At 36.8% G+C, this 72089-nt stretch overlaps 1 protein-coding gene across 3 annotated transcripts; it reads right to left on the bottom strand.

Moving 5' to 3' along the window:
• Positions 1-17348: 17348 nt before the first annotated feature.
• On the bottom strand, positions 17349-68594 carry LOC117334978 (unconventional myosin-Ie-like). Of its 3 annotated transcripts, none has more exons than XM_033894854.1 (30): positions 68403-68594; positions 59533-59658; positions 55871-55960; positions 55637-55731; positions 54712-54799; positions 54139-54228; positions 53865-53942; positions 53325-53409; positions 52373-52476; positions 51822-51954; positions 50628-50824; positions 50012-50179; positions 49093-49263; positions 48459-48539; positions 48061-48146; positions 46493-46574; positions 46010-46116; positions 45602-45700; positions 45249-45393; positions 44798-44912; positions 44019-44188; positions 43320-43379; positions 35928-36013; positions 35108-35257; positions 32626-32780; positions 31918-32052; positions 31019-31160; positions 29361-29393; positions 26148-26329; positions 17349-23764 (listed from the first exon to the last, which is right to left on the bottom strand). In XM_033894854.1, exons 1-30 carry the CDS (start codon positions 68403-68405, stop codon positions 23688-23690), a joined length of 3333 nt encoding a protein of 1110 aa, XP_033750745.1. In that variant the 5' UTR covers positions 68406-68594; the 3' UTR covers positions 17349-23687. The 3 variants fall into 3 exon arrangements, with proteins under 3 accessions (XP_033750745.1, XP_033750743.1, XP_033750746.1); XM_033894852.1 differs by having other exon boundaries at positions 68469-68594; XM_033894855.1 differs by lacking the exon at positions 29361-29393 and having other exon boundaries at positions 68469-68594.
• Between the last annotated feature and the right edge of the window lie 3495 nt (positions 68595-72089).

Here is a 72089-nt window from a genome sequence, read left to right as displayed (position 1 = left end):
GAAATAGTTTTGACTAACTGGGTTGGTCCCAACACTGAGGGGAAATAGTATTGACTAACATGGTTGTTCCCTACACGGAGGGGAAATAGTTTTGACTTACTTGGTTGGTCCCAACACTGAGGGGAAATTGTTTTGACTAACTTGGTTGGTCCCAACACTGAGGGGAAATAGTATTGACTAACTGGGTTGGTCCCAACACTGAGGGGAAATAGTTTTGACTAACTGGGTTGGTCCCAATACTGAGGGGAAATAGTATTGACTAACTGGGTTGGTCCCAACACTGAGGGGAAATAGTATTTACTAACTGGGTTGGTCCCAACACTGTAGGGGAAATAGTATTGACTTACTTGGTTGGTCCCAACACTGAGGGGAAATTGTTTTGACTAACTTGGTTGGTCCCAACACTGAGGGGAAATAGTATTGACTAACTGGGTTGGTCCCAACACTGAGGGGAAATAGTTTTGACTAACTGGGTTGGTCCCAATACTGAGGGGAAATAGTATTGACTAACTGGGTTGGTCCCAACACTGAGGGGAAATAGTATTTACTAACTGGGTTGGTCCCAACACTGTAGGGGAAATAGTATTGACTAACTGGGTTGGTCCCAACACTGCAGGGGAAATAGTATTGACTAACTGGGTTGGTCCCAACACTGAGGGGAAATAGTTTTGACTAACTGGGTTGGTCCCAACACTGCAGGGGAAATAGTATTGACTAAGTGGGTTGGTCCCAACACTGTGGGGAAATAGATTTGACTAACTGGGTTGGTCCCAACACTGAGGGGAAATAGTATTGACTAAGTGGGTTGGTCCCAACACTGAGGGGAAATTGTTTTGACTAACTTGGTTGGTCCCAACACTGAGGGGAAATAGTATTGACTAACTGGGTTGGTCCCAACACTGAGGGGAAATAGTTTTGACTAACTGGGTTGGTCCCAATACTGAGGGGAAATAGTATTGACTAACTGGGTTGGTCCCAACACTGAGGGGAAATAGTATTTACTAACTGGGTTGGTCCCAACACTGTAGGGGAAATAGTATTGACTAACTGGGTTGGTCCCAACACTGCAGGGGAAATAGTATTGACTAACTGGGTTGGTCCCAACACTGAGGGGAAATAGTTTTGACTAACTGGGTTGGTCCCAACACTGCAGGGGAAATAGTATTGACTAAGTGGGTTGGTCCCAACACTGTGGGGAAATAGATTTGACTAACTGGGTTGGTCCCTACACTGAGGGGAAATAGTTTTGACTAACAGGATTGGTCCCAACACTGCAGGGGAAATAGTATTGACTAACATGGTTGTTCCCTACACGGAGGGGAAATAGTTTTGACTAAGTGGGTTGGTCCCAACACTGAGGGGAAATAGTATTGACTAAGTGGGTTGGTCCCAACACTGCAGGGGAAATAGTATTGACTAACTGGGTTGGTCCCAACACTGTGGGGAAATAGATTTGACTAACTTGATTGGTCCCAACACTGAGGGGAAATAGTATTGACTAAATGGGTTGGTCCCAACACTGAGGGGAAATAGTTTTGACTAACTTGGTTGGTCCCAACACTGTGGGGAAATAGATTTGACTAACTTGATTGGTCCCAACACTGAGGGAAAATAGTATTGACTAACTGGGCTGATCCCAACACTGAGGGGAAATAGTATTGACTAACTGGGTTGGTCCCAACACTGAGGGGAAATAGTATTTACTAACTGGGTTTGTACCAACACTGAGGGGAAATAGTATTGACTAACTGGTTTGGTCCCAACACTGATGGGAAATAGTTTTGACTAACTGGGTTGGTCCCAACACTGAGGGGAAATAGTATTCAGACTAAGTGGGTCAGTCCCAACACAGAAGGGATATAGTGATGTCTATGGACTAATGGCCATGCATGTTTGTGCAATAATCTATGCGTACCTCCAGCAAAACCCAGATCTATACAAGTACACCGGAATCAGTGAGAAGTAGTATACAACAATCAAATACCTCGTCTCTAACCACAGGAATGCCACACTGTTTCTTTCCCTCCTGGTGAGAGAATAGATCCTGTTTGGACACATTAATTACATTCAGCATAAAATTCTGTATTTAAGAGTGTGATCAAGTTAAACAGCCAGTGAGTGTAAACTATTTAAATGGTGTTATAACTGTCAAAATGATTTCCCTCACACCACGCAGTACGTATAACACAGGCAACCTTCATGGCTAGCCTTGAACTGGGTGCCAATCTTGTAAATAATATTGAACAAATAAGCCAAATGCATGGGATTCGAAACATCAGCATGCAAAGCGCAGGTTTTATACGGAGAACAGATTTATCTTTAGAGCCACTGATTCAATACTTAATCCCTACCAGAATTAGACGTTAAGAGCAAATTAAATTCCTGCTAAGATTATAGACATTAAGAGCAAATTAAATTCCTGCCAGGATTTAGATGTTAAGAGCAAATTAAATTCCTGCCAGGATTACAGATTAAGAGCAAATTAAATTCCTGCCGGGATCAGACATTAGAGCACAAATAGTATTCCTACCAGGATAACGGACATTCAGAGCAAATTAAATTCCTGCCAAGATTATAGACATTAGAGCAAATTAAATTCATGGCAGGATTTAGACGTGAGGAGTAAATCAAATTCCTGCCAGGATTATAGACATTAGAGCAAATTAAATTCCTGCCAGGATTTAGACGTTAAGAGCAAATTAAATTCCTGCCAGCATAAGAAAGAGCAAATTAAATTCCTGCCAGGATCAGATATTAAGAGCAAACTAAATTCCTGCCAGGATTAGAATTTTAAAGAGCAAATTAAGGCCTCCAAAAGTATTGTCAATGCCACACAGCCATCTTTAGTTAAAATGTCAAAGACCATCAATTTTTCAAAATATTCAAAGTACAGAATAAATGCAAACTCAATATTCCCCTGTTGTACTAGTTGCGTCACATCACAAGGTGCCTGGTCAAGGTTAAAGGTCAAGGTTGTGGGATCACAGGGGTTTGCTATAACCATATGGTATTTGGATATGTGCTTTTCACATTTTCACATTATGCCACATAATTGTTGCTAGCCCCTGTGCTTGGTTTTGGTGATTTGTGTATTTTTGTCATGTTTTAAAATAAATGTGTATTTTTATGAATGAAATCATGAAACACACCCCAACTTCCTTTTCACATGTCACGACACATTCTAGTAGGAATACTATTGGTACATGTGTACTTTATAACGTCAATAGATATGAAGCAGGAGGTCTGCACACCCTTCAACAGAAATCAGCCTGATCGGGGCCTGGATTATATAACGGGCTACAGGAGACATCCCGTTTGAAATGTTTCCACATTTTCCTGTCACTACACCCTGTATGCATTGTCTTTTATATTTATGGATTGCATCGAGAAAAAAAAAAATGAAATAAGAAGTTTATCTTGTTGTAAGACAGACTGAAGGGTAGGAATGTAGCATTGTATATATGGAATGGTGTTTATAAAACACCAGTATACACAAAAACATTGGCATCTGACAATCGCAGATTCCGCATTTCTATTTCAAAGTTGATTGCGAAATGTTTGAAATTGAATCCATCCATAATTTTATCTGCCATTGATTTATCACACAAAATATATAGTGTTATCACCCCGAAATAACAATGTATAATGGACTTAATTAGATTTTATAGCCAGAAGTGTTCCCATTCTCTCAACAACTCCCTCCAACCCTGCGATCACGATGTTGATATGGAAGGAGTTTCCGCCCATGCATGGTATCCCTTACGAGGCATTCCTCAGGGCAGGTCCCCCTCCCTACAATTAGAGGGCCGTGTTCATAACTTACCCGTAACACAAGTATACTGGTGCAGCTGTCGTAATTAGCAGATGTAGTGTGTTAAGTATCAGTTGTGTACAAGTGTGATTCTCTACATCAGTTGTTACGGTAATATATGGCCCCGTTACCACTCAAGATCCAATCCCTTGGTTGTAAACAACTGTTTCTCCTTTTGATAATGGCAAAACAGCTTCAATTGTGATAAAAGGAAAACTTCTCTACAGTTATATGTTATGAGTGACAAATTCATTCTTGATTTTTATGATGTATTGGAGTATATCAATTTTATAGTCATTAATAAAATTTTACTCTAATGTCAGTCTACCAGTCCTGACATATTTTGACATTATTGCAACAGTGCACCTACATCAGTGGTTGTAATAAGATTTGGACATTTAACCGATGTCTTCAAAGTCTGTCTACATATGCTTTATCCATTTTTGTAATAACTTGTCTATAGCTAAGTATATAACCATACATACATGATATGAACTGAAATTTATCAGTACTGTCAGACAAGATATTTTCCACTGAAGGAATGACTGCTGAGTGTTTGATCAAATTACACGTTTTATTCTCATATCAATTATTTATAGAGATCACTGTCCTGATACAAAGTAAGTACAAAATGTACATTTATTATTAAACCATATATATGCTATGACTTAATTGACTTTAATGGTTAATTGTGAACAGGTAGCTTCTGGTAAAATAGTACAGAAGATAAGATCTGAGGAAAAGGTCAAAATATAGGTCACAGTGACCTATTTTTTACCATAGAGAACATGACTTATCCCAAGAGGCCAACTTTTGTGAATCCAATATAAAATTAGCCAGGAGATGTTTCGTGGATGATGTTTTACATGGAACGGACAGATTTAACACCCTAGTTCTCTACCATAGTGGATATGGTGGTAAGAGTAGGGATAGACTTATTACTAATGAGGTACAGTCACTATTCTCACAGTGTATGACTACACTAGCAGACTCTCTACAGGTCTGCCTCGTCAATCCAGTCATCACTAACTAGAATCCCTATAATACTACAGAGCCTTAATCTCTGGAGACAGAATGTTTTCATCTTATTCTGTAGAAATGCAGCTGTTTTACAAAACAGACACTAAAACAGAAAACAAGGGTGGCTGAGAAACACAGAATTTGAAATATAACTTGAATACTTTTTTTATTTTTATTTTTTTTAAACAACTTATGAAGGGGGTTGTGTGCTACTTGATTGAGTGTTCCTCATGCGCTGACGTTTATCAGTATTCTGTACACACACCCCACCCCCATGTTGTTTTAGGTCATTTATACCTCTCCTAGATGGTATTACAGGATTTCCTCTCCAATCCTCCACACCTTCAACAAATAATCGCTTCTCCTCCCAAAACTGTAAAATGAAATATTGTCCTCTGATTGACCTCTTGGTCATCATCTCAGGTTCCTCAGCCGATATTACATCAGCGTGTTCAGAATTTCCTCAACACAAATTAAAACCATTCCTACAGTCTCATAACAAACTCCACTATCAGTGATAATAAACCTCAAACTACCCATACAAAACTGCAGAAAATCCATCATAAATACAATGACCTTCACTTCTCATATCTCCTGTTTGTACTTCAGTAAATGATACAGACTTACCGTGAAGGCCACATCACTTACATTGCACAACAACTGAAAAATTCCTCCCTTTGTTTGATACACACTCATCCTCTGTCACCACCACTGATACAAGATCTGCGTAAAAATGCTCGCCTCCTACCATGTTTACCCTGCAATAAGCCCAGTGGGCCAATGCTTCAATGTTTATCCTGCAATGAGCCCAGTGGGCCAATGCTACCATGTTTACCCTGCAATAAGTCCAGTGGGCCAATTCTACCATGTTTATCCTGCAATAAGCCCAGTGGGCCAATACTACCATGTTTATCCTGCAATAAGCCCAGTGGGCCAATGCTACCATGTTTATCCTGCAATAAGCCCAGTGGGCCAATGCTACCATGTTTATCCTGCAATAACCCCAGTGGGCCAATGCAACCATGTTTACCCTGCAATAAGCCCAGTGGGCCAATGCTACCATGTTTATCCTGCAATAACCCCAGTGGGCCAATGCAACCATGTTTATCCTTCAATAAGCTCAGTGGGCCAGTATTACCATGTTTACCCTGCAATAAGCCCAGTGGGCCAATACTACCATGTTTATCCTGCAATAAGCCCAGTGGGCCAATGCTACCATGTTTATCCTGCAATAAGCCCAGTGGGCCAATGCTACCATGTTTATCCTGCAATAAGCCCAGTGGGCCAATGCAACCAGGTTAACCCTGCAATAAGCCCAAAGGGCTAATGCTACCATGTTTACCCTGCAATAAGTCCAGTGGGCCAATACTACCATGTTTAACCCGCAATAAGCCCAGCGGGCCAACGCTACCATGTTTATCCTGCAGTAAGCTCAGAGGGTCAATGCTACCATGTTTATCCTGCAATAAGCCCAGCGGGCCAATGCAACCATGTTTATCCTGCAGTAAGCTCAGAGGGTCAATGCTACCATGTTTATCCTGCAATAAGCCCAGTGGGCCAATACTACCATGTTTACCCTGCAATAAGCCCAGTGGGCCAATACTACCATGTTTATCCTGCAATAAGCCCAGTGGGCCAATGCTACCATGTTTATCCTGCAATAAGCCCAGTGGGCCAATACTACCATGTTTACCCTGCAATAAGCCCAGTGGGCCATTAATGCTACCATGTTTATCCTGCAATAAGCCCAGTGGGCCAATGCTACCATGTTTATCCTGCAATAAGCCCAGTGGGCCAATGCTACCATGTTTATCCTGCAATAAGCCCAGTGGGACAATACTACCATGTTTATCCTCTAATAAGCCCAGTGGGCCAATCTAAAATCTTGACTCTAAGCAGACTTAAGTTTGGTTTTGAATAGTTTAACGTCCTACCAACTACTACAGTCATTTAAGGACAATCTCCCTTAATACATTTTGTGCTAGCTGCATACATGTGATCACATGATGTATATGTATTTTGGGAGGCTGTGTTGTTTGTGCTTAAGGCTCAGTCAGATAGCTGGGAGTAATTCTACTGATGCTGACTTTATAGTGCTACCTCACTGAAGCATACTGCCGAAGACACATAGCAGGACACCCCACCTGGTCACATTATACTGACAACAGGCGAAAGGCAAATGTTCCGCCTGAACCAAAGGCCAAAACTGAGGCAGGGCAAAAGGAGATATTAGGAAGGTGTTTACAGTGAACAGAACAGATCCCAAATTTAGTCACCTCTTACGATAATGCTATCACTGGCAGCAACACACAGGTACATTTCAATTCTTAAGTCCTATGATGTTATATGTTTTTCTATAAGTACTATCACCTGGCAATAAACACGACACCTACCTTACTTTGACCAGTTTCTGTAGATGTAATTCTGTACAATATGACTGGTCTCCTCTTGTCATTCCCTACAAAACAAATATACATTTGTTACTTACTGTATTTTACTGGGTGTATAAGCCCATGTTCAGGGATAAGCCCTGAACCTCCCTGCTATTTTTCACATTTTATGTTTTGGCCCATATTCAGAAATAAGCCCATCCCCACTATTGAATGTCTAATCCCAAATGGAAAAAAAAATAAAACGAAAAAGATGTTGGGGAAACGAGTAGACTAATCTAGATTCTATTTTTTGTAAAAAAAACGATTTTATTTTCAAATGAAAAAACCCAGATCTTTTTACCTAATGAAAAACGATCCTTTTAGATTTCAAAGTAAAATATATTTCTTTTTCATACTTTTAACATTTATTTTTTTTGCAAAGCCAAATGGATTAATTGAGTCCGAATATTACATATCGACAGAGCCAATTTCAAAATGAGGCTATACAGTACTAAATTATATAAAAATATCAAGGTATTGTAATCAACTGGTAGAACATTTAAATTTTATTTGTCCAGATAATAGGTCTTTAGATAGTCTAAATTTCTCTTTTGATAATATTACAATGGGTTTTTTTATAAAGAATTTAATATATTGACCTGATTATCATATATAAATAATCTTCATTTAATACTGCATAGTGCATAGAGGCCGAAACAATTAAGAAAATTGGTTAATTTTACATGATTAGGAGAGTTAGGGGCTTGTATATACACCTTATCATTAGCTTCAAGCTATCTTAGCAAGAATTTTAATTTTTTAAAGACATATTTGAATTATCTAACTGACATGTCTTTCATTATAAAAAGTTATTTAAATTAAACATTCCGCTAAAATATATAAATTCATATAAAAATTATCTGATATTTATTTCCAACACAAAAATGTGCCAAATCCTTATCTTAATTTGTATAAGCCTGTTTTGTTTTTGGGAGCGGTTCTACATGTAAATGAAGTATTTGTGAGATGTCCAAACACAACTGCTGGCAGGAACATTTATTACATTCCTACCTAATCTGAAACCTATATTTGTAAAGTAATACATGTAAAATTGTGGCAATTCATCTTATTATCAGCATTTCTTTTAAGTAGATTTTTAATGATTTTCTTTTTTACTTTATACATAATGGGTTTAATTTGTCGAGATTTAAGTTCAAATAGTTTCAAAAAGTGACTGATAACTGGCTGATGTTTTGCTGTGACACATGCACCATTGATCAGGCTATTGTGTGATATGGCGCCATATTGTTTGACACTTGTTACATGGTAGATTACAGACGTCTCAAAGTTAAATCACCAAAAACCTGCTTAGCATTTTATAGTGTTATAATTATAAGTGTCAGTAACGAAATTGTTTATTTGTCCATTGTTTTACAGAACTATCATGTATATTAAAATTAAATACTATCTACAATCTGAGATGTATATCAATATCATGTACAACCACTATTTGTAGCAGGAATTCCTCTGTAGCTAGTGGTAGGATGTTTAATTTGAGAGCGAGAGGTCACTGGTTCGAGCCAAAGCGCGGGCTGGGCATTTTTCATTAGTCCTTCTTTTATAGTTTTGGTGCCGTTGACCACTCCATGTGAAACTATCAGAGATTGAGAGGCTTCCTTGGAGCTGAAGAACCTGGGTTGTGGTTGCATTCAGGGCTGAATACTTTGTGAAATAGGAAGTAATTTAAATGTAAAGTGGATAGTATAGGTCACCTAATAAGCAATGGCTAAGGGGCTTTATACAGGTTGATTATTATAAAGTTAAACCTTGATATACGGTAATGCCACCGATTTGTTTTACCACTTTGCTCAATTCTAATCATAATATATCTCTTGGAACCCATTTTCCAATCCTATTTATTCATTATCAGTTTCCCTTGATTTCCCATCATATTCAACATAATGCCAAAATGTCACAGAAATTGTACCAACATGGCAGTATAACTAGGTTCTACTTACATGTATACAAGTACATAATACTTTCACCTCTACTAATCATTCCTTTACAGAGAGACTAAAATTCTTTACAAGTTTGAGATAATGTATACTTACATGTCAATGTACTGTTAGTAGTCTATACCCCAGCATTCCAGGAATTCCAACAGTGTGGACTATCAACAGGATTCGGAGACAAGAGGTGAACTAACAGTTCTGGTCTGGTACTTTGTCCTGAGGTGAGTGAACTAACAGTTCTAGTCTGGTACATTGGCTCAAGGTGAGTGAACTAACAGATCTAGTCTGGTACATTGTCCTGAGGTGAGTGAACTAACAGTTCTAGTCTGGTGCATTGTCACAAGGTGAGTGAACTAACAGATCTAGTCTGGTACATTGGCTCAAGGTGAGTGAACTAACAGTTCTAGTCTGGTACATTGTCCCAAGGTGAGTGAACTAACAGTTCTAGTCTGGTACATTGTCCTGAGGTGAGTGAACTAACAGATCTAGTCTGGTACATTGTCCTGAGGTGAGTGAACTAACAGTTCTAGTCTGGTACATTGTCCTAAGGTGAGTGAACTAACAGTTCCGGTCTGGTACATTGTCCTGAGGTGAGTGAACTAACAGTTCTAGTCTGGTACATTGTCCCAAGGTGAGTGAACTAACAGTTCTAGTCTGGTACATTGTCCTGAGGTGAGTGAACTAACAGATCTAGTCTGGTACATTGTCCCAAGGTGAGTGAACTAACAGTTCTAGTCTGGTACATTGTCCTAAGGTGAGTGAACTAACAGTTCTAGTCTGGGACATTGTCCCGAGGTGAGTGAACTAACAGATCTAGTCTGGTACATTGTCCTGAGGTGAGTGAACTAACAGTTCTAGTCTGGTACATTGTCCCAAGGTGAGTGAACTAACAGATCTAGTCTGGTACATTGTCCTGAGGTGAGTGAACTAACAGTTCTAGTCTGGTACATTGTCCTGAGGTGAGTGAACTAACAGTTCTAGTCTGGTACATTGTCCTAAGGTGAGTGAACTAACAGTTCTAGTCTGGTACATTGTCCCGAGGTGAGTGAACTAACAGATCTAGTCTGGTACATTGTCCTGAGGTGAGTGAACTAACAGTTCTAGTCTGGTACATTGTCCCAAGGTGAGTGAACTAACAGATCTAGTCTGGTACATTGTCCTGAGGTGAGTGAACTAACAGTTCTAGTCTGGTACATTGTCCTGAGGTGAGTGAACTAACAGTTCTAGTCTGGTACATTGTCCTGAGGTGAGTGAACTTACAGTTCTAGTCTGGTACATTGTCCCAAGGTGAGTGAACTAACAGTTCTAGTCTGGTACATTGTCCCAAGGTGATTGAACTAACAGTTCTAGTCTGGTACATTGTCCTGAGGTGAGTGAACTAACAGTTCTAGTCTGGTACATTGTCCCAAGGTGAGTGAACTAACAGTTCTAGTCTGGTACATTGTCCTGAGGTGAGTGAACTAACAGTTCTAGTCTGGTACATTGTCCCAAGGTGAGTGAACTAACAGTTCTAGTCTGGTACATTGTCCTGAGGTGAGTGAACTAACAGTTCTAGTCTGGTACATTGTCCTGAGGTGAGTGAACTAACAGTTCTAGGCTGGTACATTGTCCTGAGGTGAGTGAACTAACAGTTTGGTCTGGTACATTGTCCCAAGGTGAGTGAACTAACAGTTCTAGTCTGGTACATTGTCCTGAGGTGAGTGAACTAACAGTTCTAGTCTGGTACATTGTCCCAAGGTGAGTGAACTAACAGTTCTAGTCTGGTACATTGTCCTGAGGTGAGTGAACTAACAGTTCTAGTCTGGTACATTGTCCTGAGGTGAGTGAACTAACAGTTCTAGTCTGGTACATTGTCCTGAGGTGAGTGAACTAACAGTTCTAGTCTGGTACATTGTCCTGAGGTGAGTGAACTAACAGTTCTAGTCTGGTACATTGTCCTGAGGTGAGTGAACTAACAGTTCTAGTCTGGTACATTGTCAATAGGTGAGTGAACTAACAGTTTGGTCTGGTACATTTTCCCAAGGTGAGTGAACTAACAGTTCTAGTCTGGTACAGTGTCCTGAGGTGAGTGAACTAACAGATCTAGTCTGGTACATTGTCCTGAGGTGATTAAACTAACAGTTCTAGTCTGGTACATTGTCTCAAGGTGAGTGAACTAACAGTTCTAGTCTGGTACATTGTCCCAAGGTGAGTGAACTAACAGTTCTAGTCTAGTACATTGTCCTGAGGTGAGTGAACTAACAGTTCTCTTCTGGTACATTGTCATAAGGTGAGTGAACTAACAGTTATAGTCTGGTACATTGTCCCAAGGTGAGTGAACTAACAGTTCCGGTCTGGTACAGTGTCCTGAGGTGAGTGAACTAACAGTTCTAGTCTGGTACATTGTCCTGAGGTGAGTGAACTAACAGTTCTAGTCTGGTACATTGTCCCAAGGTGAGTGAACTAACAGTTTGGTCTGGTACATTGTCCTAAGGTGAGTGAACTAACAGTTCCGGTCTGGTACATTGTCCTGAGGTGAGTGAACTAACAGATCTAGTCTGGTACATTGTCCCGAGGTGAGTGAACTAACAGTTTGGTCTGGTACATTGTCCTGAGGTGAGTGAACTAACAGATCTAGTCTGGTACATTGTCCCAAGGTGAGTGAACTAACAGTTCTAGTCTAGTACATTGTCCTGAGGTGAGTGAACTAACAGTTCTCTTCTGGTACATTGTCATAAGGTGAGTGAACTAACAGTTATAGTCTGGTACATTGTCCCAAGGTGAGTGAACTAACAGTTCCGGTCTGGTACAGTGTCCTGAGGTGAGTGAACTAACAGTTCTAGTCTGGTACATTGTCCTGAGGTGAGTGAACTAACAGTTCTAGTCTGGTACATTGTCCCAAGGTGAGTGAACTAACAGTTTGGTCTGGTACATTGTCCTAAGGTGAGTGAACTAACAGTTCCGGTCTGGTACATTGTCCTGAGGTGAGTGAACTAACAGTTTGGTCTGGTACATTGTCCTGAGGTGAGTGAACTAACAGATCTAGTCTGGTACATTGTCCCAAGGTGAGTGAACTAACAGTTCTAGTCTAGTACATTGTCCTGAGGTGAGTGAACTAACAGTTCTCTTCTGGTACATTGTCATAAGGTGAGTGAACTAACAGTTATAGTCTGGTACATTGTCCCAAGGTGAGTGAACTAACAGTTCCGGTCTGGTACATTTTCCTGAGGTGAGTCAATTAACAGATCTAGTCTGGTACATTGTTCTGAGGTGAGTGAACTAACAGATCTAGTCTGGTACATTGTCCCAAGGTGAGTGAACTAACAGATCTAGTCTGGTACATTGTCCTGAGGTGATTGAACTAACAGTTCTAGTCTGGTACATTGTCTCAAGGTGAGTGAACTAACAGTTCTAGTCTGGTACATTGTCCCAAGGTGAGTGAACTAACAGTTCTAGTCTAGTACATTGTCCTGAGGTGAGTGAACTAACAGTTCTCTTCTGGTACATTGTCATAAGGTGAGTGAACTAACAGTTATAGTCTGGTACATTGTCCCGAGGTGAGTGAACTAACAGTTCCGGTCTGGTACAGTGTCCTGAGGTGAGTGAACTAACAGTTCTCTTCTGGTACATTGTCCTGAGGTGAGTGAACTAACAGTTCTAGTCTGGTACATTGTCCCAAGGTGAGTGAACTAACAGTTTGGTCTGGTACATTGTCCTAAGGTGAGTGAACTAACAGTTCCGGTCTGGTACATTGTCCTGAGGTGAGTGAACTAACAGATCTAGTCTGGTACATTGTCCTGAGGTGAGTGAACTAACAGTTTGGTCTGGTACATTGTCCTGAGGTGAGTGAACTAACAGTTCTAGTCTGGTACATTGTCCCAAGGTGAGTGAACTAACAGTTTGGTCTGGTACATTGTCCCAAGGTGAGTGAACTAACAGTTCCGGTCTGGTACATTGTCCTGAGGTGAGTGAACTAACAGATCTAGTCTGGTACATTGTCCCAAGGTGAGTGAACTAACAGTTCTAGTCTAGTACATTGTCCTGAGGTGAGTGAACTAACAGTTCTCTTCTGGTACATTGTCATAAGGTGAGTGAACTAACAGTTATAGTCTGGTACATTGTCCCAAGGTGAGTGAACTAACAGTTCCGGTCTGGTACATTTTCCTGAGGTGAGTCAATTAACAGATCTAGTCTGGTACATTGTCCTGAGGTGAGTGAACTAACAGATCTAGTCTGGTACATTGTCCCAAGGTGAGTGAACTAACAGATCTAGTCTGGTACATTGTCCTAAGGTGAGTGAACTAACAGTTCTAGTCTGGTACATTGTCCTGAGGTGAGTGAACTAACAGTTCTAGTCTGGTACATTGTCCTGAGGTGAGTGAACTAACAGTTTGGTCTGGTACATTGTCCTGAGGTGAGTGAACTAACAGTTCTAGTCTGGTACATTGTCCCAAGGTGAGTGAACTAACAGTTCTAGTCTAGTACATTGTCCTGAGGTGAGTGAACTAACAGTTCTCTTCTGGTACATTGTCCTGAGGTGAGTGAACTAACAGTTATAGTCTGGTACATTGTCCCAAGGTGAGTGAACTAACAGTTCCGGTCTGGTACATTGTCCTGAGGTGAGTGAACTAACAGTTCTAGTCTGGTACATTGTCCTGAGGTGAGTGAACTAACAGATCTAGTCTGGTACATTGTCCTAAGGTGAGTGAACTAACAGTTCTAGTCTGGTACATTGTCCTGAGGTGAGTGAACTAACAGTTCTAGTCTAGTACATTGTCCTGAGGTGAGTGAACTAACAGTTCTAGTCTGGTACATTGTCCTAAGGTGAGTGAACTAACAGTTTGGTCTGGTACATTGTCCTGAGGTGAGTGAACTAACAGTTCTAGTCTGGTACATTGTCCTGAGGTGAGTGAACTAACAGATCTAGTCTGGTACATTGTCCTGAGGTGAGTGAACTAACAGATCTAGTCTGGTAGATTGTCCTAAGGTGAGTGAACTAACAGTTCCGGTCTGGTACATTGTCCTGAGGTGAGTGAACTAACAGTTCTAGTCTGGTACATTGTCCTGAGGTGAGTGAACTAACAGTTCTCTTCTGGTACATTGTCCCAAGGTGAGTGAACTAACAGTTCCGGTCTGGTACATTGTCCTGAGGTGAGTGAACTAACAGTTCTAGTCTGGTACATTGTCCTGAGGTGAGTGAACTAACAGTTTGGTCTGGTACATTGTCCTGAGGTGAGTGAACTAACAGTTCTAGTCTGGTACATTGTCCCAAGGTGAAGTGAACTAACAGTTCTAGTCTGGTACAGTGTCCTGAGGTGAGTGAACTAACAGATCTAGTCTGGTACATTGTCCTGAGGTGAGTGAACTAACAGTTCTGGTCCAGTGCATTGTCCTAAGGTGAATAACTAACAGATCTAGTCTGGTACATTGTCCTGAGGTGACTGAACTAACAGTTCTAGTCTAGTACATTGTCCCGAGGTAATGAACTAACAGTTCTAGTCTGGTACATTGTCCCAAGGTGAGTGAACTAACAGTTCTGATCTTGTACATTGTCATAAGACTAATTTAACTAGCAGTCGCGATCTGGTACAACTTTGTAAGGTTTTTATTAGAACACTGGTTTTGATGTTCCATATATTGGTTAAATCAAAATACAGAATCAGTGTTGATTTGAACCACAGCAGTGTGATGCATGTGTTTGACCAATTCAATAATCTATATTAATGAGTTACTTCCCTTTACATCATTTCAGATAACAAGGACATTATTAGATAAAACATTCATTTCATTGACTAATTGTTGTTTTTTTTTCAAAATGTCATTGTAATGCAGTCTTAATAACTAGAGATGTTCTGTGTTATGTTAAAGATTCTAATTCATGCAGTTCTGATGCAGAATGTAATCCAATACATTCTTTGTGGTTTCATTTTGCTAATTAGCTAGTAGTTAATGCATATCTGCTAATTAGTCTAGAGCTAGCTTTGTACATCACATGCATACATTTTTTTAAACACTTGATGTCTTAATCTCACTTTATTATTTTGAACAATTTCATTAAAACATTATAATTCAAAATTGATTTGATATTTTTTTTTAACAGGAATAGTTGTAGAGCTCACCTAAAGATGTAGCTGTGTACAGATTGTCATACAGATATATATACAAATCCTGTATGTAACAAGGATCTGTAACAGCGGAGTCCACACACATCTGGGCAATAGCTTCACACTTTTAAGATATTCATTGCTGATTTCATGGGAAGTTCAAAGACAAATATGAAAAGCTGATATAAACTTCACATTTCTTTGGTTTGATGTTTCCTGCTGATAAGAGGAAGGTGTAAACATTTTTTAATATTGAGACACGACCAAATCTTACAGTTATGTTTTAAAGACCACCAGAGCGAGGGGATTAACCTTAGTAAAAATGAATACTTCACAGGATGGCATTTACATCAACATTTATTTTGCTTTCTCGCCACTGGTTTTGGTCTTGTGACAAGAATTCCATTCATGATATTTAAAGAGATCTCAAAAAATTAAAAACGATTGAATGTTAAGTCCTGAAGATATAGAGGATGACATCACTCCAAATCACACAGTAAATCAACTGATATTTATTAACTATCAGATGATCAAAATTAAAAGATTTAAATGTACACTTATATATATAACATGTTAGAACTAGTGTGGGCAGGATGTTTGCCTTGAGAGCAAGAGGTCACCAGTTCAAGGTTCAGTGTGGGCAGGATGTTTGCCTTGAGAGCAAGAGGTCACCAGTTCAAGGTTCAGTGTGGGCAGGATTTTTGTCTTGAGAGCAAGAGGTCACTAGTTCAAGGTTCAGTGTGGGCAGGATGTTTGCCTTGAGAGCAAGAGGTCACCAGTTCAAGGTTCAGTGTGGGCAGGATTTTTGTCTTGAGAGCAAGAACGCAAGAGGTCACTAGTTCAAGGTTCAGTGAGGGCAGGATTTTTGTCTTGAGAGCAAGAGGGCAAGAGGTCACTAGTTCGAGGTTCAGTGTGGGCAGGATGTTTGTCTTGAGAGCAAGAACGCAAGAGGTCACTAGTTCAAGGTTCAGTGTGGGCAGGATTTTTGTCTAGAGAGCAAGAGGTCACTAGTTCAAGGTTCAGTGTGGGCAGGATGTTTGTCTTGAGAGCAAGAGGTCACTAGTTCAAGGTTCAGTGTGGGCAGGATTTTTGTCTAGAGAGCAAGAGGTCACTAGTTCAAGGTTCAGTGTGGGCAGGATGTTTGTCTTGAGAGCAAGAGGTCACTAGTTCAAGGTCCAGTGTGGACAGGATGTTTGTCTTGAGAGCAAGAGGGCAAGAGGTCACTAGTTCGAGGTCCAGTGTGGGCAGGGGAGCCAAAGAGCCTGGAAGTATAGAGTATAGATCTCTCTTCTAACTCAGCCTAGTTGTAGGATGGTGACTCCAAGAGCGAGAAGTTGCTAGTTCGAGGCCTGGCAAGTATTTTTCATTACTCCATCCTATTACAGATGTACATAGGCGACACTGACAATGTACCCAATTCATCACAAAGAAGTGAACTAAACAGTTAATTTGTCACATTTTTTCAAATACATGTATTCCCTCAATTGTCTTACACTATAAATAAGTATACTGGCTATTGCCTGGGTATTGCTAAAGCAATACAGGTCCCCTACTGGCCCCATCTAAATATAGTAAAAGTGACCTTTACTTTGACCGAAAACCCTGAAACTCAAACTTGTCCGAGATATAATGGTCCTTGATCAATTTGTGAAGTTTGATCAAAATCAATTATGGAATGAATCCACTAGAGCGCTGACAAACTTCGGCATTACGATCGTATGTACAAGTTTACAAGACGGACAGAGATTGGTTCGGTTTGTTTTTGTTTAACGTCCTATTAATAGCCAGGGTAATTTAAGGACGTGTCAGGTTTTGGAGGTGGAGGAAAGCCAGAGTACCCGGAGAAAAAACACCGGCCTACGGTCAGTACCTGGCAACTTCCCCAAGTAGGTTTCAAACTCGCAACCCAGAGGTGGAGGGCTAGTGATAAAGTGTCGGGACACCTTAACCACTCGGCCACCGCAGCCCCTTAGATGGACAGAGAGGAAACCTATTGTCCCCTAGGTTTCACCAGAAGGGGACTAATAATGTACACAACATAACACACATGCAAAGAGTCAATCAATTTTATTGATAACAAGTATAATTATTGACAGACTTCTATAAAAAATATCTCTTATCACTCTAATAATTAGGTCATGATTGCAACAGAGCTGATATACATGGTGTATTGTACTTGAAAGACAAAGGAGGAATATATAGCATATGTCACTAGAGTTAACAAAATTGTTATACAAGATATTTCATTTTATATGAATGATAGATATGTACACAAGCTGAAACTACTATTTAAAGTAAAACGTGTATATGTACACTGTAAATTTTATTTCGATGAATATTTGTAGATATTGAGACTGTACAAAATTTGAAAGTTACATCATTTACATCTTCACACCATATAATAGTACATTTCTGTAATGTACATTGTATCTATTATAAAAAGCATAAATTGTACATTGTATCTATAATACAAAGTAGGCATTGTACATTGTATCTATAATACAAAGTAGGCATTGTACATTGTATCTATAATACAAAGTAGGCATTGTACATTGTACCAATTATGTAAAGTATACATTGTACATTTTAATCTATTATAAAAAGTATACATTGTATCGATTATAAAAAGTATACATTGTACATTGTATATCATACCAGAAATACAACGACCCATTGTATTCATATTTTGTACCTGGGTATATGCAGTACCTACCATACAAATAATAAAATGAATACTTACATATAACCTAGCTATAACTAATACCTGATATCTATCTATATATATAAACAAGACATATATAGGAGGACTCACTTACCTTCTACAAACTTTATTACTAAAGTACATTTTATCCCATTTACACTCTTACTGTAAAATTTTGATATTGTTTATATTTCACTGGTGTTGTTTTCATTTACGTCAGTTCATTTATTCATTTTTTAAAAGGACATATTTTTGTAATTAACGGTAACTCATTTGCTTACCTAAGTTAGAGATTGAACATAATTGTAAGCCTTGTTTATACAAAATATATCTGATACAGTAATATTCCATTTTCCCCAGGACTGAGGAAAACATGTTTATCTTGACCAACAAACAAAAATAACAACGAAATTGATTGGATACTTCGTATTATTGCTTCATTTTTTTCCAATTATCTTCAATAAATAAAAAAAAAATATTCCTAAAATTGACTAACCATGCAGCTATCATGTACTGTTTTGGTAATACAGCGCCATTAAAATTTTACTTTTATTATCCACCAAAGAATTCCCACAAAGGGAGGAAACTCAGCAGTGATAAAACGTCACAGAAGATTCATGATGTAAATATATTATACAAAACTATAACAGAAATAAAAGAACAACAAAAAGCTAATAATAAAAATAATCATGTATAAAGGATTGAAGTGACCCTTAGTTACATGTTTACTATCAGATCGCTGATTCACCAATTTGTAATATTAAATCTTAGGCAACGCCATGTGAATAATAATATGAACATATGCATCATTTAATTTTCTCAACTATCAATGAAAGTAGCTTTCTTATACATAAATATTGGAGAAAAATGATTTTGAAATTGTTCATATAACCTCATTAAAATAGGAGTCAATATTTTAGTAGTGAGAAACTAACTTTGAAATTTCAAAAAAAAGAAAAAAAATATATAATAAAATATCACGGTATATAAGTAAAACTGTGTACTAGATATAGCAGTAATTATAGACTTAAAAACATCACACTCAGCACTAGTTTTAGCATGTACATACATACATGTATGTTTAAGGGTGAACAACCTGTTAACACTCCTTGATAACATCTTCATTCTTCTAGTCATAAAATAATGTACTTCATTTTGTGTTATTTTTGAATGATAAGCAAATTATCAAATAGATTGTCAATAATTTTAAAGATTTCACACAGTAACATGCTGTTAAATTACCTACAAGGATAACATCAAAGTGTCATCAATTTCAAAAACACTATTATTTATAGCTTTAGCCAATTTTTAGACAAAAGACGGTGTAATTATAATTTGAATTATCTAAAAAATGAGATTTATTTAATGAGATAAAGTAACAAGACTAGACGATCGATGGTGAAAAAATCTTCTGACAGCACTATTTTTTATCAAATTCAAAAAGGTATTCATATTTATTGGTAGTATTACTGGTAAGTTCAGGAAAACATGCCATGGATATTTCCTCAATCATAAGCAAAGAATGCTTCTCCAACACAAGTTTTAGAAACGATACAAGAATATCTTCTCCCTTTGATCCAAGGTAATTCTATGATACAAGCTTGCATGAGAATCGAGACAAGAATAGTCTCCCTTTGATCCAAGGTAATTCTATGATACAAGCTTGCATGAGAATCAAGACAAGAATGGTCTCCCTTTGATCCAAGGTAATTCTTTGATACAAGCTTGCATGAGAATCGAGACAAGAATAGTCTCCCTTTGATCCAAGGTAATTCTATGATACAGGTTTGCATGAGAATTGAGACAAGAATTGTCTCCCTTTATCTAAAACCAAGCTTTCAAACATTACATGTCTGCATGAGGACCGAGACAAGAATGGTCTCCCTTTGATCCAAGGTAAAGTCTGCGTGGGAATTGAGACAAGAATAGACTCTTGTTGACCCAAGTTAATTTTATGATACAAGTCTGCGATGGAATTGTGAAAGAATAAGAATTGAGAAAATGTTTTCCCTTTGATCCAAGGCCATGGCATGCTATGATACAAATCTGAGATTTAAGACAAGAGTAATCTCCCTTTGATTCAAGGCCATACTTTACAACAGACTAATTCCCATAGTTCTACATGCAGTGTTATTTTTATCTTGACTATTTTATCTAATATGTACTGTATTACGATGAATAACATTCTCGAGCTCTTGATCTGTATATACACCTTATACCTAAACTAAAATGTACACATCTCCTTAAATTATCTTCATATAACTAATACATAGATAATAGTATTAACATATGTATAAGGAATGTTTTTATTTCTTTAAACGAATAAATTCAGGATGTTATACTTTAAAGAATTCCTACATTAGTCACTGAATATCAAATTACAAATCACTCTACCTACAATATATACGATAACAATTTAACATCTGAGCACAAAATCCTGTCATCACCATCTATATCCTGGCTATATATCTAAATACATTTTCTTCTTTACAAAGTGGAGATTTAAAATACTAAACCGGTATTTACAATAAAGGATTTCTAGGCATTATAATTCTCCTTGGAAAAGTTATTACAAATATATGCTTATTATATACACCCGTTGTATTTTTCTCATGAGACAATTCTATAAAAGAATGAATTCCTGTGCCAAACTCCACCTTCAGTAACTTACCAATGTTTGCAAATACTTTCCAAAAATAAATGTAATTTTAAGAGACAAATTTTATCGGACTGAGTGTTTGTAGCCTTCATAAAAAAAAACCCAAAAAACCAACTTATACTAAATGAATAAAGGTATACATTGATAAACTATGTAATATGCAAATAAACAAATCTATGGCACCAATTATTGGTTGTTTAAATCAGACAGCTTGTCAGATGATGTATATATTTTAAGATAATACAACTTCTGTAATTGTAAACTAGGTATTTATTAGTTTAATTTAATACATTTGTTATGACCTTTTAATTAATTACTGAAAACTAAAGATAAACAGTCTATATATGGATGTGGTTGATGTGGTTAACAGAGGTTTTAGGAGCTTTTTTTTATTGATAGAGGTTAATAATATTGGTAAATATAAATCACTGATGACTCTATAATGCATGCTTTAATCAGCTTTAGTATAGCACTACTCAAAACCGTAATATGTTAAATTTTAAATCTACTGTTTTAGATCTAAAACATCTATGCTGTAATATGTAAGTATTTTTACAGTTTAATATATACTTCTTTGTATATGTACAGGTATATTTTTCCCTTTGCCACAGACGATTTACATTAAAATTGCTTCTTTTTCATTCTGGAATGAAAGTTAGTCTGAAATGTACTGTAGTACAACATGAAATGTTCATGTGTATTTTTCACTCATGGTTTGGAGCTTTCGTGGACACAAACTGTTGTGGTTAGCCAATCCAACAATAATATTTGTACATACATTTGTATTTATATTTTTGTTTCCATAGCAACTATAAAAAAAACAATGAGAGTTTATACACAATGAACATTTCCTATTATATGGTATGTAATAATTAAACAGCCATAATCAGTCCTACAAATAACAGATAAATCTACTGAAATATCTACAAGTATATTGTTGAATGACTTACCACCGAACACCACTCTCTAGTACAATGTGGCGTGGTGTGGTTACGATAATCAATAATACGTATTTCTATATCACCGTGATGAAGGCACATTACGTGTGTGTTGTGTGAAAACCACTGTGGATACAAAAACAGGACGGCCAGAACTTGGTGTAAATTTCTATAACATGTCATTCGGAGCTTCTCAATAAACATCCTCAAAACTACCATGTATTTAATCATGCATATCAAAGTTCCACATATAGAAAATTTTCATAATGTATATTTCCTCTGATGATAGAAATATAAAAATATTTTAAAGAAAAATATTGGATTTTTTCTGAACATTATATCATTTTTTGCATAGATGATCAAACTCCTCAGAAATATGTATTGGATAAATCATGATTAATTTGCAAAGGGACTTTTTTATGTAGTAACTTTCCCATTTCTGTATTCAAACTTCTCAAAAACACTGATTCAAACACGGTCTTATCAGTGTTTGATAGCAGTGACAATTTTCAATCTGAGCTTAAACAGTTAATGTAGGCATGTAAATCCAACATTATGTGACTTTTGGGCCGTATTCATGAAACCGTCCTCATGATCAAAGTCACAAATTATGTTCAGACTCTAGGTAATAAATAGGAAACACAAATTCAATTTTTTTCAATTATTTGAAAGTATTTTAGCTTTTCGGAAAGACGTCAAGTGAAAAATTATTTTTGAAGCTTCAGTTTTTCTTTTTTTAAAACTGCTATTTCATGATTTAGGCGAGTTTTCAGAAAATTACCTTGAGTACAGTATTCATGTTTGAGCATGAGAATATTTTCTTGAATACTTGCCATACAGTAATATTTTATATAGTATAATCTCACGGGGATTCTTAAAATCGGTCGTTATAGACAGGTGGTCGTTATATACAGGTGGTCGTTATATACAGGCAGCCGTTAGAGCAGGTTTGACTGTATATTTACAATAGAGTGCTGCCCTAACATTAAGTGTCATGTGATAATACAATATAGTGCTGCCCTAACATTAAGTGTCGTGTGATAATAATTTGAGTCCTGACGATGACGTTGTCCTCAAAGATTACAGACAGATAAGGTACTTCTATATAACCCTAGTACATAAGGCCCCCTACATTATATTGAGGAATAACTAATGTCAAAGGTCACTGTGTTAAATTAACAATCATCACCTGAAGGTGTTGTAATATGGACAAACATCAACAAACACTTATATCACAAACACTCTCACATCTTAACAAGTATATAACAGTACCTACTTGTGTTTTTATAGTAGTATGATTTTACATGGTCATGCGTTCATTGACGGATCTAACTCTAAGTTTCCCTATATGAGCTTTGATTTAATTATCTGTATCAAAGCCTAATGATATCAGAGCTATACTTTATAAAATCCAATATGCAGGCCGTGTAGAAAACTATAGCAATCCATTGAACCCTCAATATATTGTCATATGCAGCATTGATCTTACTTTCCTTCTTAACAATTCTTTTCTGAAGAAGTACTGGCGCTATAAGAAGGATTTATCGCATATAAACCTGTATACAATATCAATATTTCTTCATGAACCTTCAAATTTCTGATCTTCACTTATCAGTTTTTATCAGCGGCATTAACTGTATGACCAAAGAAGTATGTCATACAGACGAATTCAAATCCTGCGTGATGACACACACAGACTACAGAACGATGCTACCTATTACCCCATAAACTCCCAGTCTTAAGACTAACATTTGTTATAGTACTGTCGGTCATTACGACTATACCCTATAAGTTGGGGCTTCTACCCAATATTGTGTGTCAGCCCATCTTCACATTGTTGCTGTCTGTTGGAGCACATCCCTAACATTGCAATCTGTCCATCCACATCAAAGCAGTCTCTTGGTCCACATCCACATTGCAGTATGGCACTGTCACCCTCCCCCTTTGTCTGCCAGCCTATCTTCTCACTTCGGTACGAGTATAACACAGGTCCACTGTCCCCACACTGACCAACCCTATGTGTGGCCAGCACTTTGTAGAAAAGTTGCATAGTTTTCTATAGGAATGTCCAGGAGATCACAGCTCTGCCTATCACAGCTTTTCCACATAGTTTGCTGGAAACAGACCCTGTTTTGCTCGTAGCTTTCCTGTCCACCAGCCAGTCGCCTCTGAAAATTTATGAAGTTTGAATTTAAGGTGAAGATTATTCATTTACAAGAATATGTTTAATTATACATGTATTTATCATTATTGTAATGCAAACTTTATTTATTTTACAACAGTTGCAAAACAAATTATACCAATTCATATTAACCACTCTTGTTGGCCCCGAAGCACATGAGGGGTCCTTTTAGGGAAGGAAACCAGAGTACCTGGAGAAAGCCCACATGCAAGTGGTCGGCTATGTTTTTTCATACCGTTCATGTTCGATCATCAAATCAAACCCAGGCCACCCTGGTGAAAGGTAAGTGATCATGAGATGCCACTGTGCCAGCCAACTCTATCATTGTCACTAGTTACTACCATCTACTGATAGTATGCACAGTATTAATTCAATTATAATAATGATTTAATTTTTCAGAATTATAAAAATCATTTATTTTAGAACAGTTACAAAACTTAATCATCCCTCTTGGGGGAGATTGTAGTTTACAGACTTTTATGTGAAAGGAAACTACCCAGAAGTAGCTCGAGAAACATGTATGGTACCTTCCTAACTTTTCATATCTGATCAGGAAATTGAACCCTCGTCATTTGGGTGAAAAAGAGGTGTGTTATAGTATTATAATGCCTGACTATTATATAGTAGAAGCTATATATGTCACAGAATGTTGGTGCTACACAACTTCAAAACCATAAAGGGGTTAAATCTATGTATAACTGCAATTGTTTTGCAATTGTTGGAAAATTTAAACAAGAGGCCCAGGGGCCTTAACGGTCATCTGACTCTAAATTAAAACCCTTATATTATTGTAGTATGCATTCTCTGTAGCAAGTATATAGTGGCACTGTTGGCCATGGTGGCCATCTTGGATTTCTGACCGACCCAATAAATAATAACACTTGGTCTGGACCATCTAAGGATAATTTCTGGTAAGTAAGAGCTGAATCCCACCGGTGGAATTTGAGAAGATGTTTGAAATAGGTGTTGTTCATGAAAACCATGATTGCGCAATCATGTTACAAAATGGCCGTCATTGCTGCCATGTCAAAGTTTTTACGAGGCCGAAAAAAACAACAACACTTAGTTGCAACTCAATGACACCAGTGGAACTGGAGAATAAGTTTAAAATGTGTTTTTTAAGATTGCGGATATGGCGGCCATCTTGGATTTCAGACCAATCTAAAAAATAACAACACTTGGTCGGGATCATCTCAGGAACAATTCAGGCAAGTTTCAGCCCAACAGCACTGGTGGAACTTGAGAAGAAGTTTAAAATGTGTTTTTCACGATGGCGGCTATGGCGGCCATCTTGGATTTCGGAACGACCCGAAAAATAACAACACTTGGTCGCAATCATATCAGGATCATTTCAGGCAAGTTTCAGCCCAACAGCACTGGTGGAACTTGAGAAGAAGTTTAAAATGTGTTTTTCAAGATGGCGGCTATGGCGGCCATCTTGGATTTCGGACCGACCCGAAAAATAACAACACTTGGTCGCAATTATATCAGGATCATTTCAGGCAAGTTTCAGCTCAATAGCACTGGTGGAACTTGACAAGAAGTTTAAAATGTGTTTTTCAAGATGGCGGTTATGGCGGCCATCTTGGAATTCGGAACGACCCGAAAAATAACAACACTTGGTCAGGATCATCTCAGGATCATTTCTGGCAAGTTTCAGCCCAACAGCACTGGTGGAACTTGAGAAGAAGTTTAAAATGTCTTTTTCAAGATGGCGGTTATGGCGGCCATCTTGGATTTCGGACCGACCCGAAAAATAACAACACTTGGTCAGGATCATCTCAGGATCATTTCTGGCAAGTTTCAGCCCAGCAGCACTGGTGGAACTTGAGAAGAAGTTTAAAATGTGTTTTCAAAATGGTGGCTATGGCGGCCATCTTGGATTTCAGACTGACCCGAAAAATAACAACACTTGGTCAGGACCATCTCAGGATCATTTCAGGCAAGTTTCAGCTTAATCCCACTGGTGGAACTTGAGAAGAAGATTGAAATGTGAAAAGTTTACGCACGGCGCACGGCGCACGGCGCACGACGACGGACGAAGCATGATGACTATAGGTCATCCTGACCCTTCGGGTCAGATGACCTAAAAAGAAATCAGTGGAAATAAGACTATTATTATCTACTCTAGTGAGCAGGAGGCGATAGTTACATCATTAGTTTGCCTGAAAAATTACGTCGTTTTCTCACTAATTTATAATATAACACCTACAAATGATCAATCAATACCTGCCAACAAGAGCAGATAACTCTAGATTACTTAAAGACAGAATAGACAGAGATGGGAATTATCCAGGCTTCTGTCTGACCTTTCCTGATAGAACTTATACATGAGTAGGTAAAGCCAAGACCTCTATACAATGGTGTACCTTCTTTTACGATCTCTATGACGTCACCCTCATTGAAGCTCAGCTCATCAACATCCTGGGCGTCGTAGGCATATAGACAGCGACACTGAGGGAAGGCAGGTTTGGGTTTGGGGGCAGCTGGGGGTTTTGGACGCCCCCCAGCAGGACTAGGCTTTTTGGTACTACTTCTGTTCCTCTGTACACTGGAAACACAGAAAGAATCAAAGCTTATGAATCAACAATATTGTCTAATCTTACTGTTATACAGGCTTCTAAGAACGGATTGGCCCTTCACTTCATTCTAAGAACATTTGACCCTTCACTTCATTCCAGGAACCAGCTGAAACTTACTCTTCAATTTTATCCTAGTAACAAGCTGACCATTAACTTTGAATTTGTTCCACCAATTATATATTACATGCCGTTTTTGGTATTCAAATTTCTAGGAACAAATGAAACTACAGAAATGCAATTAAGAACATATTTATCCTCCTTGCTGGGCTTTTTACTGATAAATACTGTATGAAGTAAACATTTAAATATCACTTTTAAAACAACAACAACAGATTATTGCCAGTATCAGGCAATGTCATGCTGTAAACTACTCTGGGTTAAATCTACTGGTCAACTACAGAATAACAACACATAATATTAGTATGTCTACAACAAATTAAAGTACATATCAACTACAGAATCACAACACATCATGTTAGTAGATCTACAACAAAGTATTCATGACACACTGACAGCTCCAGAAAGTCTGTGATTTTGTCTTTATACATTTGAAATTCATCTGATTCTAAATTTGGACTCTGAAAATCTGGATCTGCCATTGTGACTGAATTAATACTCAAACCAACGTTACAAACAACTAGACTTTAAAACATCAATATTTCTATGGCCTAAGAAGACTGATTTCTTTGTTGTAAAGTCTGAATTTACAGACAAAAATCATATGAAACCAAACAACAAAATTGTATTCAGCAACACTATAGAAAATATTATGTAATTATTATATGATAGTGCATAGAAATACCGTATTCGATCTAACAAGTGCACTGTGCACTTACAAAATCATAAAAAGGGTGTGCTTTATAAAATCATATACAGAGAAGTTTCATGTGAAATCTGGGAGAAAAAATAGCAATCCTTTTTTTCTCATTTACAAATACCTTAATATGTAAGTGAAAACAATCCAGAAATTTTGGTTAAAAGACTGAAGATTATATTGGCAGATAAATGCGATAAGAAGTATTCATGTTCCAATTAGCACATCCATCCTTTTTTCCTGAAAAAGGTGGGGATTTGCTTATTAGGGCAGGTGTGTTTATTAGGTCGAATACTGTATACATTTGATGTTATGCTCCTAATGATTTGGAAACTATTGTACTAAAATACCTACCACCCAATCATTACCAGCTTTACATTAACATAACCAGCTCGATCACTACAGCAATGATGAGAAAATATACCAACCCTCCATACTGACAACAGTCTCGCATCTCACAGGAACACGAACAGGTTATCTCCCTTTTTACTACATTTATGCTCACAAATTGTATAGTAGAACTCATTTTCATTCAGTTTTCATCATGCAAACCTTAACACTATATCAATGGAGGATTGTTGACCATTTTTTGCTAAGGGGAGATAACCTGTTTCCCATACCGCATAGTGTCACAAAAGCATTCTTTGCAATCTTTAGGTGTACATGCATGCCGAATTATAAGTCACATGGTAGGAAAAAGACAAGTCACATGGTAGGAAACAGATAGAGAGATGAAATCCTTAACTAAACATTTCTTTTGGATGCTGAATGATCTGACCACCATTAAATAAGCAGATCTCATCACGATGCTCAATGATAACAAGAGGCCTGTATCGCTCACCAGGATTTTTCAGTGATTAAAAAATCTTATTAGACCCATATGACCTTGACCTTTGAGCCAATTACCTTAATATTTGGTCAGTTGACTCCTTGTTTAATTCTGACGAACAAAATATTCATTAGTGAAAAAAAAAAAACGGTATTGACCTTTGGCCTTTGATTTTTGACCTCAAAATTAATTTTTGTGAATTCAATATCTTGATCAAATTTCATGTAAATCAGTCAATAAATACTTAAGTTAACAGCTTAAAACTAAATTTGTGTATGAACAGACAGATGATGGACAGACAGACAGTGACTGTTAACTCATATCTCAGATATTGGGACCTTGAATTAAGAAGTCATTTGAAGAAATTTATAGATTGACTTACTTATGGACGACATATGACAGACACAGTACAAAGGATGGACGACGGAAGCTACAGTATGGCTTAAGCTCACCTTGGTCATTTGTACCAAGTGAGCAGATCAACAGTGAAACATGGCAAATATCAATTTATCCGAATCAATATTGTTAAACATTCAGATTGTATTCATACAGAACTGCACACCTTGTATGGGATCAGGGCTGGCATCATATAAACTGTAGTGATTGCTGATGTATTCTCTTCACAGACATCACGATTAGCTTTACTAACATTAAATTATTACTTTTCAGACCAAACATATCAAAATCAATGTTGAAAAGACACGTTCCTTTAATGTCCAAGGTTCACACAAAGAAGTCTGTTATCAGAAGAGTTTCAAATAAGCAAATTTGAAGGCATTAATTTTGAAACTAATTTAATGTCACATCGTTCAGCAGGTTTAACTTTATAAGATGGAAATCCAATTAGAACTATTCGGAACAATATATCAATATGTGGCATGTTCGGGGGCACTTTCATTTGTGGCTTGGAGCCTACACATCATTTTGTGGTACAAAGTTTTGTGGTTAGCCCATGTAGCACAAAGTAAAGATTTCTTTATTGAGGAGCTGACATAACAGTGATGTACACAAACAGAAAGTTATGTGCACCCTGGCTTACAAATCCAGTGTCACGAGTCCATGAATAGCACAATAATCACAGCACAAAGCATGTGTACAGTGGAGCCCAATTAATCAAGCCACATTTTATATGATCATCCAACTATCCAGTCATCACTACCGGAAAACAAATTCTTAATGACCTATAGTATGTTAAGAAAGCAATTAAACTTTTTCTCTATTCATGAAATTATGTATCCAGTAATCCCTAGCCATATGACAATTCAGACATAGTTACTAGGAATAAATGTGGCTTGAATTCTGAAGCTCCACTGTACAGTGTAGTAAACAGACAAGTTGGAGTTAATGTTAAACTTACTCGCTCATTCGTTCTTGGTCAATACGCTGAAGACTGATAGACAAGACACTACATATTACAACATCTCAACACCAGCATCAGGCAGAGGTCATTTTAGTATCATATTAATTCATTCCACATTACAGCTCATTTAAAATTTCATAAGTAATTCAATGGCAGACATAGCGAAAGATGAAACAAAACAATGTGATTAGAAAAGTATATTGTTGCAGTAGGTAATTAGCATTTGGTGGTGGCCAAACCTCCTCAGTTTTGGAGACTCGGACCTTATAACGAGAGGCAAGGCCAGAGTATATAAAATGTAATTTCCTGTGTATTGCCTGCTAAGTTATCTAAATGAGCCGTTATAATGGTTTTATAATTTTAAAGGGGGCTGCAGTGGTTGAGTGGTTAAGGTGTTCCGACACTTATCACCAGTCATCCACCTCGAGCTCAGTTCGTAACTCATGTGGTGGGTACTGCCAGGTACTGACCGTAGGCCGGTAGTTTTCTCCGGGTACTCCGGCTTTCTTCCACCTCCAAAACCTGGCCCGTCCTTAAATGACCCTGGTTGTTTATAGGACTTTAAACAAAATAACCCTGACCTTACAATTCTAAGTCTGCAGATAGCCAGCTCTGGTATACTGCCCATGTAATAAAGTAATCATAAGGGTATCCCCTGCTATATGTGTTAAGCTTTCACGGTTAACCTGTATTTCCTTAACACATGAACAGCGTTAATGAACATATTTCTAGATCTATGTGTGAGTTGTCTTTACTTGATAAGTCCCCACATAGGTAAATGAATTATTCATTCAGATGTGAACAGCAATGTTGGCACCTGATGGTACACCAGGGAAACACAAGAAGTTAACTTGGATTTGACAAGTATTGTACAGCCCAAAGTTTTTACGTTTTTTTTTGGAAATCATTTTGTCGGATAGCCTTCTTCATCTGATAGCCTGCAGAAGTCATTTTTTAATGTTTTAAATTGTATAGCTAGCTGGCAATACACAGGAAATTATGGCACATTTTAAGAAGATAGGGAAGTAGCAGGATAATCTACCATAAATCAGGTGTGAACTGTTATTCCGATATTTGTTTTCGATTATTCGGGTGCAGTTGAACTACACCCATCCTTAAAGGAACTTAGCAAGGCATACAATATCTAAAAAGCAAATATTGTGTTTAATATGATTAGTACACGATGTGAGATAAGTTTAAATAGTGGATTATACTCAAGTCTGATTAACAGTATACATTATGTACTATAGCATAACAGCATATAATCAGAAATCAACGACTAATCCAAGACAGGTTTATACTACTGGTATAGTGACAGACATGTATGTAAACTTCCCAGTCCTTGTTTGTTGCAATTGATTTAATCTAATTGCACACTATTTTTTTCCTGTATACTATTTGTTATCTATGTGAAGGACACAGAAAAAACCTCCCCTTGATTATACTACACCACAGTGATTATTTCGACCCTAGGACCGAGGACTTCAGTTTGAAATATGCCGCAGTATTACAGAGCAGTCTTTGGGATATGAAGCATTTTAATTCAGCCAGGGATCATGCTTTCATAATAATAGAAGTTCTTAAACTAAGGGGATTTACACCTGAATACGTTCTTTATACATAACTAAAGGGACATAACTCTTAACAATACTCACCCTGAATAACCAGCGTCTGGTGTTGCCATAAAGTTATTATTGTTGTTGATCAACGCTTCGTTGATCTTCTTAGCTTTTTTCTGGGCACCATCTCGTGGCAGCGATGGTGTTTTGTCACTGAGGCGACGAGATCGGCGGTTAGCTGAAAAACAAGAAAATGTTGATGAATATCTTTATTCAGCTGAATGTGTTCAACCACATATGTCTACTTGAGCATCGACTATTTAGTATTAGTAAGCTGTTCTGTCTTATGTGATTACATGTGCGTATATAAACAACCATGCTTCTAAATACATTTTGTAATGACACACATTTAATAAAGTCAGACACTGTTTGTGTATTCAGACCAAAGGAAATCGGTCGTTGAGCCATATAGTGGAATAGACATGCACATTGTAACTTGTTTCTCTCTTTCGTGCAATACATGTAACCAAAATGAGTTCGCGATCGGCTATAGTTATATCATAATAACTATAGTAGACACTTGAAGTAGGCCATATTGGGTTAAATATTCTTTAATCAGCTGTCATCAATGACCCGTATTTGGTGCAGACAATGCAGTGATCTGACTGGTGTTGATATGTTTTCATTCATCATGTATTTCATACAACATAAGAGTTAAACCCTAATTTATTAGTCAGGTACAAAACCTAATTAGAGACTAAGATGAGGATAGAAAGGTACAAGGTTCAGCTGTATTAAAGTCAGGCACAGCCGATAGGACTAATTTGCTTTAATATGAAGACATTCGATGGTTGTAATCACCCTTACCTTTGTGTTGAGTACATTTTTAGATATATAATCTTTTTTTTTTATTTTCATCCTCCTAACCTCTAACACTGATCAAATTTGGAGGCTGGAGAAATGCAAGTTTTATCTACAGTTAGGCGGGTACTTACCAAGACTAGGAGGGTTGGATGTGGGTGGGGGTGGAGCCCCTCGTGATGGAGGAGGTGCTGTAGGAGCAGATCTGCTTGGTGGATTTTTCCTTCTCAAAGTACCATTACTGACATGCATTTTCTTTTTTCCAGGCCCTGCAAAACAAACCAATAGATCAGTTTGAAACATCAGTTAGCAAAATCATAAAAATCCAAAAGTTGTTCTAAAATCTGTTCTGTCTGTTACATATCTGTTATATATTAAATTAAAACAAGCATACTGAGAATAGCTACAGCAATACATGATCCCTACTGGCCTCCACCTGCTATTACACTGGAATGATTTTTAAAGAACAGCGACCTTGACCTTGACCCAACAACCTGAAAGTCAAACTGTCAAAGATGTCATGGTCCTTTGTAATTGTGTGAAGTCTGATCAAAATCTCTTAAGCAATGAAGCTACTAGAGTGCTGACAAACTTTGGTTTTACGAACACATTTCAATATCTATGTACAGATGAAGAAGAAACTTATCGTCCCTTTCGGTTTCACTGGGTGGTGACTAAAAATGAATAGAAAATGGTTAGGTTTCACCGGGTGGCGACTAAAAATGAATAGAAAATGGTTCAGTTTCACCGGGTGGCGACTTAAAATTAATAGAAAATGGTTTGGTTTCACTGGGTGACAACTAAAAATTAATTAGAAAATGGTATAAAAACAGCCAACTTACGAGAGTCCTTAGGAAGGCCTGGTCCTATGGTAACATTGAGCACTTTACTGGACGGCTTCATCACAGCTACGTCCTGTGGCTGTCCAAGTTTACTAAACTTGATACTCCTTGTACCGCCTCCTCCCCAGCCTTCCTTCTTTATTGGAAACTCTATCCTGTAATAAATCCATGAAAATATTGGTGCTGCGACCAGGATTTCTAAGAGTAACTTTTTAATCTAAAAACTATCAAATCTGACATTCATTAAGACAAAATAGTCAGCAAGGATATGGTAGCTATTTTTAAGAAAAGGATAACAACATTATGTTCAACAAGAGAGGAAGTCTTAATACTCACAGATTGTATCAGAATGATATCTGAATACCCAGGAGTCAGATAAGATAACATATCATAGTAGATAGTCAAGGGTCACATTAGACAAGAAATCTTAATACCAGCAGTCAGATTACACAGGATGTCACAATACCCTAGGGCCAGATTAGACAGGATGTCAGAATACTCATCAGGGGTCGGATTAAACAGAATATCATAATACCTTGGGGTCAGTTTACACAGGTATTGTCATAATACTCAGGGGTCAGATTATACAGGATATGATAATACTTAGGATCAGATTAGACAGGATATAATAATACCCATGGTTCAGATTAGACAGAATATCATAATGATAGCTGGTGAAATAAGACAGAATACCATAACACTCAGGGGTCAGATTTCACAGGTTATCTATCAAAACTCTCAGATGCCAGATTGGACAGATTTCAGTATCCTTCATACATTATTTTTTAATATCATGTTTGGTGCTATAAACATGGCACTATCTATTCTCTATCACGGTCCTTTTTATCTTTTAGGAGGGATTTTGGTTTGGTTTGTTTTTGTTTAACGTCCTATTAACAGCCAGGGTCATTTAAGGACGTGCCAGGTTTTGGAGGTGGAGGAAAGCCGGAGTACCCTGAAAACCACAGGCCTACAGTCAGTACCTGGCAACTGCCCCACGTAGGTTTCGAACTCGCAACCCAGAGGTGGAGGGCTAGTGTTAAAGTGTCTGGACACCTTAACCACTCGGCCACCACGGCCCGAAGAGGGAACAAGATTTCCTCCCAAGAGGAGATAATCAGTAACCCCTATTGGGCATGTTCCTTAGGGTATCTTTCCTTTCTTTGCTCTCTTTGTTTCCCAGAATGGATATTTGTTTCAAACACATAAAAGAACTGCAAAGAAAAGTTTGATTTTTTTTCCCTACAAGTGCAGATTCCCAATCTGAGGAATTAACCTCAATTTTATTATATTTACAAGCTAACCGATAATAAGTATTTATACATTCAAGTATTTAAAAAGTAAAAATTGAAGTAATCCAGACGATTGATACATTTATTATGAGGTGTTTACTAAAGGATACGATAATAACGTGACCCTGGGGTCAGGGTCTGTTGAGAGTAGCCAGATCACACCTGCAGACCAGTCAATTTTAAACACATATGCACCCTGTACATGAGAAGTACAAATATGCTTGATAGAACTATCCCGTGAAGTAATTCGACTATGTTTGAGAAGATGAATTATTTATATGTCCATATCCAAAAACTGTAAAACGAAAGTAGATCTTGCCAACTACATATAGATTACGATACGATCGATAGCTATGAATTAAATCAATGTTACTTTCCATTGTAATTTAGCACAATGGTGTCTCAAAAATTGCGAAAATAATCCGGTAATGTTTAATGGTCTTCTGTTTTTATTATCGTGGTGTTTTCTGGGTCACGTTCTACAGCTAATGGACCGAAGTGTTATCCACTCCAAACCTCCACTTATCGACTATAGATGCCTGATTCTATAGCAAGTGGGCTTCATACGTCATCAAATTCATTTCCCGCGAAATTACTGTGAAATCTAAAACAGCTCTTTAAATGAAATGAAGAAAAAGAAATAGAAAACGTCTAAATAAAAGCATCGTGATCAGTATTGAATACAACGTTAAAGTTCATTGTAAATAATTGCTACTATTTGCCAATCTAAAGCATAAGTAATTTAAATCAAATTATTTTAAAATCCATATTTCGTTTCTATTATAATCTTAAAATTTGTATCACAAGATCATTTAGAAGCTTTGCAGTATTTACTCTTCCAAACGCACAGATGCTTTGATTTTAACAAAGATGGCGACCTGAAGCTGCGAGGCGGTTTGGATTGGAATTGAAATGCGTATATTTCGGCAAGTAAACATCGTACAATGTTCCCGTATGGTCAGATCATCTAATTTTGTCATTATGTATTCAGAACAGTTGTTGTTTAGTCGCTACGGTCATTAACATAAAAATTCGGATTATTATATAAATACTTATTTAATTATAAATAAAGAAGGGAATTTTCGGACGAAATTATTTGGCCAGTTTTGGCAAATATTCAGAATCGACAGAGTCCGGTTTGGACAGAGTGCACTGTATAAGTATACGTGAATTATAGACAAGAAACTCACACGTCGCTGAACTGTGTCCGAAGCTCCTTACTGGTTTTGTCTTTGTAGCGTTTCGACAGTGTGGACAGGAATTCTGTCTTGAATACTGATTCCAGTAAACTAGCATAGTCATTCTGTATATGTAGGACGAACAGGTCATCCTGTAGGGTACTGCAACAAACAAAATTCAACTGTTAGAATGCTTAAACTGTGTTGTAAATAGAGAATCTTACATGAGTGGCTTTGTCCAATAGAATTTATTAAACAAGTTCAATAAATTTCATAGGCCATAGGAATGAGTGTAAGATTCCATTGATCATATAACTACTCATCGTCGGAAACCTACAGTTGATTGCACTACGCTACGCTACACTTATCATTGATGCGTAGCATAGTGCAATCAACCATGGGCTATTGACGATGATAACAACTAATTATGGGAATCTAATATAAGAGCAAAAAACTTTCAATTTTAGTTTCTATATAAGGCAAGTGAAATCCAGCTTGGATGAGGCATTTCCATCTACCAAGACAATCACGCCACATCACATATTTATTATAACATTACAATGGTGTTATTACACGTGTCTTATGATAGTAATGACATGGCCGTATGACATGGCAGAACAAGCCAGTTATGTGATAAATGATTTTAATCCTCTGTAAAACTTCGCTAATAATAATTCATTTCTATACAATGTATTAATTTTATTCTTCATACCCATGTGTTATATGACAATAATTGTTTTTTGTTCTGATTTAGAAAGTAAGACCTTTTTATTGGTAGGCAAAACAAATTTTGATATAATTTTGAAGTTTCTGTTTTCTCTCAAGTACTTACCTCAAACAGACATGACTTATATCTTCAAGCGGAATACTTCGTTTTATTACTTCAATCATTGTTCCCTTGTCAGGCCCCTTCTTAATCTGAAAAATAATTTTCTTTAATTAATAATATGACCGACTAAGGATGCAACAATTACCCTTGGACATTCCTCCCTAGTGGTGTCTACTAAAGAGTTGGCGTATTTAGTAGGATACAACAATTACCCTTGGACATTCCTCCCTAGTGGTGTCTACTAAAGAGTTGTTGTATCTAGTAGGATACAACAATTACCCTTGGACACTACTCCCTAGTGGTGTCATGGTAAAGAGTTGGTATATCTAGTAGGATACAACAATTACCCTTGGACATTGCTCCCTAGTGGTGTCATGGTAAAGAGTTGGTATATCTAGTAGGATACAACAATTACCCTTGGACATTGCTCCCTAGTGGTGTCATGGTAAAGAGTTGGTATATCTAGTAGGATACAACAATTACCCTTGGACATTACTCCCTAGTGGTGTCATGGTAAAGAGTTGGTGTATTTAGTAGTATTCCAATCAGTTTGAAGTGTGATTTGAAGTTGAAATGGAGTGCCTTCCCTACATGGACAGCTACAGTAACTGTCTTTTTACCGGTCAGTTTATATTTAAATTTTCTTTAATTCATTTTTAATCTTGCTTCCTGATAATTTCTTAAACAAAAGCCAACGTTCATATATTTACAACTCAAAAAATGTGACTGTTTACAATTTATTAGACAGTAAAATTATGATGGATAATTGAAAACCTATACCTTCAGATCAACAACAACATTAGTGTACACAATACATTCTATAAGTAGATATAGAGCATTACATACGGTATATAAACAAGAATTTTTGACCTGTGCCCTGTCTGAGCCTCACACTCAATATCGCAGCACCGAAACACCTGGAAGTATCTCTAGCTGCTTGACCACTAGGCAACAATACAATACAAAATATGTTTACAGACGTATTTATACACAACACACCAAAACAGTATGAAAGTCAAAAATTTATTGAATGGAACCAAAAACTTGTTCAGGCTCATATTAAATATTATCTAAAGGTTTTGGCATTCTTAGGGGCTGCTCATTCTTACAACTAAATAACATCAACTAACAATATTACATAATAAATTTTTACTCGCTACTCAAAAGATACACCTAAACAATTAAGATACTAATTATACTATAGGGGCATGCAACCCCCAAGCTAGAGCGATCATAGCTTAGCTAGCTATGACTAATAGAGAGGAGAGAAACCTAGCTTGAGCGACCTCAAGCCACAGAGTAAGCAGTTGGTAGCTAAAAAGCAGGCAGTTCTGCTAAGACTGTTTCAGATGGGGCGACCCCCGAGCTTGGGCGATCCCAAGCATATCATCTACATAAGAAATAAATACACAAAATATGATATAATGAATTGGGGGCAAGAAATTCCCCGAATTTAAAAGCGCTAATATCACGGCGTGATAAATTCATTACTGTGAGTGATATCCTCTAACTATTCCTTACTAAGAAGAGCAGCCCAAAATAAAAATAAAAATGTGACAGCTTGCATTGTAACAAAATAAAGCTTATAATTAACCAACACAGATGTACAAAAAGGTGCTGCGAGCCGGCTGCCCCAACCTGAATCAGGGAGGTAGGTTTATCCAATGCTCAGACCAGCTTGCCAGGTGTTGTCTCACCATGAGGCCTTACTTACCCCTAAACAAATGAGCCCGAAACAAGTAAAAAAGACATGTAATAAATATAAATATTATAAGTAAACACATATAATAAAAACAACATATACACATGAAAAGTACAGGCAATCAAAACAAAACAACAGTATATAAATATTAAAAGGTAATTATAATATAATATAAACAATTATACACAAACCACAGTAAAGAAAACTGCAAATTATCAAAGGTGGAGGTGGGGCGGATGGTGGATGATGAATAAAACACTGCTGCTACAAATAATCACGCTGCTTGAAAATGAATGCAGGTGGCGCTATCCCCTGACGTATTTCCATTGGTCAAGAACATCACGTGATCAAAGGCGCGAGGTTAGAAATAGATATTTACTAACATGAAGACTGTGACGGGGTTTTTAAATGTTGTGTACAAACAACTATTTAGTAAACAAAATATCATTTTATACACAACACACCAAAACAGTATGAAAGTCAAAAATTTATTGAATGGAACCAAAAACTTGTTCAGGCTCATATTAAATATTATCTAAAGGTTTTGGCATTCTTAGGGGCTGCTCATTCTTACAACTAAATAACATCAACTAACAATATTACATAATAAATTTTTACTCGCTACTCAAAAGATACACCTAAACAATTAAGATACTAATTATACTATAGGGGCATGCAACCCCCAAGCTAGAGCGATCATAGCTTAGCTAGCTATGACTAATAGAGAGGAGAGAAACCTAGCTTGAGCGACCTCAAGCCACAGAGTAAGCAGTTGGTAGCTAAAAAGCAGGCAGTTCTGCTAAGACTGTTTCAGATGGGGCGACCCCCGAGCTTGGGCGATCCCAAGCATATCATCTACATAAGAAATAAATACACAAAATATGATATAATGAATTGGGGGCAAGAAATTCCCCGAATTTAAAAGCCAAATCGAAGAGGTTACAATAAAGTAACCGAATGAGAGCCCCCAAGAAAGAAATTATGTGTAAGAAGGATATGACAATGTAATATTTTTAAGAGTGTAGATAAAGTGAATCGATGATGAACTAGAAAATTATTGATTATAATCAGTACAACTAAGCACAAATTTGCCTATAGAAATTAATGCACCGTATTACATATATACACACATAATTATCATATGCTCTAAAATGAGACATTAAGAAGTTAAATGTGGTCAGTGGCACAGTAACTGGTATAAAGCTTGCAGATAAACCAAGTAATGACAAGAGTTCAAATGATTGAAAGGTTATATCACGTATGGAATAAAGCTGAAAAAGAGAGGAAAAACATACCTAATACTATAAAGTGAGATAGTATTTAAAGGAGCACTAGATTCTGCGTCTGTGAATGAGACAGATGCAAGAACTACATCCTTCTGATGGAGGTCTAATTAAGGAAACAGTGCCAATGATAAAGTGTTAAGGATGGTAATTAGGTACTGGGAACGCACCCTGAAGATGTAAGAGGATAACAAGCTCCGTATGTCAACTATATCTACTAATAATAGACAAAGAAAGGGTTGCAGATGTCCTAAGAAAGTCAACAAACTGGTTGCCAAGACTAAGGAACTTACATACACAGAACAGGTAGTTATAATGAACCTGCCAACACTCAAACTGATTACGATGCATAAAAGGAGATACGATTAAAGTTATAAGTACTTAATGCAATAAGGATACTGAATGTAGTACAGGGCTTATACAGCTAACTTAAATAAACAAGATGTGAGTATTCCGAGAAACACCCAGAGAAGAGACTTGACTCTGTCGGACTCCAGAGAAGCAGCTTGACTCCAGGTATTTCACAGTGAAGAAAGAAATTGAGTACTCAAAACTAAAGAAGGGGCTTGACTCTACTGAACAGCAGAAATACAATAAGGATACTGAATGGTGTACAGGGCTTAAACAGCTAACTTAAATTAACAAGACTTGAGTATTTGGAGAAACACCCAGAGAAGAAACTTGGCTCTGATGAACTCCAGAGAAGCAACTTGACTCCAGGTATTTCACGGTGAAGAAAGAAAATGGAGTACTCGAAACTTATAGAAGGAGCTTGACTCTACTGAACCGCAGAGAAGCAACTTGACTCTAAAATGCCTGACTTAGAGAAGAAGCTTGACTCTACTTGACAGCAGAGAAGCAACTTGACTCTAAAATGCTTGACTTAGAGAAGAAGCTTGACTCTACTTGACAGCAGAGAAGCAACTTGACTCTAAAATGCCTGACTTAGAGAAGAAGCTTGACTCTACTTGACAGCAGAGAAGCAACTTGACTCTAAATCATTCATACTGAAAGGTCCTACTAGAGAAGAAGCTTGACCCTACTGAGCCATAGAGAAGCGACTTGACTCTAGTACCCCTGTAGTGACAAACTTGACTCCTATGTGCTACTGAGAATACCCTTGGCTCAGAGTCGCAGTGACTCATGAGAAGAGACTTGACTCGCAGACACAGCTGAGAAGACCCTTGACTCTTGAGTTGTGATTACTCATGAGAAGAGTTTTGACTCATGATTGGAGAAGCGATGACATGACTGCATAAACTAACGAATCAAAACACAGCGAAGTAGTAGCTGGTGGCATGACAAACTTGACTCCTAAGTGCTACTGAGAAGACCCTTGGCTCTGAGGCTCAGTGACTCGTGAGAAGAGACTTGACTCGCAGACACAGCTGAGAAGAGTTTTGACTCTGAGTGTGATTACTCATGAGAAGAATTTTGACTCATGATTGGAGAAGCAAAGACCTGACTACGTAAGCTAACGAATCAAAACACAGCGAAGTAGTAGGTAGCTAGTGCGGGACACTCTTGACGAAGTGCTACTGAGAAGACTACATACTTGAGTCGCAGTGACTCATGAGAAGAGACTTGACTCGCAAACACAGCTGAGAAAACCCTTGACTCTTGAGTTGTGATTACTCATGAGAAGAGTTTTGACTCATGATTGGAGAAGCGATGACATGACTGCATAAACTAACGAATCAAAACACAGCGAAGTAGTAGCTGGTGGCATGACAAACTTGACTCCTAAGTGCTACTGAGACGACCCTTGGCTCCGAGTCTCAGTGACTCGTGAGAAGAGACTTGACTCGCAGACACAGCTGAGAAGAGTTTTGACTCTGAGTGTGATTACTCATGAGAAGAGTTTTGACTCATGATTGGAGAAGCAAGACCTGACTACGTAAGCTAACGAATCAAAACACAGCGAAGTAGTAGGAAGCTAGTGCGGGACACTCTTGACTAAGTGCTACTGAGAAGACTACATACTTTGAGTCGCAGTGACTCATGAGAAGAGACTTGACTCGCAGACACAGCTGAGAAAACCCTTGACTCTTGAGTTGTGATTACTCATGAGAAGAGTTTTGACTCATGATTGGAGAAGCGATGACATGACTGCATAAACTAACGAATCAAAACACAGCGAAGTAGTAGCTGGTGGCATGACAAACTTGACTCCTAAGTGCTACTGAGAAGACCCTTGGCTCCGAGTCTCAGTGACTCGTGAGAAGAAACTTGACACGCAGACACAGCTGAGAAGACCCTTGACTTCGAGTTATGACAACTCAAGAGAAGAGTGACTTGATTGTGGTTGAAGACATGACCTGATTACCCACAAAATAAACAAATAAAACATGGCATAGGTTGGTGGCTATTGTAAGGAAAAACTTCACTTCTTATGGCTGCTGAGAAGATCCTAGACTTTAAGTTGTGATTACTCATGAGATGAGTGACTTGACTCGTAATAGAAGAGGCTTGATCTGACTGATAACTAATTAAACCTAGTACATGATAATAACAATCTAGTAACAGACTAAATAAAGTGAGGAAGAAACATCATCTCTATATATATCTATGACAAAGCTCTCCTTAACAGTTGCATAATATATTCCGCACAAGTATAAACAAGAATCTGTGACAAGTACAAGGAAAACAATAATGCTAGATACAGATAAAAGGTGTGACAGCTATGCCGTAAACCAATTATTTAGAAATATCTGTGACAAGTACATAGAAAACAGTAACGCTAGATACAGATAGAAGGTGTGAACGCGAAGATATAAATGTTTACTAGAGTAACAAGTATCGAGAATGCTCCTCTGATATCCACGCTGTAACCAAAGTCTGGTCAGGTACAACAAGTCAAAATAGACAGATTGATGAGTAATCTCACCGCTGAAAAGTCCAAGACAACTGAGTTGGAAGCATAGTAAGCTTATGCTACGATTTCCACTTTATCTGCATGTCGCTATCATCGGGAGATGGAAACGCATAATGTAGTTCGGTGAGTTTCCGAGTCGTCTGCATGTAGTTATCAAAGTTGTTCGTTGATTATCCGAGGAGTCTGCATGTCGTAATCGTCGGGAGATTGAAATTCCGACTAGTTAAGTTGTTCGGTTAGTTCCGAGTACACTGCATGTCGTAATATCGCGAGATGGAAATCTAGACTAATAATGTTGTACGTGTAGTTCCTTAATTATTTTTCCTTAAATCAGATAATTACCCCTACAAAATTAACCGTAAACGCCAAAGAAGACGATGCAATGCCCTACAGTGTTCGACAAGACATGGGCGCTGCCATCTTGAATCCCGCACGGAATCCTGGGATCGCGCACCAAGCTGCTGGTAGTGACGCGTTCCTGACCTGCTTGGCCGCCATGTTAGATGACCCGAGACGGTTTACAAACTGATGTCTTTCGATTTCCACTAGCACGAATAAGTCACACACAAAGTTAGATCCCGATAGCAAAGAAAACACATTGTGGTTGCATAAAGACTGTTAGGATCCAAATAGGAAATACACAGCTCGATGACGAATGACATTCGTCAATGTAAACTAAAGGAAATGTCCTCGACACACGTCGATAAAAAATGTAAACAAACACAACACACGTGTAAATACCGTTATTGGTGTGTACTTCACTGTCGTAGGAGACGACAACTCCAGGCAAAACACTCGTAAGTTCAAAAGTCAATAGGAGTTGTTGCGACGAAAGTAAACAATAGGAGAAAATAATGATGAATAAAACACTGCTGCTACAAATAATCACGCTGCTTGAAAATGAATGCAGGTGGCGCTATCCCCTGACGTATTTCCATTGGTCAAGAACATCACGTGATCAAAGGCGCGAGGTTAGAAATAGATATTTACTAACATGAAGACTGTGACGGGGTTTTTAAATGTTGTGTACAAACAACTATTTAGTAAACAAAATATCATCATGTATTATTCTTACATTTTGTCTTGAACAAATATTCTCTATCCATAAGAATTCATTAGAATTTGTAATCTGGTCATGAAAATATTCTTGTTGCTTTTTTGTATGAAGCAAAGACCTTTGTTATCCCTTAGACAAAACAAAGACCTTAAGTTTGTTATTCTTTATCTAAAACAAAGACCTTTGTTATTCTTTATTTAAAACAAAGACCTTTGTTAATCTTTATTTAAAACAAAGACCTTTGTTATTCTTTATTTAAAACAAAGACCTTTGTTATTCTTTATTTAAAACAAAGACCTTTGTTATTCTTTATTTAAAACAAAGACCTTTGTTATCCTTTATTCTTGGTATATCATGGGACAAACAACTAAGTATTCCATCAATGATGTCCAGAAGGGAGTCAATCATATTTTTCCTCTACTATAATATGAGTGACTGAATTACACCTTATCAATACTAATAACATTTTCAAACTCACCACTTCTCTTCCCACTAGGTAAACACTCTTAGCTGTGAGAATGAGATCTCGCTTTGCAATCTGTGGATAGAAAACAATTTGTACATCAGAGGTTTAACCAGGATATTCACAGTTAATCCAACACTCATATATTCTAAAGAAAAGACTCATATGCAGTCACTGTAATCAATATTAAGCTGTTCATAAAATATATCCATTTGTCAGCCATCATTTTCTGGAAACTGTCTTTTAGACCCGACTTGTTATGCGGAAAAATCCAAAATACATGTACACCAATTGTTGAAATATTGAAAAGTATTTTCAATTACATGTATACATATTTAATATTAAAACAGTGATAAAGATTGATAAACATTTAATCAAGCTCTGTATAGAGTAGGGAGACCAGGGATATTTGGGATTTTAATATATCTATAAATCATCCAATAATAATTTTTTATTTACCTAATATTGATTTAAAAGAAGTATTTTAAACTTTGAGAACTGTTTTGATTTTCATTATTATGCTATTAAACCTTTATCAACTGACCATAAATGCATGTATGCCTGGAACATTTTGGGTGGTCGGACACTAGGAATATCACACTTTTATTAAGGCAATTTCCCAACTTGGATTTGACAAGCTATTAGGGTCACCTACCCAAACTCTTGCATCCAACAAGGATGATTTGAATAGAAATCAAAATAATTTTTTTTTACCTTGAAACGTCTATCAAATTTAAGCACAGTATCTGCAAATTCCACGCGTTCACGTTTCCCTAGTAGGGCCCTGATGCCAGGGTGATCATCCAGGCCCAGATAATCCCCGACAAAGTTTCGGTTTATACTGAAGCGCCGTCTCTCCTTCTTCTGGAACAAGATGTCCGACGCTGCAAGGAAACAGTAATATATTTTAATTCTTGGGACTTTCAAAACAAGAAATGGTTGTATGTACCAGCCCCCGGGTCACCAAATATATAGCCTTCCCCTGGGTCCCCTCATGTATAGCCTTCCCCCGGGTCACCCCATGTATAGCCTTCCCCTGGGTCACCCCGTGTATAGCCTTCCCCTGGGTCACCCCATGTATAGCCTTCCCCTGGGTCACCCCATGTATAGCCTTCCCCTGGGTCACCCCATGTATAGCCTTCCCCTGGTCACCACATATATAGCCTTCCCCTAGGTCCCCTCATGTATAGCCTTCCCCTGGGTCCCCTCATGTATAGCCTTCCCCTGGGTCCCCTCATGTATAGCCTTCCCCTGGGTCCCCTCATGTATAGCCTTCCCCTGGGTCACCCCATATATAGCCCTTGATCTTATATTCTTTCCCTGATCTTGCACAGGAATATTTTCTCAGAGAAACACCAATATCCAAAATATTTACGCCACCAAATGACAAACGGCAGCTGAAAACTGCTCTCAAAATCTTTCATTCCAAACGCTTGAGTATCAACAACCATCAGACACACAATTTAATAATAACCAGTTTAAACTACACCTACCCTCTTCTCGGAGTTTGAAGTATGTTTTGCGGGCATGATAGCGACGGTATGCTTTCTGTATCTTCCTGGCATAGTGATCAAACTTCCGCTCTCTCATTTCTTCCAACAAAAATAGCTGTAATATAAATCATCAAGTAATGTAAATATCCCTGACACATTACAGTCAAGTTACTTATGAGTTTTCAAATCAACTACCTAGATATCTTCTACATGATAAAAACAAGTTATTGCCTACAATCTAAGCTTTGTATTTTGCACTAATACATCCTGAACATTTTATTTGCACTAACAAATATTTATGATGTGACAAAGGGATTCATCTTTTTCTAGACCAGAATAACTTCTGAATTAATATTACTTTAAAAGAGATTTTTGATGAAAAACAGTTTCCTTTCAATAAAGATACTCCACTGACAGTATAAAGAGAAAGAAATAAGAACTTCCCACTTACAGATTCAGGATTTTTGACGAAGACTTTGGTTTTGCCGAGCTGCCATTGGTCCTTGTCCATGTTAACTGTGTCCATGAGATGCTTGATTCCTTGTTTGGGGTCCCCACGCCAGGATGGCCATGTTTCCGTTGTCAAGATAGCATACCTGAAATTTTGTGGTGAAAATGAAATGCATTTTGTACATTAATTATATTTGAAAACAAGCATACTTGGTATAGTTAAAGCAATGCCTGCCCCCTATTGGCCCCCAGTTAAAACAATTACATTGACTTTGACCTTGACGATAATAATATAAGTTTAATGTGTTAGTTATTTGATGAAAACTGCAGCTCTAGATTCGAACATGGCCATACCTTCGTAAAAACTTTGAAAACTCCCTTCTGTATGCGAAACCAGCTCGGCGTACTCGTATATTCTCCTTCAGTCCCAAGTACTCGACCTGATGTTTCACCCTGCCACACAAACAAGGACATGTAAAAATATAACAATGTTATCCATATCAATTTAATTAAAATATATCATTACAAATGTCATTAAAAAATGTTTTAATCTAATTGGTTACTTGAAGGAATTTGATGGTTATTTGATGTCACCATGTGGTGTTATAAGTTTGTCGATTCATCGCATGTCCTACTATGTGTAACATCACTTTGTTTTTTTTAATTACATGTTGCAAAATTTTTGTTGATATATCCAATTTAAATCTGATAAAATTTCCTAACTTCTATCTTAAGACAGTACTGTAGGCTTATGGTACCTACCTGCTATCCTCAAAGTCCCTCGGCCTTTTTGTTTCATTGGGTTTGATGCAACGAATGTAATGGGGTGTACATCTCATTAAGGTATCTACCAGCTTGTTGGCTTGAGACTGAAAAAAGAGAAGAACTTGCCAGGTACAAACTTTAAGCTTACTCCTGATGTTAATCCTGATACCCTGGTTTGACCATAAACAAATACAGGATATTTTTCACACAAATGCTGTATTGTTACAGTATATCCATATAGCTTCAGTCTACAGATAAAATGAACCATTTAAATTCAAAATCATGTCAGGATGATGATATTTCAATTTTTGAACCGTGTATATTTTTTCAGTTTTTAAATGCGACCATTACAGTGATAAGGCTGTGAAATGTTGTGAATAATAAAGTGTTACAACAATTGATATCTGGGGAGGAAACAGCATTTCAGTAGCATTACGACTACGAAGTGAATACAGGATTCTAGATATGTGTTAAATGTACCTTTATCTTAGAGCTGGCTGTACTGGAGCGACCTTTGGTTTGTTTACTAACATCCTCTGGGAACAGGTTTCTGATATAGTCACTGAAACAAACATCACAGCCTCATCTATCAAACATTGCCATGGACAAAACTACTTGTGATAAATATAACCTTTATTTAACATCGCTCACAGGGTCAGTAATCAACCTCAGCTCTAGAGCTTTATCAAAGTGCCACTAAGGGAACAAATATTGTTTGGATGTTGGAGGAAAAGCCACTAACCCAAGAGATACCTACAGCAAGTGCATCTCGAACCCATGTTCTACGGTAGAGTGGTCTGAAGCTCAGGCATGAATGCACTCAACATGACAGCTTTCTACTGTCAACACATTAGTGATCACTGCTACCAAGGCACCCACATCTAAACAAGCTTAAGTTTGACCACAGATGGCTAAAATTTAATCAAAGATGGCTAAGTTTAACCAATGATGGCCAATGTTTAACCAATGATGGCCAAAGTTTAACCAATGATGGCTAAGTTTAACCAATGATGGCTACAATTTAACCAAAGATGGTTAAGTTTAACCAAAGATAAAGTTTAATCACAGATGGCTAAAATTTAATTGAAGATGGCTAAAATGTAATCAAAGATGGCTAAAGTTTAACCAAGGATGGCTAAGTTTAACCAATGATGGCCAAAGTTTAACCAAAGATAGCTAAAGAGTAACCAAAGATGGCTAAAATTTAAACAATGATGGCTTAGTTTAACCAAACATAGCTAAAGAGTAACCAAAGATGGCTAAAATTTAATTGAAGATGGATAAAATGTAATCAAAGATGGCTAAAGTTTGCTGAATTCAACCAAAAATAGCATACGTTTTACCAAACATGGCTGTATGATATTTTCTGCTGCTAAATATATTGTGCTAAAGGTTGAAGTTCCCTATTTCGTTCGGCTGGGTCTTTGTGGTCTACCAGGTACAGTGTAAAAGTGAAGAATATAAGGTCATCTTACTAGCTCAGGCTAGTGGGAATTTCCCTTTGAACTAGTGGTAGGATGTTTGACTTGAGAGTGAGAGGTTGCTAGTTCGAGCCCCAGTGTGGGCAGGGTATTTTTCATTACACCTTCCTTTTACACAGAAAACCATTACATACCTATAGTATAGCTACAGTTACTCAAGTGTTCTGCCTGAACTGTAGCAATATCTGATGTTAATCAAGATATAAACTTTAATTGTATCTTACATTAAATGATTTTATCCAAATCACTATCTTAAAGAATCAGGTACATACACGGTTAACATAACAAACAAAGTTATCAAGGGAGATAATTCACATGATGTAATCCTTAAACAAAACCACTTTTTTTTGTCAGAAGTAACTGTGACATTAAGTAGAACATGATATTCACAGTAAATGTGTTTTCAGCCTTCATATCCTAGCTGTGAACTTATTTATCTACATCATATTCTTATGAAAGTCATTTCTTAGAATGAAGTTTATTTATTTTCACACACATATTATACTTTTGATATATCTGTGTAAATATCTTACAATAGATCTACATGTATATTAAATCTTGACTTACTTATTACTTGACTGCATCAATTGTACGAGATCTTTGAACAATACATCCCTGTTTCTTTCACAGAAGCCATCCACATCATATGTCACCTTACAAAGAAAAAAAAACAGTACACAAGACGAAACGCTAATCATCGAAAGGCAAATGTTCTTTTCTTTTTGTTTTCACTTTGATAAAAATTAGTTAAATATCATGAAATAAACTGATGAGAAAGTTCACCAAAATTAATGTCCTGATTTGCAGAAAGCAGTCTGACTTCTACCTTTTATATAGATTGATTTTCAACTATTACTAGTTACACCAAAAACAAAAACTGACAATTCAATGGAATAGTACACTTTTAAACAATGATATAAATTTTAACAGCCCTATCATAAGACTGTCAGACAGCCATGTTTTACCTTGCCAGCGTAGTGATGTATGATGAAGCCCATTCCACTTGGCTGATAGTGGTCGTGTGTCCCGATACCAGCTCCAAGTTTCTGTAAGAACATGAATCAAGGCTTGATGTTTAGTATCTATTCAGATATATATCCAAACATTCCTATATACAAAAATAAATTCTCCCTACCAGAATATATAAAGTCAAGTCTGATGGAAGGAATTATTAAGTAAAAAAAAATAAATTCCTTTACTGGAACTACATGAAAGTCACAAAGCCTACTTCTTTTTTCTAATTCATATAGCCTGATGCTGCTATGATTGGTCACAAGGTGCAGAGAGCTGCTGATTGACCAATCAGAGAGCTGAACACATCTTCTCCACAAACTAGTGCAACATGGCCATCACACAGAAAAATTTTCATATTAGCGTATCAAGAAATTCAGACAAGGGATTGCTGTACAGTTATGGAGTTGGTAATGTATTATACATTGTGAAAGTCTGGCTGTCTTCAAATATTCATGTTCAGATAAGATGAATGCATCTTTAGAGATTTACAAACAATCAATAAATATTAAAAGTGGTTTTGAAAATTTGAAATAAGAAAATCAATGATTTTGTCACTTGGAGTTGGTTGGCTCCTTTTCAATTTACCTGTAACAGCGTACTGTCTGCTCCCTCCGACACTGCATGCATAGTGGCACACACGTCATCAAGGATACACATAATGCCGGGTGGCTGTTTGGTCTCTATGACATCACAGACGACTTTGTTGTTGAAGTATTCGATGGGTGTCCACTTTATCCCTTCCTGTACATACTCCTCCTGTAATGAGAGTCGTGTTGGTTACAGATGTTCTTTTCCATGTGATGGTTGGTTTTTAAATTACCTTTATTTCAATGGAGTTGATTTTCAAAAAATTCAAAAAGAAGCAATGCTATAGAAGAGATAATAATGTTTTTGTATACTTAACCCCCAATAGATGAACAAATCTGTTCACTCATTACTACAATGTAGTATATCTGTTCACCCATTACTACAATGTAGTATATCTGTTCACTCATTACTACAATGTAGTATATCTGTTCACTCATTATTACAATGTAGTATATCTGTTCACCCATTACTACAATGTAGTATATCTGTTCACCCATTACTACAATGTAGTATATCTGTTCACCCATTACTACAATGTAGTATATCTGTTCACCCATTATTACAATGTAGTATATCTGTTCACTCATTACTACAATGTAGTATATCTATTCACTCATTACTACAATGTAGTATATCTGTTCACACATTACTACAATGTAGTATATCTCAAATGTGTGATGATAAAGTAAAGTTCATATTCTTTGCTATAATTTTTTTAAGGAAAACTGTATCATAAATTATAAATAACAAATTTTACCCTGAGCCATATAGTATTTACCCAAATCAACATTTAAAAAAAAGAAATACAGAGTTCCCCCAACACATACATTGTAACTGTGAATTGATTCTTTTATGACTTATGTAACAGAGTTCCAGCTGTAGTTGAATGATTTCCTTAGAGAGACTGTCCACCCACCTGTTCTGCCTTCAGTGTAAGCTCTATAAAAATCTGCTGTAGTTTTTCGTTGACGTAATTAATACAGAACTGTTCAAATCCATTCTTCTCGAAAATTTCGAACCCGTAAATATCAAGGATGCCTATGTTGATCTCTTCTTTGTCTTTCCTCATGGCACGGTTGACCGCCTAAAACATACAATATCAAATGAGCACCTCATACCAGCTACACATTTTATACATTCAGGTGCTCTCACAGATTTCTCAGGTTTATTGAGAAATAACTGCTGGGTCGACACTAAATAGTTCAAGGGAGAAAAACATTGGAAAGTTCAGGTCAATTTGGAAGTGATTATTTTGCTAATTCACAAGATGTCCAATCAACTATGTATAGTTAGCATATTATTTAATTAAGAAATTATTCTAACAGGAAACAATGAAATGTTTATTTTTACACACAAATTGGTTATCTCTCTTCACCAATTGAAGTCTCTACTGAATTGTGACAGACTCAAAAGAGAGAGTTTTCAACAAAATGGGGGAAAGATCTTGCATGAACTTATTTTAATCCAATTATATATTTAGTTTTTACATAATTTAAGGCCTGCTTTCTGACTTTCGCCATTATATTCCTTACCTCGACAAGGTAGTCAAACATTCGACTGTACAGGGCCTTAGCCAGAGCATCACGTGAGAATTCTGCCTGCTCCACATTCAGTGTCACATGGATAACCTCGGATTTGCCTCCCCATTTACTGTCCATGTCTCGACTGGTCAGTTTTGTCCTGAGGTACTCTTTGTCCACTCCGAGCAGGTAAGCTGGGTAGTCAAGGACTGTAAGGTAAAATGGCAGGATTTGTTTAAGGATATACATAGTCCATGTCTGAAGCTAAGCATATCCTTTACATATGCTGAAACATTATGATAATAATTAATAGCAGAATTTTTTTGTATCAAATTAAAAGTAGCATTCAGACTTTACCTGTCACAGTAAGGTAGCATATAGTCAGAACATGCCACAGTAAGGTAACATACAGCCTTAACATGTCACAGTAACGTAACATACAGCCTTAACATGTCACAGTAACGTAACATACAGCCTTAACATGTCACAGGTAGGTAACATACAGCCTTAACATGTCAAAGTAAGGTAGCATACAGCCTTAATATGTCACAGTAAGGTTGCATACAGCCTTAACATGTCACAGGTAGGTAACATACAGCCTTAACATGTCAAAGTAAGGTAGCATACAGCCTTAATATGTCACAGTAAGGTTGCATACAGCCTTAACATGTCACAGGTAGGTAACATACAGCCTTAACATGTCAAAGTAAGGTAGCATACAGCCTTAATATGTCACAGTAAGGTTGCATACAGCCTTAACATGTCACAGGTAGGTAACATACAGCCTTAACATGTCAAAGTAAGGTAGCATACAGCCTTAATACGTCACAGTAAGGTAATTTACAGCCTTAACATGTCACAGTAACGTAACATACAGCCGTAACATGTCAGTTAGGTAACATACAGCCGTAACATGTCACAGTTAGGTAACATACTACCTTAATATGTCATAGTTAGGTAGCATAACATACGGCCTTAACATGTCACAGTAACGTAACATGGAGCCTTACCATGTCACAGTAATGTAACATACAGCCTTAATATGTCATAGTTAGGTACCATACAGCCTTAACATGTTACAGTAAGGTAACATACAGCCTTAACATGTCACAGTAACGTAACATACAGCCTTAACATGTCACAGTAATGTAACATACAGCCTTAAGATATTCACTTTTCTGCATGTTGTTTTATGGTTTGACTTACAATCTTCATTGGCCACTTTGGCGTAGTTTCCATCCTCTTGAAAGGCAATGTTTCCCAAGTGAAGTATACCAGCCACAACACATATCACATCTTCTATCGTCTCATCCGCCATACCCACTGTGTGCATGGCATGCTGGAAACAAATTGTTAACAATGCCTGGATCAGTTCAGAAATATCAGGACTGTTTTAAACTGATTTCAATATGAAGATATATTGTCAATTAATTAAGGGACCATTTACAACACTGTCAGACTTGTGTATTAATTTTAACAAAACACTATTATCATAATCTAAATACAATCAGCACAAATTAAATCAAAATAACAGTATTCTGTATAAGCCATTTCTTTAGTTACCATGGTTACGCTTAACAATGACCTTGACACTAATAGAACTCTTGTAATGTTACGTGATGTTCGTTGCGTAATGTGTTGTCCCATACAGGTGTTTGTTGTCAATGGTGATATAAACCATGAGCCCTGGAAAACTGTCTCAGGTCTCTAACGTTATATGGTAGCTCTAGATATAAACTGCCTGGCCTTGACCTTACCATGGTGTCCTTGTACTCGGCAACATCATCAGTACCGTCCACTGTGTAGGTCCCGCTTTGGTTCAGGTACATATAATAATCCGGTGTGGTAACACCTAAACTCTCTGGAACAGCCGAAGTGTCAACATATTAGCACTTAAAAACACACCTATTCAATGTGAGAATTCTCTTTCGTGTCTTCTTCTATAAATTGAAACTTAAACTTTGGTTTATAGAGTATTTATCATTATGTCAAATCTAATTTCAACAAGAGGCCCATGGGCCTTAACGGTCACCTGAGATTTGAAATATTTCAGTTAACTTAATTGACCCTTTTTGGCCCCGCCCATCATCGCCTAGGGGTCAGTCAGGGCAAACATATGCATATAATCGAACTTTCATCCCATGCTGAAAATGTTAACCAATTTAGAATGAATTCCAATAGAAATCAAACAAATCAGTCAAAAATGTGATGTACCTATATAAACTACAGTAAAGTTTAACCCCTCCACAGGGGCAAACGTGAGACCCCAGGGTCATGAAATTTACATTTTTTGTAAAACACCTTAAGACCCTTCCACCATTTATGGAGAGTGTTTGATTCCACCATATCTGAGAGTAGAGAAGAAGATTTTTGAAGTTTTAGTCAATTTGACCATTTTTGGCCCCGCCCCTCAGGCCCTTGGGGGGTGAGGACCCTATAATTTACAATTTCGGTTGACCTTTAGCTATAGAAGCTTCCTGCCAAATTTCATTGAATTTGGTTTAGGGGTTTTGGAGAAGAAGTCGAAAATGTAAATTGTTTACGGACGCACGACGGACAACGACTGACAAACGGGGATTAGAATAGGTCACTTGAGACTTTGTCTCAGGTGACCTAAAAATCAGATAAAAGATAAGTGAATATGATTTTGATATATTCTATTTCAGAATATCAGGGCCCAGAACAGAGGCATTGTTAAGGCTAACATACCTTTCTGTGATGCATCAGCCCCAGCACATATCTGGTAGAAGATATGAAAGTTTCTTTCGCTGCGGTTCTGGCTTACCACACGGGTCTGTGAACAAAGAATACATTAGCATGTAGGACAATGCAATATCAAAATTTATCTTGATATCCAAATGGAATGAAAAGCTATGGGGATCACCTGTCGGACCATGTGGCTTTTCTCTAGATTCTCTGGTTTCCTCTCTCAGTAAGACCCTCACACACTTCCATCCAGACAAACAACAATGACATCATGCTACTAGGAAGTTGGATAATTTACCACCGTCTAGCTCCCCCAACCCCAATCCCAACCCCAATCCAAACTCCAACCCCAATCCCAACCCTAACCCCAACCCAAACCCCAACTCCATCCCCAACCCCAATCCAAACTCCAATCCCAACTCCAGCCCCCAATGTTACTACCTACCTTCTCCAGTAGGAAGTTGGATATTTTACCACCATCTAGCTCCCCAACCCCAACTCCAACCCCAACTCCTACCCCTCCCTGACAATGTTACTACCTACCTTCTCCAGTAGGAAGTTGGATATTTTACCACCGTCTGGCTCGCCTCCTCTACTGAATTGGATTTCTACATATTTACCCTGAAATGAAAATAAGGGGAATAAAAGCAACTTAAGTAAATATTAATTATTCCTGTAATAAAAATATGTAAAATCAAAATAGTAACATCACAGTATGATCTGGGTCAGGTAAATATTCCTGTTTATCGTTAACTTGTAAGGTAAATAATGCTGTTTATCGTTAACTTGTAAGGTAAATAATGCATGCTGTACTTACAAATCGACTGGAGTTATTGTTGCGGACTGTCTTGGCATTCCCAAAAGCCTCTAGCAATGGGTTAGACTCAAGAATAACATCTTTGACTTTCTGTAAAATATAAATTTGAGAAAATAGCAAAAGCTCATAAAACATACACTTAATAATATGTATACCCTCAATCTCGCTTAGAAATGTAACCACACTCAAAGTCTAATCACACATTCGGACAAAAGATTTAGGCCCTAGAGTCTGTCAGTCCAATATTTGCATATACCATCAAACTGCCTTCCAAAACTGCTAATTCTAACCAAGTTAGAATGAATTCCAATAGAAATTCAACAAATGATAATGTTTTGACCCTGCCCATCAGTACCCTGGTGGTGGGGACCATATAATTCATTATTTTGGATGATCCTTGGCCATGGAAGGTTTCTGCAAAATTTTAGTTCAGGGGTTTCTGAGAAGTTGAAAATGTAAATTGTATACGAATGCAGGGCGGACAAAAGGCAATTTGAATAGGTCACTCATGACCTAAAAATCTTTTACCAGCAATAATTATGGATCACAATGAAACATTACATAGTTACATACCTGTACTTTTTCACCTCCTCCCGAAACTTTGGCAATGAAGCCCATAATGTATTTGGCTGCTACTGTTTTTCCAGCACCACTCTCTCCGCTGTAATGAAATATCATATATAAGGAATAAGCTAATCTTCAATCAATTTCAAAAATATTTCTCTTTTTAAATTTGAATTTTTTTTTAATCATTTTAATACAATGGATTAAGAGCATTATTTCAAAGTTGTATTGAACTATCACAACAGCCACATTAAGCAAGTGCTTCTTTTGCTCCGTGGAACTTAAACATGTTTAATTCTACATCAGAACAGAAATATACGATTTCTTCCTAACTATTTAATAATAACCTATAGAACATATACAGCAGAAAGAAGTGTCACAGTTATAGCCTGTACACAAGTGGCCTGTATATGTATCACCTGTATCTAACAATATACAACTCAGCCATAATTGGTACCTGTCTGACCTTCACATGCTTTGTCTAACCTTGACCTGTTCAATACATATATGTACAATTTAACTTTGACTTGTAATTTATGACCCGAGTTGTAGTGTCTGACCTTAACATAATATTTGGCCTTGAGCTGTAGGGTCTGACCTTGACTTGTAATTAATACTGTAATGTCTATCTAACCTTGATTTGTCCTTTGGCTTTGATATGAGTGTTTGACCTTGACTTGTAATTTATAACATTGTCCTTCAGTAAATGACATAGACCTGTACTTTATGATTTTAGTGTCTGTCCTTGACTTGTACTTTACAACCTTGATCCATAGTTTTTATACTGACCTTGACTTGTTATTTATGACCTTGACCTGTAGTGTACATGAAATAATGTATATTGATCTTGACTTATACTTTATAACCTTTGACCTGTAATGTCTGACCTTGACTTGTAATTTGCGACCTTGAACTGATATATAAATAAACAGACCTGATGATGACACATTGGTTCTCCATATCTATCAACATGTTCCTGTACATATTGTCGGCCAGGGCATACACATGTGGTGGATTTTCATACTGGGCCTGTAAAACCAAGAAAACTTCATACTTCAAAAATCATTGAGCATCATGTATGTAATGTTACAAACAGCATCACCATGTTTCTACAAAGATTTACATGAATAGTAGACACAAAAGAGAATACAGAGGAAATAAAACTTACCGCTCCTTGGTACTGCTCCACCTCTCGATCAGTAAAGATATTGAGCTGTTTGAAGGGGTTGACCGACACCAGCACTGGACCAATGTAAGTCTGACCATGGTCAAGGAAATTTATTACAATGATAGCACAGGCCAAACGGATCAATGTTTATTCAGTACGTCTTCTGGGTATTCAATGAAATTATCACCAACTAAAAACCTTTTGAAAAACAAAGTATGGCCGAGTGTATATGAAACTAGTTTTTATTTTAGATTTGAAGAATTTAAACGGAAAGTGTAACTTTGCTGCTTGGGTATGTTTAAGTGTGATTCTTTGGAATGACAAAATAATGCCAATCAAATCACCTTTTCTTTTTATCATTACCACATAATTATCTAAAATTTCTTGTTTACAAATCATGCTGGAACTTCAAATAAGTCATCAGTTTCATTGAGAAACACCACTTCAACCACTACCACTAACACAAGCCGTTGGTTGATGAGGTGACTTGTGATCAGGGCATTCTAACGGGCTTTCGCTTGGGGGAGGGGGTGGGGGGGGGGGGGGGGGTGTTGTAGCATTAATTGGACCCATTCCCAACTGAAATTATTTCATATTTCAGAAAAAATTTGCAGTTTACACCCGGGAAAAATCTAAGAATCTTTCCTTATTCACCAATTTCCTTCCCAAAATAGACAAAACAGCCCCATCCCAACCCTGTGAAAAAGCCCTGGTGTTACCATGAGGTCATCCATGGTGTGTTGAGGTAGCAGAGCAATAATTGCTAAGTGTGTAAAAATTTAATTTGCTTCACTATCAGCCTGTTTCTACTGTAATAACATAATTATTCAAGTCAAGTGTAAGCATATGACTTATTACTATTACTGCATCAGAATAACATTTGTACTGTATAGCATTAGACAGATGTAACATCTATCTAAATGTATAAGCACTAAATATCACACGTCCGTAAAGTTCACACCAAATACACGGGATATGTACACGATATATATACAATTGCTGTTGTCAACCATCTATAATAGGGCAATATTATAGATGGGACAATGAGTAATGCTGACTCGCCGTGCATCCGTCCGGTGGTGACTAGCTTCCCATATATATACACTACATACTAAACCTGTAACACAATCCATCTGTACATGCATTCAAGATTATTTTTTATCATTGTGAATACACAATTTTTGCCAAAACAAATCGACAAGAAACATTTTATTTATTTATGGACTCAGTATGTAGATAGTTTTTCGACAAAAAACATTTTATTTATTTATGGACTCAGTATGTAGATAGATTTGTACTTTATGATATGAGTTTTGTAAATTGAAGATATTACACAATATGTACTGTAATTGGGCATTACATTGCAACTGTAACATGCAAGTTCTTACAGTATTTACTTATGATCAGTATAAAACCCAGCATATAAAACTCCATTAAACAATGCCTTTAAATGTTTTAACAGGAGTCAATCATCCACTCAGATTTGAGAAAAACACATCAGAGCACCTCAGGATATCAAACGAATTTCTTAAAATCAATACAGGTAGTTTACTCACAGCTGACATCATCACATTCAGGGGTTTAAAAAAATTTAACAACGTATATACTTAATTGCCAACCACTATTTAAAAAGACACTTCATTTTGACCCTAAATTTAAAACATAAATTATCAGTAACTAATATTTATTGTTCATGATTTAAAAGTTAGTCCATTGACCCAAGCAGTTTAGAATATATTGTTTTTAGGTATAAATTTATCAAAATGTCTACATCATGAATTTTCTTTAGCAACAGAGGTTGTCATGGTGTCTTCAAAAGGTGTTGTCATGGTGTCTATAACAGGGGTTGTCATGGTGTCTACAACAGGGGTGGTCATGGTGTCTACAACAGGGGTTGTCATGGTGTTTACACCAGGGGTTGTCACGGCGTCTACAACAGGGGTTGTCATGGTGTCTACAACAGGAGTTGTCATGGTGTCTACAACAGAAGTTGTCATGGTGTCTACAACAGGGGTTGTCATGGTGTCTATAACAGGGGTTGTCATGGTGTCTACAACAGGGGTTGACATTGTGTCTACAACAGAGGTTGTCATGGTGTCTACAACAGGAGTTGTCATGGTGTCTATAACAGGAGTTGTCATGGTATTTACAACAGGAGTTGTCATGGTGTGTACAACAGGAGTTGTCATGGTGTCTACAACAGGGCTTGTCATGGTGTCTACAACAGGGGTTGTCATGGTGTCTACAACAGGGGTTGTCATGGTGTCTACAACAGGGGTTGTCATGGTGTCTATAACAGGGGTTGTCATGGTGTCTACAACAGGAGTTGTCATGGTGTCTACAACAGGGGTGTCATGGTGTCTACAACAGGGCTTGTCATGGTGTCTACAACAGGGCTTGTCATGGTGTCTACAACAGGGCTTGTCATGGTGTCTACAACAGGGGCTGTCATGGTGTCTACAACAGGGCTTGTCATGGTGTCTACAACAGGGCTTGTCATGGTGTCTACAACAGGAGTTGTCATGGTGTCTACATGTACAACAGGGCTTGTCATGGTGTCTACAACAGGGCTTGTCATGGTGTCTACAACAGGGCTTGTCATGGTGTGTACAACAGGGGTGTCATGGTGTCTACAACAGGGCTTGTCATGGTGTCTACAACAGGGGTGTCATGGTGTCTACAACAGGGGTGTCATGGTGTCTACATGTACAACAGGGGTGTCATGGTGTCTACATGTACAACAGGGGTGTCATGGTGTCTACAACAGGGGTGTCATGGTGTCTACAACAGGGGTGTCATGGTGTCTACAACAGGGCTTGTCATGGTGTCTACAACAGGGGTGTCATGGTGTCTACAACAGGGCTTGTCATGGAGTCTACAACAGGGGTTGTCATGGTGTCTACAACAGGGGTTGTCATGGTGTCTACAACAGGGCTTGTCATGGAGTCTACAACAGAGGTTGTCATGGTGTCTACAACAGGGCTTGTCATGGTGTCTACAACAGGGCTTGTCATGGTGTCTACATGTACAACAGGGCTTGTCATGGTGTGTACAACAGGAGTTGTCATGGTGTCTACAACAGGGCTTGTCATGGAGTCTACAACAGGGGTTGTCATGGAGTCTACAACAGAGGTTCCTGTGGTTTCTCTAAAGTTTGACTAAATCAGTATAACAACACAGCATGTGTCTGTAGAATATTGAAGGGACATACAATCAAGCACAATTTGGTGCTGACAGTCACAGGAACATGAGCCGACCATTCTACATGATGGATTGGATTTTAAAAGAATTTGTATTCCTAAGAAAATAGGAGTAATTATTCCAAATTATTATCAGGTGTGATTGGACCTTTAGCTACAAACCATCACCTTTCTCAGCTCTCTGGAGAGCATACAGCCATTCAGCACTAACAGCTTACAAATGATATTTCTTGTAGAGCCCTATCACATTCTCAATTACAGATGAGTCAACTGGAACACAACAGAGTAATGTATCTTGTTCAATGACACAACTGTGTCTGTGCTGGGAATCAAACTAGCAATCCTTCGATCAACAGCAATGGATCACCAGCTGCCCAGTATCCTACCATTTTAAACCATCATTTATACCTGACACTATTTTCAAATTCAGGAAAGTTCTACAAGTACACTGTGAAAGGATACATAGATACAATCGTCCATATAACGTTTTTTGATGTTGTCGAGAATGGCTGCCTCCGAGATCTTCTGGAGGAGCACCATGTCGTCGACCCCACTGGTCTTGACATTGTGGCTCTGCCAATGGTACGGCTGAAAGATAGAAAGGAAAAATAGGTCAACAGGGGGAGACAACTATATCAGCAAGGGGGACAACTCTGGTCATCAGTACTCAGGGGGCAATACTTTTGTCATAAACTGTAAATATCTTTACTAAGTATTATGTTATCGATGTATTATCACCATTTCAGACATCAAATATTGAATTTTAGTTAAATTCAATTACATGTTGCTATATTTATTAATATATTTAACTATCAAAATTATCAAGACAACATTGAATCATTCTTTGTTTTTTTCTTCAACTTTTTAGAAATATTCTTTATATTCAAGTCATCAATTGATCATTCAAAATAAATGTAAATTCCTCTTTTAAATAACTATCATATATTATGAAAAGAGAACTAATCACAGTGCAATATATGTTAATAGCTATTATCTACAACTAATTACATTTTAGAAAAGACTACAGTTGTGTACAATATTTGCCATGATTAATCAGTGATCAAAGCATCACACCTGCAAGATTTTTTCCTCCTTTTCTTCACTACCTCTAGCTTATATATAAATAATATAACTGCCAATTTTCCTAAATACACTCTTTAAAGACCTACCTGGTCCAGTTTGATAAGTAGTACTGCTGTAGCTACTAAATATTTAAATCACTTTGTTCTTCTGGTCATAACTTTGGTCATAACTTTTTTTTAATGAATATCTGAAGTCTTTTGTTGTAACATAATCATTCCATGTACCATATTTTTAAAGCATCATCAGAGCCAATTATGGCAAATATTTTTCAGTATTAACACAGACAAAAATAGATTGCTCTCTATATAGACAAAACATATAGATATAAATGTACTAATTAAACAATATAAATGGTTAGTAAACACAAATCACTACACATTTAATGCATGTACTCACCTTAAAGAATATATGACGTATATAGTATATATACCAATAGTAAATTTTGGTGCTTTATATAAACACAAATGCATGCATGATTTCATTATGATCATTCTAATCAGAAAAATGTATATGTTACAGAAGCAGCATGGCAAACATATGTGTGATATATGGCATTTACACACAATTGTAAACTACCAATTGCAAGTAACATTTAACACAAAACAGGAACAAATCCCACCATTCGACTATATACTGTCACGAAAACCACCACTGGTCAGTAAGGGAAGATTTGACTGTACCACCATGAGTATGACCACTGGTCAGTAAGGGAAGATTTGACTGTACCACCATGAGTATGACCACTGGTCAGTAAGGGAAGATTTGACTGTACATGTACCACCATGAGTATGGCCACTGGTCAGTGAGAGAAAATTTGACTGAACCACCATGGGCCAGTATAATTAAAAGATTTTGACTGTACATCACAAACCATTGAGATATTTGTTTGTACGTACCAACAGGTTGATATAAGAAAATTTACAAGTTTTCAAGGAAGTAATAAATTGAAAGAAGTGCTAAGTTGTTAACTAATAAGGAAAATGTTTCAAACTTGAAGTTTTAGTCATACAATCATGTAGCTGATAAATATCACTTGTTAATCCACTTTAGGCAGTTTTAAAATGCTTAATGTGATATAGTATATGGTTGTAGATGTACACAATATCAATGTAACAAATATCAAGGAACTTTGATTTTGAAGTAGATTGTCCTACTATAGTAGTATATACCACCAGGCAGACAATATGTTCAGTGAATTGTTTTATTGATTTACATGCATATATACTTCAAAGACATTACCTTATTGAATAAAACAGATATTTATCACATAAACCATATAGTGACTGAAAACCTTGAGTACCGGTATATATAGTTATGTATTGTCAAGTCGATATAATATAGGCTTTGATAATTCCGGTGCTACAGCTCGCACCTGTAACTCAATTTAATACTACTTTTTTCCCCTCCTATTGTTAAATGTTTTTATCCTATTGTTAATTATTTTTCATCCTATCATTTAAAGTTTTCATCCTATCGTTCTTTTTTTTTCAACCTATCGTTTAATGTTTTTATCCTACTGTTTATTTTTTTTTCATTCTATTGTTTAATTGTTTTTCATCCAATTGTTAAATGTTTTTTTATCATATTGTTTAATGTTTTTCATCCTATTGTTCAATTTTTTTCACCCTATTGTTAAATGGGTTTTTTTCATTCTAGTGTTTAATGTTATCAACTGTAACTTCCTTCCAAACAATGTGTTACTACTGCTTTGTTTTATAAGATTAATTAATGTCAGCTTACAAAGTAATGTTGAATATCAAGTACCTATATTTCATCTATACATACATAAGTAACGTCATTATAGATTTATCCGACAGTTTGAAGGGATGAACAGCCAATACAGTTCGTTAATCACTTCATATCTTTATCTTCTGAGTGACTTTTACATTTTCAATGACTAAATCAAAGTTAAAAATCATCTTGACTTAATGAGTTTCATTTGCACCTGTATATGTGTGGACAATTTCAGAATTCAGAAACACAAATAAAAGATTGTAAAAGTGGCGAGTGTAAGGCCACCTTATAATTACCAGCTCAGGCTAGAGGGAGTTTCCCTCCGACCGTGCAGAGTCTTGAGGGTTTCCGACCATGAAACTACTGGTGGGATGTCAGCTCGGAAAGTGTTAGGTACATAATTGGAAACCAAGTGCGGACCAAGTATTTTTCATTACCCATTCATACTAGATTTGCTGCCACTGACCACTCCAAGTGTAAGCTATACAAGATCGAAAGGCTTCCTTAGGATCTAAAGAACCTGGGTTGTGGTTGTCTTTGGGATTGAACACTTTGTGAAAGAGGGAGTAGACTGGAGGGTATATAGCTATAGGTAGCCTTACAACTTCAGGCTACCAGGAATTTCCCTTCAGCCTTAAAAAGGTTGTGGTAGGATGTCTGCTCAGACAGCGAGAGGTCACTAGTTTGAGGTCCAAAATGGGCAGGTTATTTTTCATTGCTCCTAAATTTAAAGCTTAAATTATATATAATTTTAACAGGTTAGACAATTACCTACAACAGCTTAAATTCAATATTTTACACATTGTACTGGTACATATTTATGTGTAAACAAATCTAGATTGGTCCTGGTATCTGGCTGAGTAGTGTACGTCAGGAAACAACATCTCTTGGAATATTTAAAAAAAAAAATATTTCCTTCTCAAACATTTTTGATTTTAATCTGTTATATATATATGTGTCAACAAATAGCAACTGGTGGTGTTTATCATCACTTTCATCTTCCTCCATCATGCCCTGTACCACCTGATTGTCTGTACTGTAGTGTTTGCTCGGTCCCGTCGACTTCGACTTATCCGAGTTTTACTGTATGTGTCAACAAATAGCAACTGGTGGTGTTTATCATCACTTTCATCTTCCTCCATCATGCCCTGTACCACCTGATTGTCTGTACTGTAGTGGTTTGTTTATACCTATTAGTCTGATGTACGTTTCATCACTATCATACAGGTGTTTTGTCTATCTGGATGACAGTATCAGGAAGTTATAAGACATAGTGTATATATCCCGTACATAACTTTGGGTACCATATATAGCCAAGGAATGTAGATAGGTTTTTGTTATCAGTCCAAATAATAAAAGTAACCCATATATATACAATGTATATATATATATCTGTCTGTCTGCTTCCTATAATCATACAGAAAAGTTATCTCAAGTTGGAGATCAGAGATTGTTAAAGAACCAATTGCACCATAATTGTACATTCACATCTACTACATGTATATAGGCTTGAAATTTAAAGGAGCTATTAACGTTGGGAATATACCTATAGTGGTATATGCAGGGCCCTGTAAGCCGAAACATGTCGGCAACCAGCTGTAGAAGGAGAAATTATAATACAATGTTTGAAAACCTGGCTTCAAGAGTTGTTCCACTTCTTTTTCAAATGTTTACAGGACACTTGTTTACTTCAACGGATGTATTAAGATATATATACTTATAATTTTACGGATGTATATGTATTATATATCAAACTATTTCTGGTGTACACTAGTACGTTCACCAAATCCATTACCAGCAATATTAGATCATGAGACCTTGGCCGATATATATATAAAATTTGTGTTTGCTCAATTCAGAGATTTTAATTCTAGATTGGTAAATTGGTTTTTCTTTTTTTTTAACAGAGAATTTATCGAAACCAACAGAAACACAAATGAAAGTTAAGAATTCAAAACTCAAAAGTTTAAATTCCAAATCTCAATTAATTAAAAATAATACATACACAATATTTATTTCATATACAGAATTTCTACATCTAGATATATAGAAAAGGGTCTCTCTAGTAATTTACGAAAAACAATGAAAATCATATTTAGTTTCTCCAGCTACTCAAAATCAAATACATGTACTGTATAAGCACATCTCCAGTCAAAGAAAAATTGTCAGAAATTTGATAAGACTAATACAGTACTTTCAGAGAAATACAACATTTACAACATCTAGAAAGCATTAATAATGGCCACCTTTTCTGCCATCTTGTTCTTCTGGTCAGTTTTAAAATTACAAATTCACAGAATATCATGGGGAACCTATATATACCTAGCTAGAGTATACAAAAATTCAGAAAGATTCCTGATCCTCTAGTACTTTCCAAAAAATAGTGATATACCAAATACTCTGATAAAATCCAAAACTGTTAGTTTGGTTTATTTTGTTTAACGTCCTATTAACCGCCAGGGTCAACTAAGGACATGCTAGGATTCGCAGGTGAAGGGAAGACGAAGTACCCAGAGAAAAACCCATATGGGTTTCAAACTTGCAATCCAGAGGTGGAGGGCTAGTGATAAAGTGTCAGGAGGGGCCGTGGTGGCCGAGTGGTTAAGGTGTCCCGACACTTTAACACTATAGCCCTCCACCTCTGGGTTGCGAGTTTGAAACCTACGTGGGGCAGTTGCCAGGTACTGACCGTAGGCCGGTGGTTTTTCTCCAGGTACTCCGGCTTTCCTCTACCTCCAAAACCTGGCACGTCCTCAAATGACCCTAGCTGTTAATAGGTCGTTAAACAAAAACAAACCAAACCAAAGTACATTGTATCAGGACACCTTAACCACTCGGCAAGCATATGATCATGACCCCATCAAATTAAACTTGATAGAGAAAGAGAACTACAAGATCGTATAGTTGCTGAAGGATTTCTGTTTACACAAGACTTCCCAGGTCGCAAACTGTCAAATGGTTTGTATTTACTGCCCACCCCACCCTCTCCACCCTTTAAACTTTCTAAGGATAATGATTAAAATTTTCTCATTTTCAACCTTCTTTAGAATATTAATTAAAATGTTCCCCTTATGAACTTTCTTTAGAATACTAATTAAAATGTTCCCCTTATAAACTTTATCTCAAATATTAATTGGAATTTAAATTTTTCTGCTTTTCAACTCAATCCAATTAAAATCAGACAAATTATAACGTAATTAGACTTTTTTCAACTCTATAAAAACTAAAATTTTCCTAATTTATGCAGACACAGGCTGCAAGAAAACTATAGGCCTTATATGATACAAACTACATGTAGTTTATACCAGGTGTATATATACATACTGTACTTTACCTGGCCATACTAACTGTATCGGCAACATAAACCACCATTTTGTACGCGCTGACATCAAAAACATAACATTGCAGCTAGGCTCTCCTCCTTCCTAAGTTCAGTTTCAGGGATAATTCCTCAAAATGTCAAAACGCTCTAATCTGTTTTCACTTATATTATTTTTTTCAATTTTCCAGCTGATGACAGTAGGATTGGATAACGGACAAAGTCTATCAGCTCTGCATTTTACTTCATGTCTATGTATCTAAATTTGGTAATGATTTCAATCTTTAAATATATCTATTAGATGCTAGCTAGTGCTTTGCCAAACTATCAAATAAAAATATATCCCATATATATATATAAGACTCTCTCTCCATACACCATACAAAATTTTACCTTGTACAAACTAAACCTTAAACTGCCCTGAGTGTCAGTCCGACTCACATGTAAAATAGTAGAGGTGCAAGCGATAGTATGTTACAGGTACAGTATATACCTGGAGCACAATCCAGGCCCATATATCATGGGAACAAATAAACTTCAAATAAACAGACATCAAAAGAGATTTGAGAAATATTACATTTTTTTCAATTTTGTTTCTGAAATGTGTATATGTACTTAATTTCTAACAGTTATCTTACAACATTGCTACACAAGAAATATGGGTACATGTAAAACTAAATTTAACTAATTTTTAGTACATAAGGGGTTTAAGAACATGAATATGTTGTTCTGAAGAATCCTGACAAAGGGCAAAACCAGTACAGATACCTAATAAATTGAAGAAACCAGTCTTCATGCTATTGTGAATGTTACCTTCTACTATATATTTAAAATCTCTCAATCAATAAAGGATCCATACATGCAGTGGTTCTACAGCAACCAACAGACCCCAAAAAACATCTCACACAGAAAGGGAAGTTCATGATCAAGGTCATCTTATCTTCAAACTTTTTTTTTGCTAATGTTTTTCAGAGCTATACAGTATACATTCTGAGAGACAGACAGAAGGACTAAGAGGAAACCCACCTGCAGCCCCCCCCCCCCCACCCACACACACACACCCAACCCACCCCCACCCCACACCCCCCAAACCCAACCTTCCATCCTTCCGCCAGGGCTTTGGCTCATAAAAAGTTTATGACGAGTACAAGTAGCTACTAATGGTGAGAGTACGTTTTTGACTCCCCAGAATTAGTTTTGATTTGTGTGTTATAAACAGGATGTCAATTTGACATAAATTTTTTTCCTTAAGCTTTCAGATTATGATCTTGATACTAAAATTGCTAAATGTCAAGTTATTTTAAAACCCTACATCACTACTCCTTCAGTTTCAAAAGTAGTGGACCCATGCCAGTGGTTATACCAATAGCTATAAATAGATAATACATGTTGTATAGTACAATATGCATTGTACAATATTATGTGTAATGTGACCACTCTACCAGTGATGTCATTAACAAATCCTAATAAAAAAGGAAATCAAAGCTATTCATTTATCCGTCAGCTATCTGGTACCAGTATGTGGCACGGACCTATATACACCCTCGTAGATATATTAGACTTCTAACAGTATGTATACTTCAGCATGATCCTGAGATGGAAGTAATGAATCTATATTTCTAGGAAATACATCTATACATCAAATATATCTGTCATGTTGTTAAAGTATATGTACTATGTTAAGATAAATATCTCAAAAATAGGAATAAGTTTAATAAATCCTGATTGTTCTGAAATAATTTGAAAATTTACATACTGTTTTTATTCTGTTTTCTGCTGCACTCTATACAGATACTGGATGAAATTAATAGCATTTACCATGAAGGTAGCTAGGTGACCATGAGACCACTCTAGCTATTTTCGAAGTTTCAACAAGACTACTGATGAATATCACGAACAAAGTGGAGTCTTGGGTTTGAAGGAACATATAGGACCATTCAGATTTCTGGTAAATTGTGATTTGACTTCCGATTCTGAAATAGCTAAATGTCAATGCAATGTCAAGGGTCAACTGGAACAATCATAAAATGCAGCAGATATCTGGAGCTTATAATTAAATTCATCGGACTTTTGAGCTGATTCCAGACTTAGTAATGTACTCCCATAAAAGACAATAATGGACAATGGTGAATGCATTGTATTTATATATCCCCGAAGGGGGATGTTGGCTTAGTGTAAGAGTTTCACAACAGATTTGGAATACAGACTATGCAGGCAGAACATATTATTCCTTGGGACAAAAGTTGAAAAATAATTCTTAAGGGGAGATAATTTGGTATTAATGTGCTAATCACTGGTCCCCATACCAGGGTTTATTTCAAACCTTGCCAATGGCCTAATATGATGATACAGTTATAACTCTTACAATTTTCAGTGTAATCGGGCAGTAATCTGATGTTGATGATTTTGACATTTTTTTTAATTATTATTATTTAAATCAGTTTCCTCAAATGCATCATTTTCACATGATGATACAACAGGAGGATTTGGATACAAAAATAAACTAGAAAATATTTGTTAACATTGTCCCTTTTTCATTCCTGCTTGGGTGGACATTAGTGCAAAATTTATAACCGAAGAAATAAAATTCAAATACTATTTGAAACATTTTTGAAATACTCAGTTATTTCATGGGTGATAGATCAGACATGATCATCGATGAACTTCCACAAAATCTACACCAGAAGTGAAAAATATAATGAAATTTGATAGCATTAGCTACCGGTTCTGTACAAAGAAGGCATTTAGCAACACTGGGTTGTGGATATCTGGTTACAACCTAACACTGTCTGCTTAATGTACAAGATGAAAATATATCAATTATGTTGGTAAGATATGTCAGCAAACAAACGATCATGCCTGTTATTATGGCCCGACATGCACATATATATGTAAATAGCTACTGTTGTAACAGAAGAGCATTTGATAATTTTGACTCAAAAGTCCGCCGTACATGTATAGGCCTAGTAAACTTAATCAGGCACTATATGATACAGCACTACTCCAGTTCTTCTAGTATATAATATAAGTTTTCTACAAAATGTCACAACACATAGTACGAAATAGCTACATTTGTTACGTGCTAAATACATTACCACACACGTGAGCTACAGGAATACACACAGCTAGGACTAGGAGCGTGCAGCACAACAGCCACCCGGAAATCAACAGGTCTTACACACATGTAGGAACTTACCATTTTGCTGCTCTTCCAGACAATTAATTATTACTTATCGGCGAGTCAATCATAAATATAACATACTTTACTCATATTGATAATTCCAGCTGGATCTCAGACATCGGAGAACATTTGATCAGTAAACAAACTCCGTACTAACGCTTGTCAACATCATTACTTATCGCATATAAAAGTTTAGTAGTTTGACGGCTAGCCGGAAGTTTGACCTCACTTCCGCGCATGCCAAACGATATAGCATATCAATGACAATTACCTGTGTGACGTCACACACCGTTTACCCACGCAGGTGTGCGTTTCGAAACAATGGAAATCGATTGTACTTTCATCAAGTTGGTTATTGCGAAATGAGACTTCTTTTATTATAAAAACCAACAACAATATTATAGAATCGATATCATTTAAGCTGAGATTGAAAGGAATTCTGGTCAATTACTATAGGCCTATATCCGAACTACACGCATTTAAAGAATAACCCAAATTACATTTAGTGAAATACCTATTTTGTTACTCTGTGATTTCGTTATTTGAATCAGTGATATCACCACGGACATACATTTAGATTTCAAATAACTGGTATTATGCAATTGAGTTTTGCTATTGGAATACCCATGTACCTATAGCTATATATGGCAATAAATAGTATACAGCGAAGTAAATGACGATACCTATATCATATAAATTGTTATCAATTCGATATAATGGTTTCACTTAATCATTTTTTAAAGTGTCAGGTTTTATTTAAATTTGCAAGTTTTTTACTGAGAAATTCCTTGAAGCCGTTGAAAAATGTATAATGTTTAATAATGATGATAATGCTGAGTCCAACAAAAATGAATATAAGTATATGAGGAATAAAGTAAACAATATGCTAAAGAGGCCTGAAGAAATATATCTATGACAACATATAGATACAGTTATAGATGATAGTAATAATAACCCTTAGACACATTGGAAACTTCTGGGAAACCTTATCAAAGGTAAACAAGAAATATCTTTAAAAAAAATATAAACGGCATAGTTTAAATGCTGGTGTTTATAATTAAAAAAATGTCTGCTGGTGAAATAAATGAACGAACTAATGTGTTTCAGCACAGATAACAAAATGATATCAGTTTTAATCATTTTGTTGATAATACCATGCGCGTAGCCAAGTTATTTTGTATGTGTATGCAGAGAAATGAAATGAGGGGGGAATGAGTACCGTATTATGATATACAGTTAAGTGTTTGGACAATTTAAGATGATAATAATAATAATATATTTTATTAGAGTGTCACGCATTTGTTCAAACATGCATAGGTAAAATATATTTGAATTAAAACGTCTAGCCTATTAGACTTATGAGACACTATTATAAAAAAAATATACATGGCGTATTATAAACATAAGAATAATTACATTTTGTATATGCAAACTTATTTACACATTAAAAAGAAACTGAGCGTCTCTTCTTTAAAAAACTAAATATCGTGCCAGCTAATACCGGTTGTATTTCTTCGTTTGTCATTAAAAAAATAAAATTTAGAATCAGGACTGTAATTTAAAAAGTCAGCATTCACTGTTTTTGCACGATTAAATTTTTTGGCGTTCTTGGTTATAAAAGATACAGTGACATAAGAAATGAGGTTCTGTTTCAACCTCGTTAGAGTTACAATATATACAAAGTCTTTGCTCTAAGGGAGTCACTGGATTTGTAAAGCGGCCTGTTTCTACATGTAGTGGTAAACTACCACATCTTAGCCTAGCTAGGACATTTCGGTGTGGTCATGGTAACGAGTATGTCACGTATGGTTTAGGTAACAGATCCTTTTTAAACCTTTTAAGTCCGTCATTTAACGATGTCCGCAAGTTACGTTGTCCTGTTTTCTTGAAACGACCAGCCTTGAACAGCATTTAGAATGATAATTTGTGTTGACTTCACCTTATTTTGCACGCTTGGAACACGTTTACATAATGTCCGAATATGTGTTCAATAACCATACGTACCATAGTCCATTGAGCAAAGCAATACCTTTTCTGTGGGAAGGGCTGTACAAGAAAGAAATCAAGACCAAAAACCTGAGATCTACCTTGTATTTAAGTCGCGTTACCGTAAGACGACGTTTTGGGATGATCATTGCGATAATGGGTGATGTTTCCATGACGGTATGTGTAGGTAAAATACATTTATATATAAAAATACAGTTGAAGTTATAAAAGTTCCAGTAAAGTCGAATTGAATTTAATATAAATGAATCTTTCAACTGTACCGGTGGTCATAACATAGCACACATGTGTTCTAGAGTTAAGTTAAAAGTTGGAATTATAACGATTATCATTATACTCAGATAGGGGGTTGATTAACGAGGATTAATGTCCTTGCTCCGGTTATAGCCGAGCCTGGGACACTCTCTCAGATAGAGGTCAGAGTTTTCACTACCAGGGAACTGTGTTCATGTGACAACCCAGGCAAGCCAGGAAAACCACACTTAGTCTCGTTTGGAGACGTTAATCCAACTATTTAGCAGCCTTAATATATAAGGCAAAACATTCGTGACAGCGTTGGTGTGCAAACCTAATGATTTAAAAATACATTAAATTACTAATTTCAATGAAGATCAGACAAAGGGTACATATATAATATCAAAATATGTACATTTGAAAATTAGATTTCTGTGTCTATCTGCGTTCAGAAAGCTGTGTTTCATTATATTCAATAACATTCCTAAGCATACGTATAGTAACGTTCACCTAACGTTTGAAAGCAAACGATTTCCTTAAAAGTATTGTTTCATTTCTGCATCTTACCAACTGTCATGTAGTGAGGAAATTTCCAATAGTGAATTTTGTACTCTATGCGCATATATAACCCCGGACCTTTCTTTTGGTTAATGTTTTATAATTCATTTTAAGATTAACAGTAACAAATATGTAAATCAGTCATCACCCTGGTTTCCGTTTGTAAGAAGTCCTTTATAGGAATGGCCCCAAAGGGAGGATGGAGGGCTAGATCAGACCTCAGAAAAAAAAAAAGTTTACTATGCCCAAATTTTAAATCATATTTAAATGAGCAATTTGAATATGTAAATGAGATATTATCTCCAATTTTCACCAATCGCTCATTCACTACATGTACGTTTAACAATAGATGATATGGGCGCTTATTTTACTTTTCTTAATTGAGAAAGTATCAGATTATTTTTTCTACAAGTTTCATGCAATTTGTGCCGAAATACACACACATATTTGGAAGGAAAAAAAATCTCGTTGTGTATAATTGTTATACTGGAATGAGTTAAATTATAATTCTTTGTTGTATTGTTTTTCGGCATATTATCGTGATAGCGTATCTTATATAAGATAATACATTTTAAGGGATAGGAGATCTAAAATTGCTATATAGTTTGCATTCAGCACGTATCTGAATATAGCTGTTAGATTGTCTGACATGTGCGAAAGAGCTTTCAGATACCCCTTTTCCTCGTGGAATCAATTGAAATCTACTTTTACCTGAAATGGTTTTACATGTACGTCTAACTGCAAAAAAAGCAAATACGTGTACTTGAGACATATTTAAAAATATAATCTGTTCAGTATAAAAAAGATAATCTGAATTGTATAAAATAAACATGTATTGTAAAAGGGAAAATGTAGGAGAGATAAACAGAAGAAAATTAGGAGAATTTAGAAAAGAATTTGCTCTAT

Source organism: Pecten maximus, chromosome 9 (genome assembly GCF_902652985.1).
Source record: "Pecten maximus chromosome 9, xPecMax1.1, whole genome shotgun sequence".
NCBI classification, from domain to species: domain Eukaryota; kingdom Metazoa; phylum Mollusca; class Bivalvia; order Pectinida; family Pectinidae; genus Pecten; species Pecten maximus.
Note: the sequence above shows the minus strand (reverse complement) of the source record. Positions and strands in the feature narration are given on the sequence as shown.

Coding starts and splice junctions, on each gene's coding strand:
- LOC117334978 (XM_033894852.1), bottom strand. Junction 52,477..53,324: donor GGCTGATGCATCACAGAAAG/GTATGTTAGCCT, acceptor CGGCTGTTCCAG/AGAGTTTAGGTGTTACCACA. Junction 45,701..46,009: donor AGGGACTTTGAGGATAGCAG/GTAGGTACCATA, acceptor TTTGTGTGGCAG/GGTGAAACATCAGGTCGAGT.